Source organism: Elaeis guineensis, chromosome 2, assembly GCF_000442705.2.
Source record: "Elaeis guineensis isolate ETL-2024a chromosome 2, EG11, whole genome shotgun sequence".
Taxonomy (NCBI): Eukaryota; Viridiplantae; Streptophyta; class Magnoliopsida; order Arecales; family Arecaceae; genus Elaeis; species Elaeis guineensis.
The window spans coordinates 126,309,874-126,373,220 of record NC_025994.2 but is presented as its reverse complement, the minus strand read 5'-3'; the positions used below and the strand labels follow the sequence as shown (position 1 = coordinate 126,373,220).

General features: G+C 44.4%; 1 protein-coding gene across 1 annotated transcript; it reads right to left on the bottom strand.

The window, feature by feature from the left end:
- Positions 1–20,909: 20,909 nt before the first annotated feature.
- Positions 20,910–22,754, bottom strand: LOC105037913 (acyl transferase 5). The gene is made up of 2 exons (XM_010913579.4): positions 22,226–22,754; positions 20,910–21,881 (listed from the first exon to the last, which is right to left on the bottom strand). The coding sequence occupies exons 1-2, from the start codon at positions 22,631–22,633 to the stop codon at positions 21,039–21,041; spliced, it is 1,251 nt and encodes a 416-aa protein (XP_010911881.1). The 5' UTR covers positions 22,634–22,754; the 3' UTR covers positions 20,910–21,038.
- Positions 22,755–63,347: the final 40,593 nt, after the last annotated feature.

Below are 63,347 nucleotides of genomic sequence, written 5' to 3'. Positions count from 1 at the left end.
GTCCCAGAGCAGGTCGCCGAAGAGGAGACGGCCCCGACCTCCGACCCAGCGCCAACCAGAGCGGATGCACCGGCTGCCCCCGAGCTCGTCCCGGTGGAAGAGGTCAACTTCGAAGAATAATCAGAGTCTTGTTGCTTTTTGTTTCACCTTATATACTTGTAATCGGGCTTCGGCCCAATTTTGTAGACTCAATGTATTTATGAAATGAAGCATTTTCAGCTTTCTTCCCTTTGCATGTTAAGACGTATTCTGGCTTAAAGTCGTAGAGTCGTAGGGTCGTGGGGTCGTAGAGTCATAGAGTCATAGAGTCGTAGACCCGACATACCTTATTAGGTCACTCGGTAACGTCCCAGGTCGTTAGCTGAGATAGTCGGTAGCGTGCGTCATGGAGAAGGCAAGGTGAATTTCGATCACAGACCGCCGGTTTCGACGGTCGTAGGGTGCGACCGTCGGAGGCCTGAGTCGAACGTCCGTCGCCCGGTCGTAAGTCGGGCATGTTCGTCGAGTCGTAGGTCAAAGTCGAGTGTGCGTCGCCCCGACGTGAGTCGGGCACGTTCATTGAGTCGAAGGTCGACCGACCTCCGGGCACACCCCGATGACCCGATCATTACGTAGGGTTGAATGTTGTCCGATGTGATCAGTCGAATGGCATTCGACGCATTCGGTCGGGAAAATGATGGCAAGTCAAGTTCCCATTACCTAGACTGTGGTCGGGCACATACGTCATGGCGCGTGATAAATGGTGGCAAGCCGAATATCCTTCGACCGGTCATGACCTGGTCGGTAGGTTGCGAACGCGACCTTGGTCGCGTTGGCGCTTGGCCTTTCTCCGCTGTGGCCAAGTCGGCAAGTTAGTCGATTGTTTTGCCTGAGAGTCTGACTGTAGAAGGAGCGTGGCCCCCGTCATCGTGGATATATCGGTCATCGTAAGTATCCAATATGTTGTCGGCGATTGGGCCGTTGGTTCCCAATGGAATGTTGGGCTCAAGTTGGGGCATCGAGGCTCGTACTTCTGGCGAGCGCCGTCCCACAGTCGAAGAGTCGAGATTCCAGACCCCGAAGTTTTAAAACTAGACTTGTATTCCGGACAAATGGATACAAAGTTCACTGATAGTACAGCTTTAGATTATCGACATTCCAGGTCCGGAGAATGGCATTCTCTTCTAGAGTCTCCAATCGGTAAGCTCTCGGTCCGTAGGTGTCCGCTACCTTGTAGGGTCCTTCCCAGTTCGGAGCTAATTTTCCCTGGTCTAGAGGCTTCGAGACTTCTGCCTTTCTTAGGACTAGGTCCCCAAGCCTGAAGTGCCTCGGCTTGACCTTGGCGTTGTAGTATCGAGCTACTCTCTGTCGGTAAGAAGCCATGCGGAGTCGAGCCTCGCACCGGAGTTCAGACAGGAGGTCCAGGTCGGCCCTCCGACACTCAAAGTTGTCTGGCTCCTGATACTGCTCGACTCTAGTCGATGGTAGCCCAATCTCGAGCGGTATCATCGCCTCCGTCCCATAGGCCAAGCTGAAGGATGATTCTCCGGTTGGGACACGGGGTGTCGTTCGGTATGCCCATAGGACGGTGTTGCTCCTAGATTGATTTTGATGATTACAAAGCAGATTGAAGGGATACAAATAATTTTAAATTGAAAAAGTCCTTATGCTCTTCAAGGGCAAAATCATAATTTTACTAAAATCCTGATTTGATAGTATCATTTGGTAGAACAAATGATTTGTAATCTATTGGTGAAAATTTCATTATTTTTGGACTTATATTTTTGAAGTTATGAAGGTTTGAAGTGCATGAGTCGACTCATGAGTCAACTCATGGCACTATGAGCTGATTGGCACTCAAAAAATTCCCATGGCACGCTGGATTTTTGGCTTGGCACGACCTGTGAGTCGACTCATGAGTCGACCCACAAGGCATGAGTCGATTCATGAGTCGACCTCTGCTGATTTGGACCAAAAAATCCAGAAATCCAAGTTTCTGGTCTTTGCAACAGAAGTCAACTCATGAGTCGACTCCTGAAGCATGAGTCGACTCATGAGTCGACTCCTGAAGCATGAGTCGACTCATGAGTCGACCCCTGCGACGGAAAATATCCGCAACGGCTAGTTTTTTGCCCGTTTTAATTGCCTTTTATGCTTCCTAAAAATACTCTAACGGCTCTTTTTCTGCCTAATATGTTTTCTCTTGCTTCTTAAGGTTATAAAAGGTTTCAAATGGTGAAAGAAACTGTAGATCAAACGAGAGATCAAATACAAAAGAGAGGATCCAAAATATACACGAAGTGATCAACGAGATATTCGAGAGAAAAAGAAAAGAGGATCCAAAATCCACACGAGAGATTGTGAAAGAGATTCAAGGGCATTCAAAGAGAGGATTTTTCACGCCTATTGTTTCAACCTTGATCTAGAGATCCTTCAAAGCCTTCAAGAAGTCTTCAATCAAAGATCATTCCCTTCTCAAGCATTCATTCAAGCGTTCATCCACCTTGAAAAAATCCAAAAAGGGATTCTTCATTTGAGTAAAGTATTTTTATTGTTATATTCGCTCATTTAAGGAGCTGTTATTGTATTAATTTGTGCTCTAAGCTATTTTACTCTTTGTGAGTATTTGTTCTTGTTTTTGGAGGATTTCCAAAACAAGAGAAGGTTGATCCGAACCTGAAATCGAAGTATTTTGGGTTGACTTGTACCCGAAAAATAAGTAGACTAGCTTGGGATAGCTAGTGTCGGAGTTTCCAACGTTTGTATTCGGGTTGAATACAAGTATAGTGGATTGAAATTTCCAAGTAGGAGCTTGGGGAGTGGATGTAGGTGCAAGGTTGGCACCGAACCACTATAAATCCTTGTGTTTGTGGTGTGCTTTATTATTTTTCTTTATTTCTTTATTATATCATTGCATTCTTGCTTTAAAAAATTAATCTTAATTTAAAGTCTTTGTTCTCATTCATCATAAGTAATTAATTAAGCCTAAAATTTTTAGAAACCCAATTCACCCCCCCTCTTGGGTTGCATAGCTGGGCAACAAGTGGTATCAGAGCCCGGTGCTCTAGCCCTTCTTTGATCTAACAATCAAAGAGCCAAAGATCTATGGCAACCCATGTCGGTACTTCTCTGCCGAGGGGCAATCTACAAACCGACCTCCACTTGTCAATGGGTCTAATTACTCCTATTGGAAAGCTCGGATGAAGATATTCATACAAGCACTAGACTATGATATGTGGAGTATCATAGTGAACGGTCCTCACACACCCACCAAGATTATAAATGATGAGGAGTCAACCAAACCCGAGAAAGAATGGGATGAGGTTGATAAGAAATTGGCACAATTAAATGCCAGAGCTATGAATGTTCTTTATTGTGCACTAGATGCAAATGAATTTAATCGCATTTCTATTTGTGCATCTGCTAAAGAAATATGGGATAGGTTAGAAGTAACCCATGAGGGAACAAATCAAGTAAAAGAGACTAAAATAAACATGCTAGTGCATAAATATGAATTGTTCAAAATAAAGCATGATGAGTCCATAACTGCTATGTTTACTCGTTTTACTGATATAATCAATGGTTTGAAGAGTCTTGGCAAATCTTATACTAACAGTGAGCTTGTAAGGAAGATTCTCAGGTCATTGCCTAAAACTTGGGAAGCCAAGGTGACTGCCATCCAAGAAGCAAAGGACTTGAACACTCTACCTCTAGAAGAGCTTCTTGGATCCTTGATGACTCATGAACTTAACATGAAGCAACATCAAGAGGATGAAGTCAAAAAGAAAAGAACCATTGCCCTCAAATCCACAACTTCGCCTGATTATGAAACGGATGACACTGAAGATGAAGAACAGGATGAAGAGATGGCACTCATCACCCGGAAATTTAAGAAGTTTCTAAGAAAAAGGAAACAGGGGATGAGAAAGAAGTTCACAAAAGGGGAACAAAGCAAAGAAAAAGAGAAAGATCAACCCCTTATATGCTACGAGTGCAAGAAGCCGGGATATTTCAGATCCGAATGTCCACAACTGAAGAAAGGTACCAATAAGTTCAAAAAGAAAGCAATGATGGCGACTTGGAGTGCGAGTGATGACTCAAGCTCCGACGAGGAAACCTCAACAGAACAAGCCAACCTGTGCCTGATGGCACACGAAAATGAGGTAACTTCTGAATCCACTAGTGAATTTACTTTTGAAGAATTGCATGAAGCATTCTATGATTCAATTGATGAATTAAAGAAACTAGGGAAGAAAAATAAAGAACTGAAATTGGAAAATCAGTCCTTAGTAAAACAAGCTGAAAACCTTTCAATTGAAAAATCCATCTTGATTCAAGAAAATCAAAACTTAAAGAATGAAATTAACAAGCTGAAACCTATAGTAGATAAGTTCACCTTAAGTTCAAACAAACTAAATATGATCCTTGATAATCAGAAAGCTATATATGATAAAGCTGGACTTGACTATAAACCTCTGAAGAAACAAAAATTTCTGAAGGATATTTATGTAAATTATTCAAGTAACAAATCTACAAATATTACTTGTTTCAAATGTGGAAGAATAGGACATAAATCATATACATGTCTTATTAACAAATATGCAAACACAAAGAAAATATGGGTTCCAAAAGGAACCATTTTGACTAACCTAAAAGGACCCAAGAAAGCTTGGGTACCTAAGACAGAAACTTGACCTTTGCTTGCAGGTGTGTCTAGCATCTCAAGAAGGAAACAGGAAATGGTATCTTGACAGTGGATGCTCGAGACACATGACTGGTGATGAATCATAATTCATCACGCTTGATGCTAAGGATGGAGGGATGGTCACCTTTGGAGATAATGGCAAAGGAAAGATCATCGGGATAGGTAACATTGGTATCACTCTCTCCAATTACATTGAGAATGTTTTATTAGTTAAAGGTTTAAAGCATAACTTACTTAGCATTAGTCAATTCTGTGATAAAGGGTATAAAGTAGTTTTTGAATCATCTGTTTGCATTGTGACTAGTCCTATTATCGATGGCATTAAATTTATAGGACATAGGCATGGCAATGTTTATATGGTAGATTTGAATGACTTAGCCAAATTAGACATGCAATGCCTAGTATCCTTGAATGCTAAAATTAATGAGACTAGTTGGCTGTGGCATCGTAGACTTGCACATATTAGCATGCATTCTCTTTCAAAATTAATTAAGAAAGATTTAGTTCTTGGTTTGCCAAAATTGAATTTTGAAAAGGATAGAATTTGTAATGCATGCCAATTAGGTAAACAAACTAGAGTTTCATTTAAATCCAAAAATACTGTTTCAACTTCTAGACCCTTAGAGCTCTTACATATGGACTTATTTGGACCAACAAGAACCACTAGTCTAGGAGGAAAACGATATGGCTTTGTAATTATAGATGATTACTCTCGTTTTACTTGGGTTTTCTTTTTGGAACACAAAAATGAAACTTTTCATATTTTCACTAAATTTTACCGAAAAGTCACTAATGAAAAAGGGTTTTCAATTCAAAATATTAGAAGTGATCATGGAACTGAATTTGAAAATCAAGACTTTGAAAATTTTTGTGATGAAAATGAAATTGGCCATAACTTCTCTGCTCCTAGGACACCCCAACAGAATGGGGTAGTTGAAAGAAAAAACAGAACCTTAGAAGAAATGGCCCGTACCATGCTCTGTGAAAGCAACCTTCCAAGATATTTTTGGACGGAAGCCATTAACACAGCATGTTACATTTTAAATCGTGCATTAATTAGACAATTTTTAAAGAAAACCCCCTATGAACTTTGGAAAGGAAGAAAATCAAATATTGCATATTTTCATGTTTTTGGTTGTCGATGTTTTGTATTAAATAATGGTAAAGAAAGACTTAGTAAATTTGATGCAAAATCAGATGAAGCAATCTTTCTAGGTTACTCCTCCACTAGTAAAGCATTTAGAGTTTTCAACAAAAGAACTTTAGTAGTTGAGGAGTCCATACATGTTATTTTTGATGAATCTAACGATCTTCCTTCAAGGAAGAATGAGGGTGTTGATGATGCAGATCCACTAATAGAAGGTATGAAGGAGATCAATCTGAAAGATTCAGCAACTCCAGAAGACAAGGATCAAGAAGACGAACAAGATGAGAGAGGTGAAGAAATTCAAGAACAACCTCAAGGTACAAATGACCTACCCAAAGAATGGAGGTATGTTCACAATCACCCTAAGGAGTTAATTATTGGTGATCCTATGCATGGGGTAAAAACCCGTTCTTCACTTAGAGATGTAGTTAATCATTGTGCTTTTGTATCTCATCTTGAACCTAAAACTTTTGAAGAAGCTAAAAATGATCATAATTGGATTAATGCTATGCAAGAGGAACTTAATCAATTTGAAAGAAATAATGTTTGGACCTTAGTATCAAGACCTAAAAATTATTCAATAATTGGCACAAAATGGGTCTTTAGAAACAAATTAGATGAGCATGGAAATGTAATTAGAAATAAAGCAAGACTGGTTGCTAAGGGATATAATCAAGAAGAAGGAATTGATTTTGATGAAACCTTTACACCTGTTGCTAGATTAGAAGCTATTAGACTTCTACTTGCATATGCTTGCTTTATGAAATTCAAATTATTTCAAATGGATGTTAAAAGTGCATTTTTAAATGGATATATCGCTGAAGAAGTATATGTAGAACAATCCCCTGGATTTGAAAGTCATGCTTTTCCTAATCATGTCTTTAGATTAAATAAAGCTTTATATGGATTAAAACAAGCACCTAGAGCATGGTATGATAGGCTAAGCAAATTTCTACTAAATAATGGTTTTTCAAGAGGTAATATAGATACAACCCTCTTTATTAAAAGAAATCAAAATGATATGCTAGTTATACAAATTTATGTTGATGACATAATTTTTGGGTCTACTGATGAATCCCTTTGTCAAGACTTTGCTAAGCTTATGCAGGGGGAGTTTGAGATGAGCATGATGGGAGAACTCACCTTCTTCCTCGGACTCCAAATCAAACAATCAAAAGAGGGAATCTCCATCACCCAAAGCAAGTACACCAAGGAACTACTCAAAAGATTTGGAATGGAGAACTGCAAACCAATTGGCACACCAATGAGTCCCTCATGTAAGCTTGACAAGGATGATGAAGGTAAATGTGTAGACTTAAAATACTATAGAGGTATGATTGGCTCATTATTATATTTAACTGCAAGTAGGCCTGATATCATGTTTAGTGTTTGTTTATGTGCTAGATATCAATCTAATCCTAAAGAATCTCATTTGAATGCTGTTAAAAGAATCCTTAGATACTTAAATGGTACTCAAACTCTAGGGTTATGGTACTCTAAGGACTTACAAATTGATTTATTAGGATATTCAGATGCTGATTTTGCTGGATGTAAATTAGATAGAAAAAGCACAAGTGGAACTTGCCAATTTCTTGGAGTTAACCTAATCTCATGGTTTAGCAAGAAACAAAATTCGGTGGCACTGTCTACGGCTGAGGCCGAATACATTGCAGCCAGAAGTTGTTGTGCTCAAATCTTGTGGATTAAGCAACAACTCGAAGACTTTGGAATCAAACTTAATGAAACACCAATAAGATGTGACAACACAAGTGCCATAAATTTATCTAAAAATCCAATTCAACACTCAAGATCCAAACATATTGAAATAAGACATCATTTTATAAGAGAACATGTTCAAAACAAAAATGTAATTCTTGAATATGTTTGCACTGAAAATCAATTAGCTGATATCTTTACAAAGGTCCTTAGTGAGGATAGATTCTGTGAAATTAGGAGAAATCTAGGAATTCTAGATCCATATGCCTAAAATTTCTCAATTTCCAAAGAATTGATGTCAAAAACTCTTGAGCTCAATTTTCAACATCTATCCTGGTCCCAAAAGCTCAAATTTATCATTCTAAAAACTTATCATTGAGCAAAATTTTTTCTCCCAAAATTTTGAATTTTTTTAGAATTTATTCGTATTTTTTCTGAATTTCTGAACTTCATGAGTCGACCCCCATGAGTCGACTCAATGGCAAACTTGTTATTTCCTCAAACTTTCCACGGGCTCATTGTTTTTATATTGGATCCCTGTTCGTGAGACGACTCATCTTCTCATCGTCCTCCTTCCAAAAGCCATCTTCTCCAACTCTTTTTGCTCCAAATCCAAGGATCCAATTCGAAGCACTTCTCCCTCCTCCTCTCCACCAAAAATCGCCTCCTTGGAAAGGAATTTTTTGTGCTTTCTCACATTGTTTGGCGCGGTTGGAACGTGCCCTAGCACTTCACCGATCTTCCCAAATCCACTTCTTTTCTCCACCAAAATCCCTCTTCACTCTCTTGTGATCCCTCCTCCACTCAATTCAAGTCTCCTTGCCTGCTACTATATTGAATATGGCTCCAAAGATGAAACTTCCCCAAAGAAGGAAGTCAATCCGTGAGCCTGAAGAAATTGTCCGAAAGAAAAGGCATGCTCAGTCTTCAACTGCTCCCACTCCAGTTTCAGTATCTGCTCAAGGTCCCTCTCAATCCTTCCCAAGCCCCAGTGTGAATCCTCTTTCTGATAGAAAAGTCGAAACCGGGAAGAAAATAGATTTTCGGTTCTTTGAGAAAGAAGGTTTTACTTTTGCAAGTAAAATTAAAAACCAAGGATGAAAACTCTACTGCTCCCTTAAGGAAGTCACCTATGTTGACCTAGTTAGAGAATTCTACCAGAACCTACATTATGGAAATGGGTCAGTGACTTCAACAGTCAAGGGAATTGATATCTGCTTGGATTCTAGGATATTGGGAGAAATACTTCAGTTGCCTAGTGAAGGTTACTCTTATATGGAACTCCTAGTAAAAGAAGAGGGGATCATAATTATTTTAGGAGAAACTTATTCAGGGAGTTTAAACAAATTGGAAGCAAAGATTTTGTCCATTGAGATGAGGGTCCTGCATCAGATGGTAACAAAGCTCTTCTTTCCTAGGAGTGGTAGGCATGACTTACTTTCCAGCAGAGATGTATGTATCATGTTTCATGTCATCACTCAGACCCCCCTAAACCTCCCTGCACTTATGATAGAGGCCATGAGAGAAACTTTGAACAGATCCAAGGCACACTTGCCTTATGGTATGGCCCTTACTAGAGTATTTAGGAGGTTTGGAATTAGCTGTGAAGGGGAGGCTGCTACTAAGCTCTCTCATGTGGACGCTTTCAACCAACACACCCTGCACCGAATGGGATTTACAAAGACTGATGGTGGTTGGATCAAGGGATCTGAGGAGAGAACTGAAGATAGAGCTGAAGACAGAACTGAAGGCAGAGTAGAAGAAGAAGGTCCATCATCTCCTGTCCATGACTTCAGGGCAGCATCACCAAATATCCAGTTCATTCCTAATACAGAGGCTGGCCCTTCAGAGTTTACTAGGATGTCCACACCAGTGTATCAGCCAGAGAGCAGAGCACCTCATTCAGAGTTCAGACTGGCTGACGATCAGATCGAGCATATATCACAGCGTGTGGCTTCTTTGCTGTCTAGCCAGTGGAGTAGTACTTCTTTTGCATCAGGAGCCACCTCTTCTGATCAGACCATTACTCCCCACATCTCCACTGTGTTTCAGATGATATCAGATCAGTCCATCCGGATCCAGCAGCTTGAGGACACAGTCTGGAGACTGACTGGCAGAGTTCTAGACTTGCAGGGGCAAGTCCTTGCTTTGGCCCATCCCAAGCCACAGGAGTCAACTATTGAGGTCACAGACCTCACTGCAGAGGCTGGCAGGCTCAGAGGAGCACTAGAAGGTGGATATGAATTACTGAGGAAAGAGATCCGAGGATCGAGTGAGCATGCTACCACTCAGTTCACTGCTCTACTACAGTCTGTTTCCAGAGCACTGAACGTACTTGATTCCATCAGACTCACCCTTTCTGTTCAGTCCTTAGCATCTCAGCGTACTCAGCCTCCCAGTTCATCTCGCTCTCCTGCTCGTGCCAGAGGCAGACGGGGTAGAGGATGCACTTCTGATCCATCAGCTTCTCATCTCATATCTGATGACTCCGATCCTTGACTTCTCATGATCATTACTAGATCCTAGGTGTTAGTGTCTTGTTCTAGGATCTGTATTTTGGGGCCATGTATTGACAATTAGCTGGTTGACTTTTATAATATGAACTATGTATTGAAACAATTATGGTTTTAATGGAATCATTTTTTACTTATATTTCTACCTTTTGTAATGATATCGATCATATTTTGGTTATATATATTCTCCTTGTTGAAATATTGTCTTCTCTTTATTGTTGTTTGCTGTTGATAATTGCTATATTAAGGGGGAGCAAATATCTGTGATAAACTCTAAAGGGGGAGAAATTAAAGAATGTTTCAGAAAAAGGAAGAGTTAACCATGTTTGATGATGTCAAAAAGGGAGAGAAATTAAACAAAAATTGAAAAAATTAAACAAAAATTTGAGAAATTTGGTATCAGACAGAAATTAAACAAAAAGCCATCCATCAAAAGCAAAATCATAAATTATGAGCAATTAAAGAAAAAGCAATCAAAACTACAAATTATGAGAAATTAATGAATGAATTGAAAATTTAAAGAACAATATCAAAAATACAATGCTAAGTACAATGCAAATAAGTAACTTTTAAATTACTTCTTTACATATGCTCTGATTTGCTTTAAAAATTTTAAATATGCTCTGATATACTTCAAAATTCCAACTTGCTCTGATATATCTTTTGAAATTTTATTTACCTTGATACATCTTAAGAAATTTACCTTACTCTGATACATCCTAAAATTTTTTTTTAACTTGTTCCGATACATTATAAAATTTGCTCTGATACAATGTGAAATTTTCTCTGATACATTATAAAATTTGCTCTGATACAATGTGAAATTTTCTCTGATACATTATAAAATTTGCTCTAATATATTGTGAAATTTTCTCTGATACATTGTAAAATCTTTTCTGATAACATGGTAAAAATTATTTTTCTTGCTCTGATATATTGCAAAACTTATTTTTCTCTTGCTCTGATATATCTTAAACTCAAAATGATCTAATACTCTTTTCAAATCTTTATGAAAATGGACAAACTATTTTTGCATATGACCATTTATATCACATGCCAAAAGAATCATTTTTTTTCAAGCATATACACCTATAATGCATTTTTTTGAAATTAGTGTTTCACATAAATGCTTTTGTTCAAATGTTTTGTCATCATCAAAAAGGGGGAGATTGTTGCACCTAGATTAATTTTGATGATTACAAAGCAGATTGAAGGGATACAAATAATTTTAAATTGAAAAAGTCCTTATGCTCTTCAAGGGCAAAATCATAATTTTACTAAAATCCTGATTTGATAGTATCATTTGGTAGAATAAATGATTTGTAATCTATTGGTGAAAATTTCATTGTTTTTGGACTTATATTTTTGAAGTTATGAAGGTTTGAAGTGCATGAGTCGACTCATGAGTCAACTCATGGCACTATGAGCTGATTGGCACTCAAAAAATTTCCATGGCACGCTGGATTTTTGGCTTGGCACAACCTGTGAGTCGACTCATAAGTCGACCCACAAGGCATGAGTCGACTCATGAGTCGACCTCTGCTGATTTGGGCCAAAAAATCCAGAAATCCAAGTTTCTGATCTTTGCAACAGAAGTCGACTCATGAGTCGACTCCTGAAGCATGAGTCGACTCATGAGTCGACCCCTGCGATGGAAAATGTCTGCAACGGCTAATTTTTTGCCCATTTTAATTGCCTTTTATGCTTCCTAAAAATACTCTAACGGCTCTTTTTCTGCCTAATATGTTTTCTCTTGCTTCTTAAGGTTATAAAAGGTTTCAAATGGTGAAAGAAACTGTAGATCAAACGAGAGATCAAATACAAAAGAGAAGATCCAAAATATACACGAAGTGATCAACGAGATATTCGAGAGAAAAAGAAAAGAGGATCCAAAATCCACACGAGAGATTGTGAAAGAGATTCAAGAGCATTCAAAGAGAGGATTTTTCACGCCTATTGTTTCAACCTTGATCTAGAGATCCTTCAAAGCCTTCAAGAAGTCTTCAATCAAAGATCATTCCCTTCTCAAGTATTCATTCAAGCGTTCATCCACCTTGAGAAAATCTAAAAAGGGATTCTTCATTTGAGTAAAGTATTTTTATTGTTATATTCGCTCATTTAAGGAGCTGTTATTGTATTAATTTGTGCTCTAAGCTATTTTACTCTTTGTGAGTATTTGTTCTTATTTTTGGAGGATTTCCAAAACAAGGGAAGGTTGATCCGAACCTGAAATCGGAGTGTTTTGGGTTGACTTGTACCCGAAAAATAAGTAGACTAGCTTGGGATAGCTAGTGTCGGAGTTTCCGACGTTTGTATTCGGGTTGAATACAAGTATAGTGGATTGAAATTCCCAAGTAGGAGCTTGGGGAGTGGATGTAGGTGCAAGGTTGGCACCGAACCACTATAAATCCTTGTGTTTGTGGTGTGCTTTATTGTTTTTCTTTATTTCTTTATTATATCCTTGCATTCTTGCTTTAGAAAATTAATCTTAATTTAAAGTCTTTGTTCTCATTCATCATAAGCAATTAATTAAGCCTAAAATGTTTAGAAATCCAATTCACCCCCCCCTCTTGGGTTGCATAGCTGGGCAACAGACGGAGTTCAAGTCCTCGACCCAGAGGCCTTTGACTTCATTCAGTCGGGTTTTAAGTCCATGCAGAATGGTCTGGTTGGTCACCTCGACTTCTCCGTTGGACTGTGGGTGCCCGACCAAGGTCAGTCGGTGATAATGGTGTTCGGCAATCCGAACCTGAAGATGATGGACTTCTGAATGAAGTCTTCCATCTTCCGCTCAGTGATTTGCACCAAAAGCTCGGCTTCCACCCACTTAGTGAAGTAGTTGATCGCGATGACTATGAACTTTCGTTGATCGGACGTCGGAGGGAAAGGGCCGAGTATGTCGATTCTCCACTGGGCGAAGGGCCACGGGGCGACGATGGGAGTCAGCTGGCTGGCGGGTCGATGTTGTATGTTGGCATACCTTTGGCATGGTTCGCACCTCCGGACCAACTTAGCCGCGCCCTTCTTCATGGTGGGCCAGTAGTAACCTTGTCGCAGGACTTTGTAGGCCAAGGACTTGCCCCCCAAGTGATTACCGCAGATCCCTTCATGCACTTCTCTGAGGGCATAGTCCGCGTTGGTCGGCCCCAGGCACTTCAGCAAGGGAAAGGAGAACGACCTTTTATAGAGTCGGCCGTCTACCATCACATATTGGGAAGCCGTCCATTGGAGTCGTTTGGCTTCCGCGGGATCTTCGGGGCCAGTTCCATCGGTCAGGTACTGAATGATCGGATCCATCCAGTTCGGCTCTGTCGCCAATTGTAGCACCTCTTCAATCTTGTCGATGCTCGGTTGCTCAAGACTCTCTATGAACGTCCGGCCCAAAATGCCGTAGTCGGATGTCGCGAGCCTGGAGAGTGCGTCGGTCCGAGCATTTTCTACCCTGAAAATATGAAAAATCTCGAAATACTTGAAGGGCGCTACGAGATCCTTTACTTTCTAGTGATATTTGGCCATGGTCGAATCCCGTGCTTTGAATTCGCCTTTGACCTGTCCAACGATCAGTTGAGAGTCGGAGAAGACTTTGAGGCTGTCGACCCTGAGCTCCCGCGCCAACCCCAAGCCCGCGATGAGCACCTCATATTCGGCTTGATTATTGGAGGCCTTGAAGTCGAATCGGAGGGCATGCTCGGTAACCACTCCCTCCGAGTTGGTGATCAGAAACCCGGCCCCGGTCCCTCGAGCGTTGGAAGCTCCATCGATGTGCAACACCTAGGTTAAATTGGGGTCACATTCGGAGGTCCCAACCTCTTCGGGGCTCCCCTCTTCCGACGGTCGGTCGGTCGTCGGGCATTCCACGATAAAGTCGGCCAGGACCTGGGCTTTCAGAGCAGGTCGCGACCGATATTGAATGTCGAACTCGTTTAGTCTCACAGCCCATTTCGCCAACCGTCCTGATGTGTCAGGGCGGTGCAGGATCGCTCTCAGGGGTTGGTCGGTGAGAACCATGATAGTGTGCGCCTGGAAGTATGGACGGAGTCGCTGTGCTGAAATGACCAGAGCAAATATTATTTTTTCTGCCTTCGAGTACTGATTTTCGACTTCGTGAAGCACTTTGCTGACGTAATATATTGGTTGGTGAACTCGGTTCTCGTTCTCTCGGACGAGCATCGAGCTAACTGCCTCTGGGGAGGTAGCCAAGTAAAGATACAGTACCTCCCCGACCTCCGGCCTTACAAGTAGGGGTGGAGAAGTCAAATATTTCTTCAGTTCTTCGAAGGCCCGTCGGCACTCGTCCGGCCTAGAGAAGTACTTTGCTTGTCTCAGGGTTTTGAAGAACGGGAGGCGTCTCTCAGTCGATCGAGAAATGAATCAGCTAAGCGCGATGATCCTTCCGTTGAGTTGCTGCACCTCCTTTTTGATGTCCGGATGTCGCATGTCGATGATTGCCTTAATCTTTTCGGGGTTGGCCTCGATTTCTTGTTGCGAAATGAGGAACCCGAGGAACTTCCCCGAGGTCACTCCGAAGGCGCACATAGTCGGGTTCAGCTTCATCCGATGTCGTCGTAGAGTGTGAAAGGTTTTTTCAAGATCTTGCACGTGATCCGAAGTTTGCGCACTATTCACTAGCATGTCGTCCACGTACACCTCCATGTTGCACCCGATTTGATCTTTGAAGACCTTATAGACAAGTCGCTGGTAAGTAGCCCCGGCGTTCTTCAGACCGAAGGGCATTACTCTGTAACAGTAAAGGCCCTTGGTGGTCACGAAAGTCATATGCTCCTCATCCTCGGACGCCATCCGGAACTGATTGTATCCGGCGAAGGCATCCATGAAGCTGAGCAGTCGATAATCGGACGTCGCATCTACCAGCTGGTCGATCTTCGAAAGTGAAAAGCTGTCCTTCGGACAGGTCCGATTCAAGTCGGTGTAGTCGATGCAGATCCTCCAGTTCCTGTTGGCTTTCTTCACCATAACGACATTGGCGAGCCAATCCGGGTAGGTAGTTTCTCTAACGAAGCCCGCCTCGAGTAGTTTATCTACTTCCTCGTCAATGGCCTTCTGTCTTTCAGGAGCAAAAGACCACTTCTTCTGCCTCACCGGCCTCATTGCTGGGTTGATGTTGAGTCGGTGTGTCATCATCTCCGGAGAAATGCCCGACATATCGGCCGTCGACCAAGCGAATACGTCGGTATTGGCCTTCAGCAGCTCCGCTAGTTGCCGTCGCTCGGGGTCGGATAATCGAGACCCGACCCAGACCACTCGTTCGAAATTCTCCGTTATCGGGATGGGAACAAGCTGTTCGGCCGGTTCACCCCATTCTTCCTCTTTCCGTTGGTCCAACTTGTCGACCGTCAGGGAGCCCTTCGATTTGTCGCTTTGAGCAGAGATCTGAAAGCATCACCGAGCGAGCTGTTGATCCCCGTGCATCTCTCCGACCCTATTTTTAGTCAGGAACCGGACCAGCAAATGATAGGTCGAGACTATCGCCCTGAGGGCGTTTAGTCCAGATCTTCCAAGTATGGCGTTGTAGGCCGAAGGCACTTGGACGACCGCAAAGGTCAAGCGGACTGTGCTTTGTCGTGGTTCGGTTCCAGCTGTCACGGACAAAGTAACTTTCCCTTCCACCGTGATCGCATCTCCAGCAAAGCCTATCAGGGGCGTAGAGACTCTCTTGAGCCGGTCAGCTGACAGTCGCATTCGGGAGAAGGTCGAGTAAAACAAAACATTCGTCGAACTTCCATTATCTACAAAGATCCTTCTTACATCATAATTTGCTATTGTTGCCGAGACAACAACAGCGTCGTCATGGGGGGTTTGGATGCCCCGAACATCTTCATCTGCAAAAGTAATTACATTGTCTTGGCGCAGCTTCTTCGTCGGCTCCCCTCCAGCAGTCGTCCCCGGGCCCAGTCGTTTGGAGATCATGTTGATGACCCTAGCCGTAAGCTGGTTAGTCGTTGCTTCTTCAGTCGGTTGGGGTCGTCGGTCGGTGACGGGTCGAGTCGGTGGGTCCCTCCGAAATTTATCGAGATACCCTCAACGTATGAGGGCCTCGATCTCATCTTTGAGTTGGATGCACTGCTCAGTGTTGTGGCCATGGCCCCGATGGAATCGGCAGTACTTTCGCCGATCGAGGCCCTTTGCCTTCAAAGGCGGAGGCCGTCGCAGATATTGCTCCCCTTCAATCTCCATCAAAATCTGCACACGAGGAGCAGAGAGAGGGGTATAGGAGTCATACCTGGGACGCATCGGCCTCGGACTCCACCGTCGAGGCGACCTCTGGTTCCGTCGCTGGGGTGAGACCTGTTTGTCGGTCGGGGGCCTGCTAGGCTCGGCAGGGTCCCGACCCTTCCTTCGCTTCTCCTTTGGGCCCTTGGCCTCAGTCTGGCGCCGATCGGAAGCTCCTTTGTCCGCACGAATGTACTTGTACGCGCGCTCCAGCAGTTCAGCGTATGTCCGGGGGAGGGTCTTGTCCAAAGAATAGGTAAATCGGGATGCCCTCAGCCCCCGCTTCATGGCCGAGATAGCCATATCCTCGTTGAGATCCCGAACCTCAAGTGTGGCTGCGTTAAATCGCGCCACGAAGTGTCGGAGCGTCTCGTTTTCTCCCTGTCTGAGGGAGAAAAGACTGTCTGAGGTTCATGATGACTTCCGACTGGTGCTGAAATGGATCACGAAAGAGTGCTCCAGCTGCCCAAAGGAGTGAATACTTCCTGGGCGAAGACCAGAATACCAGGCCCTGGTGGCTTTGCGAAGCGTGGCAGGGAAGCCGATGCAAAGAAGGGCATCGATCGCCCCCTGGATCATCATGAGAGCCTTGTAGCTCCCCAGGTGGTCTACTGGGTCGGTGGAGCCGTCATAGGGCTCCACATGGGGCATCTTGAACCGACTAGGAATCGGCTCGTCAAGGATGAGTCAGAAAAAAGGTTGGGCGGTCTGGAAGTCGACGTCGTTCGAGGACTTCTGTCCGTCCACCTGCAGCTGGGCAAGCCGACGGTCGATTTCTTCAAACCTGCGTTCGTAGTCGTCGACCCGTCGGTGCTGAGAGACCCCGGGGGTGGAGTCCCCCGTTGAATCCGAGAGGGAGGCGGACGGTGTTCGCGGCCGCTTCTCCTTCCTTGCTTGTTCCAGCTGGGAGGGAGACGGCCGTCGAGACCGATGGGTATCAAGCCGCAGCTGCCTCTTCTCCTCTCGGTGGGAGTGCTGCGACAGTTGCTCCCGAGGAGGAGACGGAGACCGACGTGGGCATCGACGGCTGCTCCTAGAGGGCATCGGACGCGCCGCCGGTTGCTCCGCCGGCGAGCGCGGCAACCGAGTGGGTTGAAGGCTTTTGACCGCATCCGTCAATACGGTCATCTGCCGCACGATCGCTGCGATCTGCGCCTCCATGGTCACCACGGGATGGGGAGAGCTAGGCTCTGCAGCGGGGAGTGGTGGAGAGGCCTCTCCCCGACGGGAAGAGTGTCTCGCCGATCCGGTGGCTCTCGACCACTGAGCCCTGGTCCTTGTCATCTCGGAAAGGTTCTTCGAACTCTGTGGAGGTCGTGTGCCCCCGGGCTTCCCCCCTACCTGGCGCGCCAAAACCTGTTGCGGCCGATCCCCTCGTCGCCTGGTCGCCGGGAGCGAGCGCCTACAAAGGAAAGTCCACACTGACCGGAGATGCCTCCGGCAGGGACCCTCCGACGGTCAAGTCAGAGAGGAGACTAGGCAACAGTAGAGAGAAATCAGGGGAATCAGCGATGGAGAGGGCGAGAGAGAGAAAGGAACCCCCCTCAAGTTGCTGCCTTACCTCATTTTATAGTAGGAGGTGGTATGGTCCCGCCGTCGGTGATGTAGACAACTGAAGAGTTGTCAAATCACCGGGGGTCGTCATATCGTTGATGAGCTGACAGGTCCTAGGAATTAATTCGTGTTCTTGGCAGGACGGCGCCCCAGGTTCCTGGCAATGCCCCCTGGCGGTTGCACGGCATGTCCTTGATAGGACTACAGCCCATGCCGCCCGTTCGGCGCCTAGAAGGCCCTGTAGAGGTTGGACGTCGGTTGTCCAAACCGACAGGGAGTCGGTGATACGAGATCGACTTTCAGGTGATCGGAGGCAGTGTTGGCCTGTTAGGCCGACACGCTCCGATCGGACGTGATCGGTAGCTACCGTTGATGTTGCTCGTCGTCAGACGGGCAAGGTCGGTCGGTCTATCCTCGAGGATGGGTCAGCTCGGGACCCGTCGGTGAGTCGGCGTCGAGGATGGGTCGGTATCGTGACCCGTCGGTGAGTCGGCGTCGATGGGTCGGCATCAGGGATGGGTCAGTATATCCCAACAAGACCATAAGGAGAATAGCTGAAGACTTTGAGCAGCAACTGAGCTGGAAGAGGTGTGTACCTATTCAAGAAGATTCTGTTATTTCTTTCTCTCCAACAGACCAAATAATGGCAGCTATAAGCATCAGAATCACTAGCTGTGCAGCTTTAGAAAAGTTCTTCTTCCTCCATTTCAAACTTGGTCCTACCAAAGTGCATGAAGTATGAAATATATCTGCCAATTGATAAATTGTTCTCCAAATTATAGCAAAGAAGCTGCAATCTGAGAATAAATGATCTATCGATTCTATGGAATGTTGACATAAAACATATCCTCCAATATTTTTCCTAAGCTTTCTTCAAATGTTGGCTCTTGCATTGAGCTGTTTTTTCCAGCAGAGCCAGAGAAAGCATTTTACCCTTAGAACTCGTTTAGTTCTTAGCACTGGTAGATTCCAAATAGAAGAGGCACAATTGCATAGTATCCCCCTTGAGTTAATGAATCGATAATAAGATGCAGGGGTGAAGGATCCATTGGCAGTCTGTTTCCATACAATTCTATCTTCGTCCTGATTTAAAGTCACCAAGGCAAGCAAGGAGATTAGATGAGTTTTCTACGGTTATGTTTCTGTTGACTGATTGCCAAGAGTCCTGAATTCTCATGATGCAGTCCTTCGACTGAAAAGTCTGATACCATGCCATTCTTCTCGGTACTTTGCGCATAAAGTCGTGCTAAGTGTACAGTTGTTTTGCTAAGTATGACCTAATCCCTGCAAGCAGGGTGGTAGGGCCAATTCGAATTACTAGAAGAAAACGCATGTCATTTGAGCAAAAATGAAATGGGTCCATATCAAGAAATCTTTCAAGAGAAACTCCAGCTGAGCTGTATTTTCTTGTTCCTTGGTCCTCGCCCACTCTTGGCCGAAGACCACTTTCTTTTGGCTCCTCCTGGCCCCACGGTCGAGGTGTTTGTTAGGTCACCTTACAGCCGTTAACAGCTGACTGTTTGCGTTCACAAGGCATCCCTTCAATTTTTGGTCGCTACCTTTCATCTCCCTTATAATTCTAGCTCTCAGCACTGTTTTGCTTCAAATTTTCTTGCCAGTGACTGGTTGCGATGTCTCTTCATTCACGGGTTGGAGATCTCGCAGTTTCCAAGATGGCTAGCAAGGAGGCGTGGGAGCACGTCTAGCTCAGGATCAGCTACAAAGTTTGATAGGTGGTCGCGAGGGATGAAGGTTCCGCATGCTTTCTTAACTCCAATGATGAACAATGGATACGTTGAGGCATGTGGTTGGTGCAAGATGGCTTTTTTTGTGTGTGTCACGTGTGTGTGTGTGGAAACCCAGAATTTTCATAGGGATTTTTTTTATAAATATATATAGGGAAGTGCAAGATGTCGGCATTGTACGCATTAGACCCTTAATTTTTTTTTATTTTTTAAAGATCTATTTGGATGATTGGTTGAAAAGATAATGGAATTAGTATATAAGGCAAGTACAACCGGTAAAATTTTTAGATTATAAGTTGGATTAGATCTATATTCATAAATATCCATCAGTTTATTTAGAATGGGCTGGCCCAAATTTTATAGAATAAGCGATCTCGGTTGATGTTTTTCAGCCCAAACTCCAAACAGGTCCTGTAATGGGTCGGATCATAGTGAGATGTTATAATGGATTATGTGTTCCCTTAGTGGGTTGGGGTGATTTCTGAGTTGTTTATGGACTTGCAGCTCTATGCTTAGGTTATATAATTAGCACTTGAGATTAACTCAAGTCAATAAAAAAACAAATCTATTATCTATTATATATATTTAAAATAGAAGCATAGTTCGTAGAGCACTGCACTTGTCATGGAGAAGTCCCTATTAGTAATATCATTAATATTTTTTTTTAAATTATTCACTATAGTGTATCCATTGAAAATGTTGATACGCAATTAGCGCATTCCATTAAGACCTAAAATAGGAGTACTCAAATCTAAAATCAATGTAATCCTTCAACTATGACATTTTTGCACCTTTTGGATGATTTTCAATGTCACTTACAATCCTAATACTTCCACTACGAAGATAGGCATGAAACACATGTTTGTTCCAATAGATTAAACAATACATCCCATGTAATGTAAGGATCGTTGTTTCCAATCTCTTTAGCATCCGTGGCACTAACCAAGAGCAACCTCCCATTCAGAGCTGATAATGGTCAAGCACAAACGGAGGCCATATGAGCAAAATATAAATATAAGAATAGCCTTTCATATCATCAAAATATGGACAATAACAAACTATTAAGAAATAAAAAAAACAGTATCCTATTGAAGAAATTAAAGAATGTAACATACAGTATTATCTTTCGCTTATGTTTCGACGAACGCTTGGGCTCATACAGTCGGTCTCTTAACACGTTGGGTGATATGGACTTGCTGTCAACTCTACAAAGATCTGTACCCTTAGTTAGAACACCAGGCTCCACATCAATATTTAAAAGCAAATAAGCAAGAAATATCATTTGCTAACTTCACAATCATAATGAGCATGAAACGAAGAGTCACAATCGAGCATTACAAGCTCTCCATTTTATTTTTTTCGCAGAGGAAGGTTTAAACACATAGGAATCTCAATCGTTTGATTCTTTTCTGAAGGAAAATCTCAATCATTGAATTCGAGATACGTTGCTAGACCAAGGTCATCATTTGATCACGGAATGCTTCCAAGTGTTCCTTGAGGACGCACCGCAACAGCAACCGCACACCTTGCATGGGTGCAGCGGACTTGAGCAAGATGCACCAAGGGACGAGGTCATCCTCCGTCAATGGAGCAACCTGGATCGGTCCACCCCATCCAAAGTCCACCTCGTAGAACCCCACCTGACTCCAATCGTTCACGCAAAGCGACCCGTATTCCAGCGGCACCAGACACGGCCCCTCCTTGGGGTCTCCCTTCACCCATTTGGAGAACTTGGTCGGCACGCTCTCTTTAGCCTCTCTGATCAAGCTCACGATCTCAACAATGGATGCGATCTTAATCTTCTCACATGGCGCCGTAATTGCCATTGGATAGACGCAGTTGCCGTAGTAACCTTCCCCCTTGGGCAACACCTCCTGCAACAAGCGGCGGGTGTTCACCGTAAAAGCTAGGTGGACATCGACTTGGGGCTCCAAATTAGTCGCTCGCGTTCGGCACTGCCACACCAGCGCACTCACAACGTCGAATTTGGAGCATCTTTGGCCCGTCTCGCTCGTGAATTGGTTCTTGATCTGGTCGATACGGTCCAGGGATACATCTAATATGCTCTGCTCCAAGGCTAAAGGTTTGAAGACTGGTGGAGGTCCCTGGGGGAGGAGCTTGGGTGGGTCTGGAATGGCCTCCCTGCACCAGATTGGCTCGACGGTTGGCTGTGCAAGACCTTTGGCCAATTCCGCAATAGCTTTCAAAAATTGAGCTACTCCAATTCCATCAAAGATTGCGTGATTGAATCTGATGCCGACTACATATCCTCCGCACGCGAATTCTGTAACCTGAGATGCGTGCATGGAAGTCCAAGTTAGCAAGTTGGACCAAAAACCATTTTGTTTTGTTATGGTGGTAGGTGGGCAGGCAATTTCCTGGCCAGTACTAAAAAGAAAAAGGAAGTCTTATCATGTGAGGCTGGATCCAGCTTTCTAATCAAATTAATTAATTAATCGTGACAAGCATGTTACTCGGGCATTTCTTACTAGGCAGGGAACACTTTTTCTATGCACCCTTACTTTCATCAAGAATCGTTCAACATTCACCATTTGACATAAAGAGGAAAAAAATAAACTAACAATACATAGAAACATGATGCAAGACAGAGAAGGGAGAGACAGAAAATAGGTACCTGCAAAGTTAAGAGCACATCCTCTTGCTTGACTTGAGGTGGAGGACATGGAAGGAGCTCTTCCTTTGGGATCATGAAGGGGCGTTCGAGATTGTTGACATCCTGAAGGCTGAAATTTGCCGATGCCTCGACGAACCATACGCCGTCACCGGTGCAAGCCACGTTGAGCTCGCCATTGTCGGACACCACGAACCGGCCGGCGACGGGGTAGTAGGGGACCAAAGCCCTGGACAAAGCTTCCCTGACGACCTTTGCCGGGTGCTGACCGGACCCAAACACGAGGAACAGGTCGATCAAGTGCCTCATGCCTGGGGCCCGATCGATCGGCGAGAGGGGAAGGTTGGCGGAAGGGGTGGGCTCGCAAGGGCCAACCAGGGCCGGAGCCAGCTTGGTCACGGAGAAACTCATGGTCTTCTTCTGTTTGCCTGATGGTGTAGGTGATGGAAGAGTTTCTGGTGTTTTTTATTTATGGAGATGGGGAGTGGGTCTGGGTTGCGCACTGCATAGTTTAGTCCCAAGGTTGGCTGAGGGGCAGTTGTCACGTCGCTCACACCAATCGGAGATCCATATGGAGGACAGCTCGTTAGAGCTGTCAGGCCTCAAACACCACGCACGGAGGTGACTATAGAATGGTTTAATGGAACGGCAGTTGGAATAATAAATTGTGGATGGTTTTAAAAGGCTACCCTAGATGTCAAACTAGCATTTGGCACGTGAGAAGAAGACAATTGGATGGAGAGCTTGTCCAGGTCAAGATTCCTTTTTAATGGAAATTCATGGTAGCGGTCCCATTTGCATGACTCATGATTAAGGGTGATGGGGATTGGTGCCGTAGACCCATTACCAAGTGGAATCAGGTTCGACCTTAGGATGCCGTCATATTGACTTTAAGATTTGCGCAAGGCAAACGATTGCGTCCGATGAAGTCTGGCCATAATTACTTGCATTGTCTGTGGGCAATCAATTTTTATCTAGTGGGGCTTGTCTGAGTTGTCACGCCTCTCTGCTTGGCAGCCAGATTTGACGTCGCATTTTCCAAAATCCTGATTTAAATGAATTAGAGTGTATTTACAAAGTAGAGAACTCAATTTAATTATATATAATTGATACACCATCACTGTCATGATCACTATAATCATCAAATGATGCAATTTCTTATTTGGCTGTAACCTGGTTCATAGGTGTTCTAAGCAACAACTCATAACGGAACTGGGGAAGAAACAAAGACGCAGGTTGATGTGTTGCACAACTTAGGCTTTATATATTTGACAAAAATAGAAGGAACAAAAAGGTTTCTTAAAGAACTTGGAGCCGAGTAGTGTTCGTGGACTTTGTGCTCCATCAAATAGGGAAGCATGCGGACAGGTTACTCAGTGTTAGGAAATGCTATCTCAAGAATTTGGCATTGGAGCTCATACATTGAGAACATGCGATGATGTAAAAATTTTTATGCACCGTATATAATATAATAAAAATAATATAGAATGCACCATCTAATCATCTTAGAGTACATAATTATTATTTTTTAATACATATTTAATACTTATAATTTTATTTTTTTATTTAAAATTTTGAATGAAATATCTTTTCTATTTTAAAAAATTATGTTGGGTGGATGTCTGGCCAGGACACTACCTTCTAAGATCTTTTCAGTACCACGCGATGCAGCAGGAAGAAAGAAGAAACAAAATAAAAAAAAAACAATCAAAATACGTGGATCAGCCACAAAAGAGCTCGCCTCCACGGGGCATGCAAACTTCACTATGAAAAAGAAATTTTACAAGAGGAGACCTCACCCTCACCCTTGTACACCCAATTCTCTCTCACTAGAAGTTCCCTTACAAAAGCTCTCTCTCTCTCTTGAAGACCCCCTGAAACCCTGAAGTGCCTGGCGACCGCTGTCCAGGAGCCTCCTGCTCCTTCTCTCTCAGCACTCTCGCCTCTCTCTCTCTTCTCGGGTTCGTACGGGCTTCGTACGGTGCAAATCTGAACCACTGCTTCCTCTGTTCGTCACAGGACCCTTTTAAAGGGTTAAACAGGGTTTAAACCTAATTAGATTAGGTTTAAGAGTCCTAAACAAGCCAAATCAACCTCATGAACCGTCGGATCGTCACCGGAAATCACCTGGGCCCTCCGATCGCGCTCCGGTCCATGAAATAGTGCCGTGGACCGCGAGAAACGCATAGGAAACGCCTACGCGGTCCACAAGCCCAGCCGTGGACCGCACGGTCCACGGTGGACCGCTCGGTCCACGGTGGACCGGGGCAAAGGGGGCCAGCAGGCCGCCTGGGCCTGGGCCGGCCGTGCGCGCGGGCCTGGGCCGCGCCTGCGCGCGAGCCTGGGCCGCGCCTGCGCGTGGGCCTGCGCGCGGCTGGGCCGCGGGCCAGGCTGGGCCATGCGCCCGCCTGGGCCGCGGGCCTGGGTCGCACGTCCCGCGCGAGCCTGGGTCGCGCGTCCCGCGCGCCGCCGCCTGTGGCGGCGCCGCTGCCGCCCGCCGCCGGTCCTCCACCGTCTCGATTCTCGTGCCGACTTCAAAAGCTCGTATCTCCTCCATCCGAGCTTCGTTTCAGGTGATCTTGGTCTCGTTGGACTCCATTTTTCACCGCGAACCTCGCTGTGGACTCAATGTGGGCTGAATCTCGAGGCGTCAAATCCTAACAATCTCCATCTCGACTCGATATTCGGCCTCCTCCAAACTCCAAGAGCTTTTGGATCTCCTCGCCCCCATGCCCTGGGGCAATCGCCTGCTGATCATGGATGGACAAACATGGGAGTCGAGCCAGGCTGCTCGATCCCATCTCCATCATATGCTGTGCTCCTCCTGACCTGAGACCTGCTCGAGGCATCGTCCTGCGGCAATAGGAATCTCACCTTGCGACGTCGCCTCTCGTCCTCCCGAGTCTCCTGTCTCATGCCCGATCCGCCTCCTGGAGCTCCACCTTGCTCTGGGCTCCACCTGGCTCCCGAAGCTCCACCTCGCACTGGACTCCCTGCCAGGTAATAATGTCCTCTGCTCTGAAGCAAAAATTCAGTGCAGGGGCAAAATGGTAATTTTAAAACTTTTTCAAAATTACTATTTTACAATGAAATTATTAATTAATCTCATTAATTAATACTAATTAACCCTACACTAGGATCTAAATATGATATAACAGCATGCATTTAAATTTGAAATTCAAATTTAAAACAGTAAACTTTTTACTGTACTGTGTTCAGAACACATCACCTTTTGCGGGTAGTCGATCATCGCAATCTGATCACCGTCGGAGGGATCTGATCGTCACGTCGCAGCCACACTAGTGTCTGGCCTCTGCGGATCGTCCACACGAAGCTCCCGTCTGATCGGCTCCTCATGAATGCTAGTTCGTGATTTCATCCTTTTGATGGCTGATGTTGATCGAACTCCTTCGATCGATGTGTGCCGACTCCTTGGATGCTCCGGATCATGTGCACGATTGATTGAGAGGCTGATGGATCTCTTCCTAAAATTTGATGGACTCACGACACTCGTGGCATACCAATCTCACTTCCCGAACCCTAGGTAGAAACTCTAGGGTACACACCAAAAATCCTGCGCTCAATTTTCTTTCTTTTCTTTCTTTTTCTCTCAGACTTTCACCTCATGCACAAGGCTTCCTCACGCCCCACTTTCTTTCTCAGAATTTTTCTACGCACGCCCCACCTCCCTATCTCTTTTAAAACAGTTCAAAACGTGTCTTATCCGCGTGAGAGGATAAAGACAAGTGGTTACACATTTGAATTCAAATCAAATTTGAATTCAAATGAAAATCAACTCATCCCTATCTACTTATGGCGTGAGAAGAGAAGGACGTGGACTCTTTGTGCGTGGAAAGGTTTCACGAAAAACTCTTTCTTGTGTGAATTATGTGGCGCACAAGATGGATAAGCTTGAAGGCAAAAGAGATAAGTTATCTATTCAAATTCAAACACGCTTTGAATTTGAATGGTTAACTAATCAGCTTTATCCATCCATATAGTACACAAAAGTGGGCGTGAGAAGGGCTTTGTGTGAGAAAAATTCACGAGAAGTTTCTTCTCGTGAATTCAAATGGATGCAGAGATTTAAGGTGGTGCAGGGATTCAAATTCGAATGGTGGTTTGATCTTAATTGAACCAACCTAATCAAAATAGGTTAAGCACAATTAGACTAAATTAAACCCAACTTAGTTAGGCTTAGTTAGGCTTAATTAGGCTCAATAAAATCCTAATCAAATCAGAAATTGACTAAGCCCAACCCCTGATCAAATCAGGGACCAAACCATCTCGACGATTAGGTCAACTCTTAACCTAATCGGATCAAACCCAACTGAATCCAATTCAATTAGACTTGATCCAAAAATAATTACTCAATCAAATTGAGTTAATTAGCGATCAAATCACTAATAAAACCTCTCATAATTATTGAGTCCAAATTCGATGGGCAATCGGGTATCAAAGTCCATCAATATGAAACCTTTGATCGAAGAGTTCAAATTTCAAATTCAAAATTTGAAATTCAAAATTTTGACCCCGGTACCCAAAATGTGTGGAACTCATGATCAGAGAATCCTAATTCTCAATCATAGAGTTTCAGACACATAAGACTCATAATCAGCCATCAGATCAGAAAGGAACCTCTAATGTGTGTGACCCCGCAGGTTCGAACCTAAACCGGTAGCACAGGAACCAATTCCTGTACTAATCGAAGTGACCATCTAGCAATGGTACCCGACGTCCGGATAGGTTGAATAGTCACAATCGCAATATTCAGAACCTACGTGAATATGGTTACCGTATAATTCATCCCTTTTGACCCCTGTGTTTAGGACGATTCAGGGTTAAACTGTCAACCCTGATAAGATCATCCGAATCGTGCTCAACTCAATTAGTCCTATGACTCCTCACTAGGACTACCCTGGCCAAGGTTTTGCTAAATTGAAATACGACTGTACACAGCTTCTAAACTGGAGTGGTCAATCCCATCTTGACACACACACCGACAAGTCAAGTACTTGACTACACCCAGCAGCCTTCCGTCACTGAATTAGAAATTCAGGTAGTCCAGTGCCTAAGTGCCGTGAGTTGCTTGCAAGTCACCATGGCGGTCTCAGGTCGGAGGGACATTTATACCCATATCCCATCGGAGCAAATCTTGACAGCAGAAATAGCTCCGGAGTCGGTCACGTTCAGTGCAGATGTACCATTACATCTCACCTGTATGTCATACCAGTGTCTCCATACTCCTTGGTTATGAGGACAACCAACCCATATGGCACACAACGACCTATGCTCGATAAACGTTATCGTCCTTGGTAACAACGTATCATTTGGTCGCGAACAGGTTTAAGGACTAAGCGACAAATCCTCCTTTGTCGAGTCTAAATAGTCCTAAGGACTTTACCACAACACAGGAGTTCATTAGAAGATGAAACATTTGTGATGAAAAAATACCAAAATAATTTTTATTTATTTATAATTCATGTACTAATACAAAAGGAGCACAACCGTCAACAGACTGATGATTGACTTTGGGACACTATTCCCAACAATCTCCCACTTGGCCTAAAGTCAATCGGTGCAGTATCTAATACCCATCTTCGACTTGTAGTCGTTAAACTCCTTCACCGCAATGGTTTTAGTGAATGGGTCGGCCAGATTCTCCTTCCCGTCGATCTTCTGAAGGTCGACGTCACCTCTATCCACGATCTCCCGGATGAGATGGTAGCGGCACAGAATATGCTTCGTCCGCTGGTGTGCCTTCGGTTCCTTCGCCTGAGTAATGGCTCCAAAGCTGTCACAGTAGAGCAAAACTGGACCAACAAGGGAGGGTGCTACTCCGAGCTCGATGATGAATTTTCTCAGCCACACCGCTTCTTTGGCAGCATCTGATGCAGCAATATACTCCGCCTCGCATACTGAATCAGCCACAGTGTGCTGCTTGGAACTCTTCCAGCAGACAGCCCCACCATTAAAGGTAAAAATAAATCCTGACACACTCTTGCTGTCATCACGATCAGACTGAAAACTAGAGTCTGTAAACCCTATAAGTCTCAAGTCTGATTCACCATATACAAGCCACTGATCCTTAGTATTTCTTAAATACTTCAGGATGGTTTTAACAACCTTCCAGTGATTCTTCCCTGGATCAGATTGGTATCTACTTACTACCCTTAGTGAGTATGCCACATCTGGTCGTGTACATGTCATGGCGTACATAATAGATCCCACTGCCGAAGTATATGGAATCCTACCCATACGCTCTCTCTCTTGAGGTGTTGTCGGACAATCCCTTTTCGAGTGAGAAATTCCATGGCCTATCGGTAGATAGCCTTTCTTGAAATTCTCCATGCTGAACCTTTTCAGCATAGTATCAATGTACGTGGACTGGGATAAGCCAAGCAACCTTTTGGATCTATCCTTATAGATCCTCATCTCTAGGATGTAGGAAGCTTCTCCCAGATCCTTCATGGAGAACTGTGACGACAGTCAAATCTTTATTCCCTGTAATGCAGGGACATCATTCCCGATTAAGAGAGTGTCATCCACATACAATACAAGAAATACTACTACTGGACCATTAGCCCACTTATAAATGTAGGGCTCTTCTCCGTTCTTAACGAAGTCATACGTTTTGATCGTCCTATCAAAATGTATGTTCCAACTCTGAGATGCCTGCTTAAGTCCATAAATGGACCTTTGTAGCTTGCATATCTTAGACTCATCTGTGGATGTGAACCCTTCAGGTTGTATCATATACACCTCTTCGTCCAGCTCTCTGTTTAGGAAAGCTGTCTTCACATCCATCTGCCAGATTTCATAGTCTAGATGGGCAGCTATCGCAAGCATAATCCGAATGGATTTGAGCATTGCCACAGGAAAAAATATCTCATCATAGTTTATACCATAACGTTGACGATATCCCTTGACAACCAGACAGGCTTTATAGGTCTCCACCTTTCCGTCTGCGCCCCTCTTCCTCTTGAAGACCCACTTACACCCTATGGGTTTCACTCCTTCGGGTGAGTCAACCAATGTCCACACATCGTTGACTTTCATGGACTCCATTTCGGATTTCATGGCCTCTAGCCATTTCTCAGAGTCAGGTCTCTGCATTGCATCCATGTAGGTGATCGGATCCTCATCATTTTCATCAAGTTCGACAGGATCGCCATCTTGGACCAAAAAATCATAGTATCTGTCTGGTTGATGTGGTACTCTACCAGACCGCCTTAAGGTTGCATAATCAATGGGCTCCGGATCTGATCTAATCAAATTCGGTTCAGGTTCAGTAACATGTGTCGATTTTTTCACCTGTCAAACTTCGTCAAGTTCGACCTTAGAGGCAACAGTTCCTTCATTAAGAAACTTCTTTTCTAAAAAGATTGTCTTAAGGCTGACAAACACCTTTTGCTCATCAGCAAGGTAGAAATAATATCCTTTGGTCTCTTTTGGGTACCCTATAAAATTACACTTGTCAGACCTAGGTCCAAGCTTGTCTGTAATTAAACATTTAACATAAGCCGAACACCCCCAAACCCTAAGGTGCGAGAGTACTGTCTTACGTCCTATCCATATCTCATATGGCGTTTTGGCTACAGACTTACTCGAAACTCTATTTAGAAGATAACAAGCCGATTCGAGCGCATATCCCCAGAGGGAGATCGACAGACCAGCAAATCCCATCATGGATCGAACCATGTCCAATAAGGTCCGATTCCTCCTTTCAGACACACCATTATGCTGTGGTGTTCCAAGAGGAGTCCACTGAGAGAGAATCCCATTCTCTCCTAGATACGTCAGAAACTCATTGGAAAGGTCTTCATCTCCTCGATCAGATCAAAAAATTTTAATACACTTCCCAGTTTATTTTTCTACCTCATTTCGGAATAGTTTGAACATTTCAAATGACTCTGACTTATGCTTCATTAAGTAGACATACCCATACTTCGATAGGTCGTTTCTGAAGGTTATGAAGTAGAAATATCCACCTCTTGCACTTGAGCTCATTGGTCCACATACATCAGAATGTACCAGACCCAAGAGTTCACTGGCTCGCTCACCTTTTCCAGTAAAAGGTGACTTGATCATCTTTTCAAGAAGACAAGACTCACAGGTTGGAAGTGATTCACAATCACCAAGTTCAAGAATTTCTTCTTGAGCCAACCTGTTTATCTTGTTCTTATTGATATGACCTAGCCTACAGTGCCAAAGGTAGACTTCTGACACATTATCTATTCTAGGGCGTTTACCGAAGTTTTGAACCATATTAACAGGCTGTGATAGTAAGTAAATTTCATTATTTAATTGTCCAACAATTATTGTAACACCATTCAAAATGATATTGTAAATTTTTTTTTTTATTAAAAAATCATAACCGTACATGGCCAAAAGGCCTACAGAAATAATATTTAATAAAAAGCTTGGACAATAGTGACATTCACTCAGAATTACATTACGAGAATTGATTACAAGACTCATGATTCCTAAAGCTAGAACTGAAACTTTGCTTCCATCTCCAACGTTCAGGAACCTCTCGCCTCATCAAATCTCCTACTGACCTGCATACCCTGCATCGAATTACAAATATGATAAGGGCTTCCGGTATCCAATACCCAGGCAGTAGTATCACAAATGAAAAAGTTGCAAGGAGTTATCATATAATTACCTTGCTTCTTTTTCGACCTGTTCGGGTCCAGGGAGGCAATGTATTGAGGACAGTTCCTCTTCCAATGCCCCTGCTTCTTGCAAAAGAAGCACTCCGCCTGGCTCTGGTCGGGCTTGCGCTTCTTGGTCTGACCCTGTGCAACCATCCCAGCATGAGGTTGCACCTTCTTGTTCTTCTTCTTCTTGTTCTTCTTCCCCTTCCCAAAGGGTCGATGACGAGAAGAAGACCCTCCCACTGCATTCACCGACTCCTTATGGAGCTGGTGATCCTTCTCAAAGTTCTGCAGCAACCCCAACAACCCATGGTAGTTTACTGCAGGCTTTGTCATTCGAAAATGAGTAAGGAATGGGAGGAAGGACTTGGGCAAGGAATTAAGGATCGCATCCTTACCGAGCTGCTCGTGCTGAGAAAAACCCAATTTGCTCAGCGCTCAATCATCTCAATCATGTATAGTACATGATCAGTAACTGAGGCCCCATCTCTCATCCGAGCATTGAAAATGGCACAACTAGTTTTGTGCCTTTCAACGTCGTCAGGCGTGCCAAAGGAGTCATTCAACATTTGAAGCATCTCCTGTGGCTGGGCGTTCTCAAACCTGCGGCTGAACTCGTCATTCATTGCTGCCAGCATAATACATCGGACGGTAGTACGGTCATTGAGCCACTTCTGGTAAGTATCTCGGATCACCTTACTAGCGTTCGGAGCTGGCTCCTCAGGTGCTTGATCCGTTACTACATAAAGGATCCACTCATGCTCAAGGACGATTTTTAATTTTCGATACCAGCTATCGAAATTAGGTCCCATGAGCTTGTCGTTATCTAATAATGACTGGAGCGACAGGGTAGTGGCCATAGCTGTATAAAGGAAAACCAGACCTCTATTAGTACATAAATTAATACTAAAGACTTGGACTTTAGTCTAAAGTTTTTTTCAATATTTTTACGAACTGGTAGCCTCAACCTCCAATTCGAGGAATTATTTTAATTCTTAATAGGTACTAGAATTCACACAGACTGTACACGAGCCCAACTTTGGTTGGTCAACCCATGTGCATCTATGGGTAGGTTCTTAACCAGTTGTTTCTCTAAACAACTTCTAGTAATTGATTTTGCCCCAGAACCTAATCAGTAGGCTTTGGTCTCCACTGAAAAGATCTGGTTAGGTCCAACCATTAACATGACTTAATTTGGTGAATCAGACCAATAAATGATCAGGCCCGACTTTGGCTGGCCAACCTAACCACCATCAGAAAGACTCAATCAAATTATCATATTATGAATGATAATTTCATTAGCCAATGAGCACCAGGCCTTTGGGCCTCCAATGATCATTGAACTAATGGACTCATTATCACTCACTTAATGGGAGGCATTGACTTAGTTATCATTATAATTTAATCATTTTAGGGACCTAATAATTTTTGAGAATTTTATTAAAGGATAGTAGAGAAGAAATCATCCAGCCAATTTCAATCCTCCCACTGACTTCACCAAGTCAGATTAAAAAAGATTTAATTAAAGCTAGCATTAGGAGCACCTAAATTAGTCACACAAATTTACCTAATGATATGGGTGAGCTCTAATCACCAAGTGATCTAATCAAAATCTAACTTACCAGATTGGCCAGGTAAGTGAGATCAGTGGTGGGGATTTGCCATTAACTCGTCAATGATCGAATCAATGCGAGTAGCTCCCGCTTAAGAACCACTGATCAAAACTGCCGAACTTACCTTAGACACTAACCGGTTCATTAGTTTTAATTTTGATCAACTTAGTAAATAGGGCTTCACCGCGTAGCCATGAATTAAGTCCATCTTGGTCTAGTTAAAGACATGGACCCATTCAACTACAACTATTGAAGTTGAGTCTAGAGTATCCTTGACCTAATCTAATTCAATTTTTGATTAGATTTGATCAATTACTCCATTTAGTCTATTTTTTAAGCTAACCTTAGGTCTAACCCAATTATGGACCTAATTCATCTAACCCATTGACCCACAAGTTTATGCAATTGTCTTAGGTCTTAATTCATAATTCTAGACCTACTAGACAACACTTAATTCTTTTAATTAAGTACTTGGGCTGATGGGTCAGGATTTGGCATTTCAAAAATAATTTTTAAATTTTGAAAGATTTTATTTTTTGTTCACCAAATGTGTTGACTCATTTCACAAACGGGTCAGCACAATTCATAAACAGCAATCCTATTGCTCATTTCATAACAGAAAATAATTCAAAATAAATCATGAATTTTCTTTTAGATCTAATCTAACACATTCATGATAAATTTTATAATTAAGTTCCTTCGCTGTTTCATCGGCATGGGATATAATTGCATCGGCATCCCTACCACCATAGGAGACCCCATCGAATGGGAAGAGAGGGCCTTTAAACCCTACTTTTCTCCTATGACCGGACGGCCATGGCAACCAACCCAATTAGATTACTTGCTACTTGGATCAAGTATATCTAAATATATCAATTTCAAAATTTAAATTTTGAATTTTAAATTTCAAATTTCAAATTTCAAATTTCAAATTTGAGATTTCAACCAAATTTCAAATTTCGAATTTTCAATCTTTGAATTTTAAATTTTGAATTTTAAATTTCAAATTTCAAATTTCAAATTTCAAATTTTAAATTTGAGATTTTAACCAAATTTCAAATTTTGAATTTTCAATCTTTGAATTTTAAATTTTGAATTTTGAATTTCAAATTTTAAATTTGAAATTTCAAACAAATTTCAAAATTTAAATTTCAAATGTTAAAATTTAAAATTTAAAATTTAAAATTTAAATTTCAAATTTTGAATTTCAAATTTGAAACTTCTAACAAATTTCAAATTTTAAATTTTAAATTTAAACTTATAGATTACACCTTAATCTACGCATGCATATGTATATCATATTCTAGAACCATGCTCTGATACCATTTGAAGTAAAAATTCAGTGCAGGGGTAAAATGATAATTTTAAAACTTTTTCAAAATTACTATTTTACAGTAAAATTATTAATTAATCTCATTAATTAATACTAATTAACCCTACACTAGGATCTAAATATGATACAATAGCATGCATTTAAATTTGAAATTCAAATTTGAAACAGTAAACTTTTTACTGTACTGTGTTCAGAACACATCACCTTTTGTGGGTAGTCTGATCAGCTCCTCACGAATGCTAGTTCGTGATTTCATCCTTTTGATGGCTGATGTTGATCGAACTCCTTCGATCGATGTGTGCCAACTCCTCGGATACTCTGGATCGTCTGCACGATTGGTTGAGAGGCTGATGGATCTCTCCCTGAAATTTGGTGGACTCATGACACTCGTGGCACACCAATCTCACTTCCCAAACCCTAGGTAGAAACTCTAGGGTACACACCAAAAACCCTGCGCCCAATTTTCTTTCTTTTCTTTCTTTTTCTCTCGGAAGGTTTTGGACCTTCACCTCACGCACAAGGCTTCCTCACGCCCCACTTTCTTTCTCAGAATTTTTCTACGCACGCCCCACCTCCCTATCTCTTTTAAAATAGTTCAAAACGTGTCTTATCCGCATGAGAGGATAAAGACAAGTGGTTACACATTTGAATTCAAATCAAATTTGAATTCAAATGAAAACCAACTCATCCCTATCCACTTGTGGCGTGAGAAGAGAAGGGCGTGGACTCTTTGTGCGTGGAAAGGTTTCACGAGAAACTCTTTCTCGTGTGAATTATGTGGCGCACAAGATGGATAAGCTTGAAGGCAAAAGAGATAAGTTATCCATTCAAATTCAAACACGCTTTGAATTTGAATGGTTAACTAATCAGCTTTATCCATCCATATGATGCACAAAAGTGGGCGTGAGAAGGGCTTTGCGTGGGAAAAAATTTATGAGAAGTTTCTTCTCGTGAATTCAAATGGATGCAAAGATTTAAGGTGGTGCAGGGATTCAAATTCGAATGGTGGTTTGATCTTAATTGAACCAACCTAATCAAAATAGGTTAAGCACAATTAGACTAAATTAAACCTAACTTAATTAGGCTTAATTAGGCTCAATAAAATCTTAATCAAATTAAAAATTGACTAAGCCCAACCCCTGATCAAATCAGGGACCAAACCATCTCGACGATTAGGTCAACTCTTAACCTAATCAGGTCAAACCCAACTGAATCCAATTCAATTGGACTTGATCCAAAAATAATTACTCAATCAAATTGAGTTAATTAGCGATCAAATCACTAATAAAACCTCTCAGAATTATTGAGTCCAAATCCGATGGGCAATCGGGTATCAGAGTCCATCAATATGAAACCTTTGATCGAAGAGTTCAAATTTCAAATTCAAAATTTGAAATTCAAAATTTTGACCCCGGTACCCAAAATGTGTGGAACTCATGATCAGAGAATCTTAATTCTCAATCATAGAGTCCCAGACACATAAGACTCATGATCAGCCATCAGATCAGAAAGGAACCTCTAATGTGTGTGACCCCGCAGGTTCGAACCTAAGCCGATAGCACAGGAACCAATTTCTGTACTAATCAAAGTGACCATCTAGTAATGATATCCGACGTCCGGATAGGTCGAATAGTCACAATCGCAACATTCAGAACCTACGTGAATATGGTTACCATATAATTTATCCCTTTTGACCCCTGTGTTTAGGACGACTCAGGGTTAAACTGTCAACCCTGATAAGATCATCCGAATCGTTCTCAACTCAATTAGTCCTGTGACTCCTCACTAGGACTACCCTGGCCAAGATTTTGCTAAATTGAAACACGACTGTACACAGCTCCTAAACTAGAGTGGTCAATCCCATCTTGATACACGCACCGACAAGTCAAGTACTTGACTACACCCAGCAGCCTTCCGTCACTGAATTAGAAATTCAGGTAGTCCAGTGCCTAAGTGCTGTGAGTTGCTTGCAAGTCACCATGGCGGTCTCAGGTCGGAGGGACATTTATACCCATATCCCATCGGAGCAAAATTTGACAGCAGAAATAGCTCCGAAGTCGGTCACGTTCAGTGCAGATGTACCATTACATCTCACCTGTATGCCATACCAGTGTCTCCACACTCCTTGATTATGAGGACAACCAACCCATATGGCACACAACGACCTATGCTCGATAAACGTTGTCGTCCTTGGTAACAACGTATCATTTGGTCGCGAACAGGTTTAAGGACTAAGCGACAAATCCTCCTTTGTCGAGTCTAAATAGTCCTAAAGACTTCACCACAACACAGGAGTTCATTAGAAGATGAAATATTTGTGATGAAAAAATACCAAAATAATTTTTATTTATTTATAATTCATGTACTAATACAAAAGGAGTACAACCGTCAACAGGCTGACGATTGGCTTTGGGACACTATTCCCAACATAGTCCCCTTCATCCCCTCCAGCATAATCCTATCGCCGCGTAGCACCCTCAGGATTCCTCCACCAGCTACCGTCCTGTAGCCTCTCGAATCCAGTCTGCTAAGTGAGATAAGATTCCGTCTGAAATCGGGTATGTATCGGACCTCCCCCAATCTCCTCACTGCACCGTCATGTGTCCTCCCGCTGACCGTCCCAATACCTCTGATCGCACAGCTCAATCCATCCGACAGATATACAGTGCCCTCACTATTCTCCAGGGAGTCAAACTGCTCCTCTCTGCAACATACATGATAGGGGCATGTAGAATCTAATATCCACTGCTGGGAAGAAGTAGATACCTCGTCAGATATCTCCAAGACATCTCCATCTAAATCGCTGTCGACCGTCGCTACAGCAACCACCGTCCGATTCTTAAGTTGAGGGCAATCTCTGGCTAGATGCCCCAACTCCTCACACCGGTAACACCTGATTTTGCTCAAGTCCCTCCTGGACTTAGACCGCCCTCGTTGCGATCTTCTGTCGCTCCGTCTACCACCTCCTGCACCTCCAGAAGCCACCAAAGCTGAGCTACCGCCACCTGAGCTCGAAGCTGGGTTCTCCTGAGAATCTCGTTCTGGAGTATCGCCGCGGTGACCTCGTCCATCTTGATAGTGCTCTTCTCCACTAGAAGAGCAGTTACCAAGGACTCGTATGAAGGGGGAAGCAACGCCAGCAAAACCAGCGCCCTGGTCTTCTCCTCAACGTTCTCGCCAATGTTGAGAAGGTCGGTGAGGATCTTCTGCAAGTGGCTGAGATGCTCCTGCATGCTCTGTCCCTCAGTCATCCGCAGTTGGTAAAACTGCTTCCAGAGGAAAAGAGTGTTGGTGAGAGACTTCGCCATGTACAACTCCTCGAGCTTCGATCACAGCACCGTTAGGGAAGTCTCGCTCAGCACATGGATCACCACCTCATCCGCTAGGTACATACGGATGGTACTCCCCGCCTGCATTTGTAGCCATTTCCAATCCCGCACCTCCATGGTGGTCGGCTTCTCATCGCACAAGAGAGCATCGGTAAACCCCTGTTAGATGAGCACGTCCTTCACCCTTGCCTGCCACAAGGAGAAATTGCTCTTACCATCGAACTTGTTGATCTCCATCTTGATTGTTCCTGTCTTCTCCATCTTCAGTCTTCCTCACCACCACTGCAATCTGCGTCTTTGCACCATCTTGCTCTGATACCACTTGTTGGATGGATGTCTTGCTAGGACACTGCCTCCCAAGATCTTTTCAGTACCATGCGATGCAGCAGGAAGAAAGAAGAAACAAAATAAAAGAAAAACAATCAAAATACGTGGATCAGCCACAAAAGGGCTCGCCTCCACGGGGCATGCAAACTTCACTATGAAAAAGAAATTTTACAAGAGGAGACCTCACCCTCAACCCTTGTACATCCAATTCTCTTTCACTAGAAGTTTCTCTCACAAAAGCTCTCTCTCTCTTGAAGACCCCCTGAACCCCTGAAGTGCCTGGCGACCGCTGTCCAGGAGCCTCCTGCTCCTTCTCTCTCAGCACTCTCGCCTCTCTCTCTCTTCTCGGGTTCGTACGGGCTTCGTACGGCGCAAATCCGAACCACTGCTTCCTTTGTTCGTCACAGGACCCTTTTAAAGGGTTAAACATGGTTTAAACCTAATTAGATTAGGTTTAAGAGTCCTAAACAAGCCAAATCAACCTCCTGAACCGTCGGATCGTCACCGAAAATCACCTGGGTCCTTTGATCGTGCTCCGATCCACGAAATAGTACCGTGGACCGCGAGAAACGCGTAGGAAATGCCTACGCGGTCCATAGGCCCAGCCGTGGACCGCCCGATCCACGGTGGACCGGGGCAAAGGGGGCCAGTAGGCCGCCTGGGCCTGGACCGGTCGCACGCGCGGGCCTGGACCGTGCCTGCGTGCGAGCCTGGGCCACGCCTGCACGTGGGCCTGCACGCGCTTGGGCCGCGCGCCCTGCTGGGCCGCGCGCCAGGCTGGGCCGCGCGCCCGCCTGGGTCGCGCGTCCCGCGCGAGCCTCGGTCGCGCGTCCCGTGCGCCGCTGCCGCCCGCCGCCGGTCGCCGGCGGTCCTCTGCCACCTCGATTCTCATGCCGACTTCAAAAGCTCGTATCTCCTCCATCCAAGCTCCGTTTCAGGTGATCTTGGTCTCGTTGGACTCCGTTTTTTGCCGCGAACCTCGCTGTGGGCTCAATGTGGGCTGAATCTCGAGGCATCAAATCCTAACAAATTATGACATCATGTAGCTATGTTATGATATGCTATGGTCAAATTATGACTTCTTCCTGCATAGAAACAATCATAATTTTTTTTTAGAAATCATAAAAAAAAGAATATTTTCGTCATCAAAAATTTATGAAATTTTTAAATGACGAAAATACTATTTCTTTCTTATATGATATCCTGTGTCCAAATTATGAATAAGAAGTCATAATTTGATAGAAGAATGTCATAATATAGCAACAGGATGCCATAATTTTTTCAGAATAAGAAAGATATTTTCATCATTCAAAATTTCAAACAAAAAAGTGAAACTGCAGATATTAAATATGCATTGAAAAATAGTAGCTATATGATCCAATCAGACGAGAAAATATATTTTTTCTATACTATATAAAGAGCGTCATGGATCTTAAAAAAAATCTTGGACTTAACTTGGGCATCTTCTCTATCTTTAGCTGTAGTATTTTTGGATATTTTTCAATGGTTGCTCCTATCAGAGGAATGATTGAAAGCCGAGTAGTAAGGAGTTTGAAAATGCTCTTTTGCTTTTTTTTTTTTTTTTTTTCTCTGCGGTGAACGTGTCAGAAATTTGCTTGAGGTTTGCACTTTTTTTACGATCATATTCTTTTTTTTTTCAAATAGTAATCGTAGTTATGCTCAACGATTGAAAAATTGTATTTAAAGACTCAGTCACGATCAAACATGGTATGGATGTTAGTGTGTAAATATCAATTTAATAAAAATAAAAATTTAGTTATAGAAGTGTTAGTTTATCAAATTAGTAAAGTCCTTGATGATTAGATCAAATGATCTGAAATTAAACTCACCATCACGAGAATTTAAGAGAATCTATATATATCTTGTGCGCGACTTGTACGGAAGTAATTCTATTGGTGAATGTGCCCTCTCTGGTAGACAACCGGCTAATTCACATATAATCTTTAAAAATTGTACTCGACTATAATTAAGTAGGCAAATTTTGCTGCCCCTAGAAATTCAATGACCTAGGACCTACAGATAATGAAGGTTTTTTTTAAACTTGGAGGTACGTAAAGTTTTGCCTAATATATTTCACCGATGGCAGTTGTTACCGGGTTTTCATGGGAAGGATGTTCCATTGTTTTAAAATAAAGTCGGCAGGTTGCCAATATCATTCCCTCATCTGAGGGGAAGATTGATTGATCCACTTTCACAACGTCATCCATCGGATCGCATTCTGCACAAAGCTCAAAGCATATCTAGTCCATCCATCCATCCTCTGCACAGCTCTTGGTGCTAATGTTGGGTGATCCAACGATGGATTCACTCGAAGGACAGTAAAACCTTCTTTTGCACGAAAGATATCCCATCGAGAGATTATATGTAATTTATCGGATCCTATAAAAATCTTGCTTAATAATATAAAAAATTTAAATTAAAAATTAATTTTATTTTAAATTTTTATTTAATACAATCAAAACATCCAACCTCAAATCGACTTAGCAAGATCCTATAAATTTTATTGGCGTGTCATGAAAGCATTTTTATGTGATGTCATATTAAATATTTATATATATATTTTTTAATATATCAAAACCCATCTTATGACATATCCGATAAATTAATATAAATTATAATTAAAATTTAAATTAAATTAATTTAAAAATTAGATAACTTAATTGTATTGGATAAAAGTGTTGGTTGAAGTTGTAAATCTTTAAAAATTTTATTGCATCGTTGAGTATAAAATTTTTTTCATACCAACTTTATTATATTTTTTTAAAAATATTAAAGTCTAAGATAACTCATAACAATGACAAAATCGATCCGATCCGATCCAATGGGTATGCATCTTATCCAAATACGATCAAAGTTGAAAAATAGGGTTTGATCGGGTTTGCATTTGAGTTCGGATTTGGATAAAATCCGAAAACTGTAGCATAAATATGGATAGGATATGGATAGTGCTATTTTCTACTTAAATTCAAATTCGAATTCGATCCGAACCTATGGGTATGGATAATATTCGAACCTATATCTGAATATATATGTTTATAATTCTGTTTTGATAATTTTATTTTGATTGGTAATATGTATAAAATTATTTTGATTATTTATATGTTCTACGTTGAATTGTAATTCTATTTTTATGTTTGATTTCTATAAATTTAAATTTATAAATTATATTTTATATCGAATTGATAATTTTATTTTGATTGATAATATGTATAAAATTATTTTAATTATTATTTTTTTTGGATGTGCGATAGATACGAGACGGATATGATTGGATATGAGAAAATAAGATATTCGTAGATATCTTCGAATCTATTGGATATAAAAATAAATATTTTTTTTTATATAATTGAGTATCAAATAAAATTTAAATATAAAATATTAAATTTAATTTTAAAAATAGATAGTATAACATGCGATCCAAATTCTATGCATGTCATCCCCGATGACTCGGAGCTGATAATCCCAGGGAAGGTATGTTTTTTTTTGAAAATATTAAAGCCTAAAATAACACGGTGTCGATAACCTCAGAAGAGGCGCCATCGGAACGGCCGTTGGAGCCACAACGGCAACCTAGATGGCGTCCACTCCCGTTCTGCACCACCGCCGTTGGTGCCGGCGGTTGCTATCTCCCCTCCGTCTCGGGTGGGCAGCCTCCAGAGCTCGCCCTCTCATCCGCGCCCCCTCAAACCTCATCTCCTCGCAGGAAGCCACCAGAATAATGTCTCTTTTTTCTCTCTTTCTTGGTAATTCTTGCGTGTTCGATTGATCCAAGGGTTCTTGGGCACGATTCCTTAAAGATCGGCATTGCTTTCTTTGTAAATTTTGGATGTTTGGGTTCTAAGATTTTAGGTTTTTTTCTTTTTCTTTTTCTTTTTAAATTTTAGCCAGGCAGGGTCATGCTCATCCAAAGATCGTATTGGAGGTAGGTCTTTGGATTTTTAAATTCTTGATTGTGGGTTATCTTGATTCCATGTCTTGTAACGCAGAGCATTTCCAAGATTGTAATGTGCACGATCCGCCTACTTTTCTTTCTCTTTTTTTGGTGTATTTCTTATTAGATACTTCAGACAACGTCATACTAGTTGTCTTTAACAGATGCATTTTTTTTTTGACCTTTTTTGTGGAAAATCGTGATTTGATTTAAGTGCGAACCAAGGATAAATCTAGGGGGAAAATAGATTTGGCACATATAATAGGTTAATGTAACCTTATTGCAGGATCTTTTACATGGAAACTTTCTGCTATGCACCATCAGTTGTTCTTTAGGGAATATTGTCTAATATTTGACGGTATGCTATCTGCAGATGCTTCTTTAATTTTCTACATAATCTTTATCTGTCTATCATGTTGGTTATTTATTTCATGGTGTGATCTATTGTTAGAACAGAAGCCTGTAGCATGTTTTTATTTTTTCCCGCAGTTATTGATATTGCATAATTGTTTTTTCTTCTAAGCATGTGGTTAATGGAATTTCCAAGATCCTATGGTTTTGTTTTGATAATTTGATTTATCTGATTATTTTACATCATTTTTTAAAAATATGTACACTATTGATGAAAGCTGTGTTCTGATATTTTTGGTACTGATCGGTATGTTTGCTTTAATTTATCTTAGATGTTACCTTACAACTTCGTGGTATCATTTAATGCACCATACTTATCAGTTATAAGAAAGGAGAAGATGTTGAAAACAATGAAAAAAGCATAAGACATATCGAATCGAATGTATCTAAAGATAAAATTATTTTATGATTTATAAAATTGCATCTTTAACATTTTACTTGTCACATATTCTGTGGAAAAGAAGGGTTAGATCTTGAGCAAGAAAAACTTATATTTTAAAAAAAGAAGCTTTTAGTAAGGATACCTTTTGTAAATTTTTGGTCTTATTGTGCGTTATGGATGACTAAGTAAGGATGGTTGCAATCTTATAATCTGATGATATGCTCCTTATCTCGTGTAATGCACATAAATCATGCAATTTTTTCCTTGTTTTTTTTGTTATCCATATCTGTATATATATATATTTTTTAATTAGTTTACTTATATTCTATATTGCTCCATAAACTGGTTTTTTGTTTTCGTTTTATATATTTATTTGGATTTTTTTGTGGAGTCGTGTTGTATTGGTTCCTCTTTGTCACAAAGTTCCTTGAGCCATGCGGCAAAGAGAGTTGGTTTGATAATTGAGGGTTTGTTCAAATAAAAATGTGCCATAGTACGCACCATGCTGCCAGGGGAAACTTTGTGTGAAAATTGTGCCCTGTAGCATTTTTGCTCAGTTATTTGTTTTCTTTTTATTCTATTTCATGTCCATCATTATTATCCTTCCATGAATTTAGCTTTATATATTTTTTTTGTTTTTATTTCATTTTCCTTTGGTTTTCTCATATATTGATAGCTTTATTTGTTTTACTTTTTTATTTTTTTTTAATTCTGTTATGTGATCCGATATATGTGAATTATACTTGTATAATCTTAAATGTTTGTTTGAGTTTTACTTTACATTGTTCTTTTTTTTTTTGAAAGATAATGATTTGGGTTTTGCTTGGTCATAGAAAAAGTTCCTTATGCAACATGATAGATGGGAACTGATGCATAGGGAGGCTGGTGCAATTTCTAAGGGATTGGTCAAATGATGATGTGCTACGCCAATGCCATGATGGTGCAATGGAACTTTGCATGTGATAGTGTGCACCCTTCAGCATCTTTGTTTGAGATATTGGTTTTATGCTCACTTTCACTAGTTCAGTTTTTTCCCCTGTTTCTACATATCCAGTTTTCAGTTTTTCTTAATTTTTCATTTTTTATTTTGTAATCTGTTTTTGTGGTACTTCTTTGTAATTTCATTTATTCTTGTCTTATGAAAGAGTAAAGCTGTGGGATTCTGTGCTCTGTCATAGAAAAAGTTCCATATGCGACATGGTAGAGGGAAATTGATGCAACTTAAGGAGGCTGGTGCAATTTTTGTGGGTTGATCAAATGATGACATGACATGCCAATGCTACGTCGGTGCAATTGATTTTTTGTGCGATAAATTGGAACCATGTAGTATGTCTTTAAGTCATGTGGTTTTGTTTCCTTTCTATTCTCCTTTGTTCATATTTTCTATTTACCTTTTTTTAATAAAATTTTTATTTTCATAAGTTTGGTTTATTTTTTGTTATTTTCTATTATCTGTTCCTACATATTCACTTATCATATTTTTAAAAATCTTTGTTAGTTAGTCATGTGATCTGGTTCCACTACGTTTTCTGTTTTTTTCATTTTATCTTATCTTTAAAAGGGTACTGCCGTGTCATCCACTCAATATGACTGAAAGTTCCTCCTGCCATGTGGTCGGGGGGGATTGGTGTAATTTTCGTGGGGATTGGTGTGATCTATGTATGAGTGGTTGGTCAAATAATGATCCCGTGCCTATGCCGCATTGACATGAGCAACTTTTTGTGTGATCAAAACTAGCATTAGGCTTGAATTCATATGCATGCTGTCATACTGGTGGCTATGATCAAATTAAGGTTATTGTGGTCCTGTTGAGAGTTTGGATGTGCATTTGATATGAATATGATCGCCTCTTCAAAAGATATACAATATAACTCAATAAAATAGAATCTTTATCAGTTTCTCACTTACCAAGGAAGGTGCAGAGATGGATGCCTGGTACAACCCCAATTTTTGGTTTATAATATAGAAATTCTCAATGCTTTTGTAATGATACCTCTGCGTGTTATTTGAGTGTGGTTTTGTCAGTTTGATGCTCCCATCATTTGATCTTGGTTGCAGAGCTGGGAAACTCTTTTCCCACTTCTGGCAGCTGTTTGTTGTGCATGCTTGTGATTTCTTACCTCAAGCAGTTGCATTTGTTGTGGCATGAACTTTTGGTAGTACTGGCTATAGATACTTGGTCTTTTTACTACCATTGGAGCCTTGGAGGGTTATATCAGCAGGTTAAAATGGCAGACCAGATTTTGCCTTCCCTCTTGCTTTATTTTGTATTTCTGATGTGTCTGTGACTAGCATATTGGACTTGAATGTGTCCATTTGGATAGAATTGAATTTGGATGACTGCAAGCTTATAATCTGCTGATTTGTTACTTAGACTGTACAATGTACATAAATTTTGTAGGGAATATTTTGATAGGTTGTTGATCTGTCTGAACATACTTTCATAACTCTGGTTCTCACTCTAGGAGTAGTGCAAATCTCAACGTATTTAATAGGCCTCTCTCTTACCACCTCATTGACCAGTTGGAATCAAGATCTTGCACTAACTTCCATCTCCTGAGGCAGTCTTCATTAGACTTAAAAATTCTCTCTCAGTGACAATGGCCATACTTTATTTTTTGGTGACCCTTAAGTTCCACTAATCTTTTACTTAAATTACTAGCTTCAAATCATTTGTCTGACCATGGATGCGATGGGTAAATGTGCATGACTTGGAGGTTCTCAAGCTGTAGTGTGCCCCCTTGTTTCCTAAAGTTCTTGTCTTAACTCAATCCCTTGTTTCATATCTACTACACATACAACAACCTCTATTGCTATGATTTCTGTGCAAAGTCCTTGGTTCAAGCAACACTCCACGTCTATTCATACTTCTTTCATAGATATGCCTCTGTTACTTTATCTCTGGGTCTCTTTTTAAGGGGAAAAACATTGAGAAATTCCAGTCCTTGCTCTTTTTTTTACCAGAATGATGTGTTTTAGGACTTGGGATGAAAAATGATAAGAGGATGGAGTCATGTATCTATAATTCATATTTATATTTTTATTTTGCATCGCTGACTTTATTTTGTGTTTCATTCTTATCTGTTTTCATGCTTCTGTGCATTTTTGTATATTTGAGCTTTGTGTGATCTAATTTCTATGTATTTTTTTTTCAGTTTGTGTTTCTTGTTGTATATTTCTACTTTTGTATTTTCTATTGTTTATGCATATTTTGTTTTCAATTTTATATTTACATACTTATTTTTATTTTTTTGTTGTTTGCTTCTGTTCTATATGTTTAGTTTTTCTAGTTTATTTTCTATTTTTTTATCATCCATTTCTGTATATTCAAGTTTTGGTTTATTTTTTGTTTTTGCTGTTTGGTTCTGTAAACTGACTTCTATTAATTTTGGTTTTATGCACTTAATTGAGATGTCTTTATATTCACTTTTTAAAGAGTAATGCTGTATTGTCACCTTTTAGTCACACGAAAAGTTTCTTGGGCCATGTTGTGGAGGTGATTGGGTCAAATTTTGTGAGCTTGGTCCATTAAGAATGTGCCACAACCATGCTATGTTAGAATGGGGAACTTTTTATGTGAAAAAGGGTGCCCTATATAATTTTTTATTTCCAAAATTTGGTTTTTAATTTTCTTTTTATTCTATTTGCTCTCATTATGTTTATTTTCCATTTTTTATCCTTTTGCTAATTCAGCTTTCTTTTTCTTGATTCTTTTTCTTTTTCTTTTTCTTCTATACTTATTTTTTTTTTGTTTTATTATTTTACATTTTTTTAGTTTTGTTATTTTTTATCATCTAATTTTGCATAAAGTAAATCCGAAATTTTTCATAGTAATGCTTTGGGGTTTTGTTAAGTTATGGAAGAGTTTCTTACATCAAATGATAAAGGGAAATTGGTGCAATTCGGGGAGGCTGATGCAATATGCCATGCATACGCCATTTTGGCATATGAGGTGCCATGCATATGCCATTTTGGCACTTGAAAACTTTTGTATCCTTAAGTTGCACTCTCTTTTTTTAAAAATTAAAACTTCAGTTTTATTCTTTCTTTTTATTTTTGTTTCTTTGTATTTCCTATTTATTTTCTGTCATCTTTTTACTTTTCTAAGTTAGGTTTTTTTTCTTTTATTTCTAGTATTTGTTCTATATGTTCAGTTTTTGGTTTCCTTTATTCCATTATTGATTTTCAGTTCTATAATCTGGTTTTGTATATATCTTTGGTCTTTTATTTACTGTGACGAGCTGCTTAATCACACAAAAGGTTGCTCCTGCCATGTGGTAGAGAGGAGTGGTGTGTTTTATGCAGTGATGGTGCAGTTTGTGAGTGCTTGGTGCGACAGCATCTCTTTCCAAAAATTACATCAATATTGCTTTTTTATTTTATTTTGTTTCTCTTTTCTGTTTATTTTTCTCCTTTTGTTTATTTTCTTATCTAGTTTTATAGCCTGATTTTATATATTTCTGTGAAATTTCATTTTATATTTTTTCGAAGAGCAATGCTGTGGTTGCCAGATTAATTAAACACCAATTCCTCATCCTACGTGGGAAAGCAGATTGGTGTGTTGAGACATGGCAGCTGATTCAATTCAAAAGGGTTGGTCAATTAATGATCCCATGCCAATTCGTCATCACTTCGGGAAGCTTTTTATGAGAGCATGTCACCCATTGCTACTTGTTTTTGAAATTCAGTTTTATAGTTGTCTTTTCATTCTATTTTTTCGATGTTCTGATTATCTTCCATATTTATTTTCACTTCAACAAATTCAGTTTTGTATTCCAACATTTCTATTTTTTGTTTACTTTTTATTTTTTTTGTATATATTCAGTCTTCCAGCCTGTTTTATTTTCTATTTTAACTTTGCAATCAGGTTTATAATTTCTTTTCTTTTTTCTTTTTTTTTTTTTTTTTTCTGAAAGAGTGATGCCTTGAGTAGCTGCTCAATTACACAAAAAGTTCCTTGTGGCAAAGGGGATAGGTCTAAAGCTATCAAGATGGGCCGGCCCGCCCCGATCCGTCCCGACCCACCTCTAAACGGGGCGGGCTGGCCCATTTAACTAGCAGATTGGAAAAATTCCAACCCAATCCGCCCCACCATGGGCTGCGGGTTAAACGGGTCAACCTGCCAAAATTTTCTCACAAAAAAAAAAACTGTATACGTGCCGAGGAGTGGAGGGGGGACGGGAGGATATGAGTGCGGCGGTCGTGGCTCGTGGGAGGCATCATGGGGAAGGGGTACAGAGGGTGGGGTGGGGCGTCGGCACTGAGGTGGGGGGCGGGGTGCGTGCGATCGCAGGGGAAGTCACAAGGGATCGGGGTGCGGGCGTCGGGGCGAAGGAGTTCATTGGGGAGTGCAGAGGAGATCATTGGGGGTCGGGATGCACTCGTTGGAGAGTGGGGGGAGGAGGGGGGGCCGCGATGTAGGCACTGGGGAGCGTGGAGGAGTTCGTCAGGGCTGTACCAAAAAAAAAAGAGAGAAAAGACTCATCTCTCTTGATCTCTCTTAATTTTAAATGGAAGACCAATCCGTCATTTTCACTCCTACAAAATCCTAACCCTTAGTGCCCTAGCCAAATGCTCATCGGAGATCTGAGATCGTCCATGGCGGTGAAGGTGGCTATCCTCGGGCGAGCTCACACCGTCTGGGAGAAGGCCATCATCCTGGTGGCGGCGGAGCCGCCCAGGGGGACGAGGGATTGGCCGCCGAGGGCGATGCTGGGGCCGGTGTTCGGGATGCGCCAATTCTCCTGGTAGAAGGGGCTCCCCGTAGAGGCAAGGGGAGCGGGGTGGTGGCGGAGGAAGATAAAGGGGGGTTCTTGGAGCTGGGGCTCCTGGGAGAGGAAGGGGATGCTGGAGATGGCGGCGCGCAGGGGGGTAGTGGGGTTTAGGGTTTTGTGGAGCCTCTAAAGCATACGATGTTGGAGGAACCAATGAAGATGCCCTTATCTGCTTTGCGAAGATGCTGTTGAACGAAAGAAAACCTAGGAATGCAAAAATGTCCGCTGCTTAAAATTTCTCCAGTCAAGACAGGCCGTCCCGACCCGCCAACCCAAATGGGACGGATCATTTAACCTGCTTTTAAACGAATTGTTAAAATATGAATCCAATTCGCCCCATTTACATGGTAGGCCAACCGACGAGCCCAATTTAAATTGACAGCTCTAGATAGGTCTGCTAGCAATGGACTATGTTAATGCGATGCCAACACAGAGAACTTTTTGTGAGAAAATGGCATCCTAAAACAATTTGCATATTGCATTTCAAGTTTTTTTTAAAAATATATTTTTATTCAGTGTTGTTTCAGTTTTCTGATTATTTTTCATGTTTATGTTCATTTTGACAAATTCTGCTTTGTATTTCTTTTTTTTGTTTTTTGTTTTCTTCTATTTCTATTGTTATTTTTTATGTATTCAGTTTTTCATTCTTCTTTTCAGTTTGTGTTATTTAGGTTTTGCAGCCTTGCTTTATGTATTTGCTTGGGGATTCTTTTTCTTTCTTCTTCTTCTCCTTTTTTTTTTTTTTTAAATGTGGAATGCCATTGCCACTGGGTTTGTTGTGTGAAGTTGCTTGTCACCTGGCTGAGGGAATTGGTAGCTTTGAAAGGGGCTGGTGCTCTATCAACAAGGGGTTGAATGACTGCATGCCATGTCGATACCCTGCTGGTCAGGAAGCTAATTTTGTGATAGTGATGCCTGTACCATTTTTTTTTCTAATTAGCAACTTCATTTTTATATTTTCTTTTTTATTTAATTTGTTCCTATTTTCTGTTATCCATGTCTATAATATTATGTTTTCACTTTTTCTTTTGTTTTGTCAATTTGTATCTGGTTTTGTATTTGGTTTTTTTGGTATATTTATTCAGAATTTCTTTTTTTAAAGAGTAATACTATGGGCTGCCACTCAACCACGCAATATTTCTTGTCCCATGTCGCAGAAGGGATTTGTGTTATTTACAAGGTCTGGTGCATTAAACGATAGATTAGTCAAATAATGATGTGCCATGTCAGGGCCCCATGGGAAACTGTGGCAGGGTGTCTCCATAGCTTTTTTTTTTGGGGGTTCTTGAAAATTCAAGCTTGTATTTTCTTGTTTCTATTTTGTAATTTCCATTTGTTGTTTATTTTAGAATCTGTGTTTTCGCTTTAACAAGTTCTATATTCTGCTTTTTAGGTTATTTTGTATTATCTATTTGTATGTATATATTCAGTTTTCCCATTTTTTTTAATTTAGTTTTGGAGACTTCTTGCGTTTGTGCTCTATAGCCATCCCCATACATGTTGAAAAAAGGCTTGGATGGGTACCAGGATATGTAATACCAGGTTTAGATAGTTTGCTTGAGAGTACACCATTGGAGGCTGTTGACTTTTTTTAATTTTCCTCCAATTCATTGCTCTTCACTTTCTCCCATTGAATACGATATTAGCAAATATTGATAATAAGGAATTCTAGGCTCCTTCATTAGATAGAATGAGCGTGTTTTATTATATGTTCAATCTATTTGTTACTTTTTTAACATGACCTGGCCTTGGATTGTTATTGATGGTGAAGTTGGAGTGTTGGACCCTTTAACCATCCTAAAGGTGATGGAATGAGATGTGTCTTAAGTGCTTTAATGCGTCAAAACTAGCATTAGGCATGCATCAATATACCTGCTGTTATATGGTAGCTATGATTAAGTTTAGTGTGGTCTTATTGAGGTTTCTAAAATCATGGGTGTGCATCTAGTATGCTCACCTCTTTTAAAAGAGATAATGATAAAAACATGGGATCTTATTTACCACCAATTACCGGCATCTGATTTACCGAGATGTAAAGAACATTGCCTGGTACAATTCCACTATTTGGCTTATTTAAAGTGCGGGTAGTCATGTTGATGCTCACTTTATCTAAGCTTGGTTGCAGAGCTGGAAATAGTCTTTTCCCACTTCTAGCAGCATCCTTTTCTCTTTTTCCCTTTTTTTATTTTGTGTCGGGGAATGGCAGCGTTTCGCTGAATGGCTGCAGTGATGTAATTGTCGGCCGAGCTCACATGCACGCGGTGATCTGTTGAATAGTGCTGACTTTTGCAGAGATAGATACATAATGTGTCTTGTTACTTTGGATGTATGCTGGTCATTTGATGCAGTTGGACTTCTGCAATGGCATAATTTTGGATGCATCTGCTTTTCTTTTTCTTGTTACTTAGGATGTGTTTTCTTATTCAACCTTGTTTTTGTATGACCGCGGGCGTGACGGCAATCCTTGTTGTTGGTGGTTCTATGCAGGCCAGATATCTAATATATAATCGAGGATGATGACCCGTGCACTGTTGGATTCGATGAATTTGACGTAGGAGGCAGGATTTTGAAGATAGACCTGATAAAATGATTCGGTATCCGTGGATTGATCCGTACCCACCTGCAATGGATTGGATATTGATAAAAAAATTAAGATCCATTTAAATATGAGTAATTTGACCCGTGACCTGTTGACCCGCGGATAGATCAGGTCGATCCACAAGTACCCATGGATCACCCATTTAGTTAATAAAAAATTTTATATTTATTTTATACTCATTCACTTTAGTCTTTACTTATTGCCTATTTTTTTCTCAAATTAAATCCTACCTTCTCTTTCTTTCAATCTCATTGTTGGCTCTTGGCGTCTCACTCTCATTTTCTTTTTTCTTTATTAAACCATATCTTCTCTGTCTCTTGCGAAGAACCGTAATTCTTTTTGCCCTCTCCATAATTGCAATCACCTTCTCTTTACACTTTCAAACCCTGCCATTCATCCTAACAAGTGATAATTACTCTCTCAAACTCTAGCTTCTCGATCTTTCGAAAATCACCATCGTCCTCACTCTCTCTTTACTTCTAATCATTGCAATTGCCCTCTCCTCACTCCTAATACAAGACTTTGATAAAAAAATGTTGCAGACCTTTATTATTGATTTTGTTTCTTTCATTGGTTTGGTTGAAGTGTAGCATTTAGATTAAATCAGAGCTTTTGCATCTGTGTATCAGATCTTAGCTTTTATATATATATATATTGTTGCGGCCAATCACCTCGTCGCCCGATCGTCGGGAAGCGTGCACCTGCAAAAGGAAGTCCGCACTGACCGGAGACGGCTCCGGCGGGGACCCTCCGACGGTCAAGTCAGAGAGGTGACTGGGCAACAGTGAAATGCAGACAGAGAGCTCTGAGAAGGAGAGAGGGAGAGAGAGAGAGAGGAGCGAGCCTGCGTATGTGGGAGAGACGAGCGGATCGATCCTTTGCACTGTTGCCTTCCCCGGTATATATAGTGGAGCTAGGTATGGCGCCGTCATTAATGGCGCGGATAAGTGAGGAACTGTCAACTCACTGTAGGCTGTCAGAGCCGCCGTGAAAATGTCATGTCGCCGTGTAGCCGTCTAATCACCAGGGTTGACCCGGCTCTCGACGGGACAATGCTCCTAGGTAACTGTGCCGCATGTCCGTGTCAGAGCTGACAACGTCTGGCGGCCGTACGGCGGTTGGTGGAGTCGGCCGACCCAGGGTCGGTGGCCAGCTGAGTGGCGTCGGACTCCTCCGTCGGTCGGCGAGCTTCATGTGGGTCGGCTACCGGACCTCTGGGTTTAGTCGGTCGGGAATGGACCGTGGAATGGCCGCAGTTAGCCGCTGATGGCGTCCGTCGGCCTGTCGCCCGACTTACGATCGGCCAGTCAGAGTCGTCCGTCGGGCCGTTGGTTAGTCGGTCGGGCCCTCCGATAGCCGGTCGGTCGGTCGGGCCGCCAGCCGGCCGGGCCCTCCGATAGTTGGTCGGTCGGTCGGGCCGCCAGTCGGTCGGGCCCTCCGATAGTCGGTCGGTCGGTCGGTGGGTATCCCCCAACAGTTGCCCCCCTCCACTCCTAAGTCGGGTGGAGAGCTGGCCGATGCCTTCATTCGGGTAGCAAGGCCGGACGACTGGAAGTGGATTTGTCGCATGTGCAGATCCGACCGTACCGCCGGCTGATCCGTTGTCAGACATCTCACGAATCCCAGTGATCCGAACGTCTAGTCGATGCCGGAAGTCGCACCGGCGTCAGGTGTCAGACGCCACGCCTTGTCGTTGTCAGCCGTCACGTCGGTGCCAGAAGATCGGGTGCCGGACGATACGGCGTCAGTCGATCGGATATTCGGCGCCGATCGCGGGTGGAGCGTCCCATCGGAAACGTGGACCGGCGCGGGCGGCCGACTGCGGAGCCAACCCCCGCGCGCCGCGTGTCATGGTGGTTGGCCGGCGTCTGCTCCGGCATTTAATGAGGGCGGTGCGGGCGTCCCGGGACGAAGCGCGCCGAATCCCCGGCTAACCGGCGGGCGCCACGCGTCGCGCATCCGGAGGTCTTCGGTCGGCGCGGAAGGATCTCGGCCGTCGGTCGGTCCTATATATATAGGACCTCCCGGACCTCGACCTACATTTGCCATTTGCTGGGGGAAACTCTGTCCGGGCGATTTCTCGGTCGTCGCGGGCAGAGCTCTTCTCTACCTCCGGAGGGTCCATCGGGTTCGTGGTCCTCCTTCCCCTTCTTGCTTTCTTCTCTTCTTTCTCTTCTTTCGGTCCCTGCACAATGACCAGGAAACCGACTCAGGGAGCTCGGTCGGGGAACCCGACCGACGACACCCGATCGGCTCCGGAAGATGAGGCCTCCTCGCTTTCGGGGCCGAACGTCGATCAGCTTCGGGAGCACTATCGCATCCCGGAGCAGTTTCGGCTCTCCGCTCCAGGGGCCGGCGGTCGGGTCAACAACCCTCCGCCTGGCGACCTGGCGCTGTATGTTGAGGACCTTCGTGCGGGTCTTCGACTTCCGATTCCGGAGTTCGTCCGGAATCTGCTTGATTACTACGGACTCTGTCCGGCGCAACTGGCGCCGAACTCTGTCCGGCTAATCATTTCTTTCGCGCTGTTGTGTCAGCTCTTGCCGACCAACCCTCGCGTTTCCCTCTTCCGGGCCTTCTTTGTGCTCCGACCCCACCCTAAAGCCCGAGGGTGGTGGCTCTTCAACCCCCGGAAGGGTCTTGCCTTCATAACCGGTCTTCCATCGTCCATTCATGGATGGAAGAACCAGTTTTTCTTTGTTTCCTCTTCTTCCTCTTGGGGCTTTCCTTCTCGCTGGGGTGTACCCCGAACTGAGGCCAACGACAACAGTCGGGTCGACGTGGACGACCGGGAGGACTTCCACCGACTCAAAGATATGTCGGTCCCGAAGCAGAGGGAGCTTGTTACCGAGCAAGCTCTCTATGATGCCGGCCTGAGTCTGGTCCCCCGAATAGGTATCGCCCGATCCCCTAGCTTTTCTTTTTGTTCGGCTTTAGGGTAGTTCTGGTCCGGCCTTTGACACTGGTCGGTTTTGCAGGGACACCGCCGAGGATGAGGCCGACCGATGCCGAAATTCGCCAATTTGCCGCCGCGAGGAAGAGGCCAGCGCCGGGGGCAGGCCCTTCGCGCCCTTCCAAGAGACCGGCCCCAGTCCCGCCGACCGTGGAAGCGTCGGCGACCGAGGGGTCGGAGCCGATCATAGCCCTCGCGGCTCCGACCGTCCGAGTCGAGGAAAGGCCGACCGAGGAAGTGGCCGAAGGAGTGTCGGCGGTTTCGCCACCGCGGGTGGAGCCGGATGTCGTTCGGGAAGCCGAACATCGTCCGGAGGCGTCCGCTGGCGCAACGGGGGGCGCCGGGTCGAACTCCAGCGTCCCATCGCTGCCAGCCCCGTCCGTCGGGGCAGTTGATCGGGGGAAAGCCCCGATGGAGCCCTCGGAGGAGGAGAGATCAATGCCCCCCAGCACATACTACCCTGAGGGTGCGTCGGCCTTGGCCGACCACAACCTTGCGAGGAGGTTGTGCCAGGGGATCCTCCTCCCTACCGACGTTCAGTCGTTGCGGTCTCGGCAAGTGACCGAAATGCTGTCGCGGTTCTACCCGACAATGGTGGAGGTAAGCTTCGCGTCACCTTTTTCCTTAGAAAAATTTTTGCTTGCCACATAATTCTGACAAAGCTTTTTTCCGTCGGCAGCTGATCTTCACCATGTCCGAGTTGGAGGCCGGATACCGAAGGTTCGGCGACGTTCGGGCAGCCTTCAAGGAAAGGTCGGCGGCGGCCGAGGCCGAAAGAGGGAGGCTGGTCGACCAACTGCAGGAGTCGGTCGACCGGGAGGCCAAGTTGACGGACGAGGTCTCCCGGCTTATGGCCGAACTAAAGTCGGCCAAGAAGGAGGCCAAGCACAAAGGTCGGGTCGTGCGTCGTCTTCGACGCGAACGGGACGGTGCCACCTCCGAACTCCAAGGGGAACGCGAGCAACTTCGGGCCAGCCTGGGGAAGCTCGCGGAAACCGAAGAGGATTTGTCCATCGCCCAAATCGACGTCGAAATTGCCAGGGCCGAGGCGGAGTTGGCGAGGGAGGAGCTGGCCCACACTAAGGACGAGGCACGGTCGGCGAGGGAGTCGGCCGATCGTGCGGTTGAGGACTTCCGGGCCTCCGACCGGTACAAGGAGGAGATGCTCGAGTCGGGCTTCGCCTCCTACCGGGTCGGGTTCGAGGATGGTCGGAATGCCGTCCATTCCTTGTACCCGGAGGTGGACGTCAGCCGAGTCGTCCCGCCGTTCGCCGAGGAAGGAGCCGAAGAAGAAGGAACGGAAGAGATGGCCGACCAGCCGTCGGGAGGCGTCATCGTGGTGGAGGAAGCCGTCCCGGAGCAGGTGCCGACCGAAGTTCCTTTATCGACCGAAGCCCATCTCTCGGCGGCCGATCAATCGTTGCTTATGGCCGAGACGCCGATCATCCCCGATCCTCCGTCGGTCGAAGAGATCGATCAGGACGGGTGATCGGCCCTGCCGACCATCTTTATTTTTGTCTTTTTGAAAATACATGTAATCGGGCTTCGGCCCAACTTTGTAATGTTTTTTGATCAATGAATGAAATTGTCTTCTCTTTTGCTTCTTGTTTGTAATGTTTCTTATCGCTGTAATGTCGAACCCTAGTCGCCAACTTAGAGAAGTCGCCAACTCGGGTAAGTCGGTAGGACTTAATCGGCTTGCACAGCTTCGAAGTAGCTTGTGTCCCGACTTTAGGTCGGTTTCCAAAAATTGTAGTCGCCGTTCGGGCGCATCTGTCAAGTAGGTAGCCGACCGAACCTAGTGAAGGTTCGGCGGCCGGACCTCCGTAGATGCACTTAGCCGATCATCATCCGGCGCAGTGTCGGGGGCATGATAGTAAGTCGGGTCCCCATGCTCTTGCGTCGGGTTTCGTGTCTTTTGACAGACGGTGGCAAGCCGAGTGTCGTTCAGCCGGCCGTAGGTCGGTCGGCGAGTAGTGGATGCGACTAAGGTCGCGTCATATGATAGACGGTGGTAAGCCGAATATCCCTCGACCGGCCGTAGCCTGGTCGGAATGTCGCGGCAACAGCCGCGTGGGCTTTTAGCCTTTCTTCGGTCGGGGCCCGATCGACCAGTCGGCCGATGGATTCTGCCCGAAAATTCGACCGTAGAAGGAGTATAAACTCCCGTCATCGTAGATGCATCGGTCCGTGTAAGGGGCCGATGTGTCGTCGGTTCCAGGTCCGCGTCGATGCATCGGGGCTGAGCGCCGATCAGTAGTCGAAGAGTTAGAACTCCGATTTTTCAAACTGAACTTGTATTCCGATGATTGAATTACAGAATTCACTGGTAATACAGCTTCAAGTTGTCGGTGTTCCAAGTCCGGGGAATGGCTTTTCCCTCAAGGGTTTCTAGCCGATAGGCTCTCGGCCCGAAGGTGTCAGCAACCTTGTAGGGTCCTTCCCAGTTGGGAGCCATCTTCCCTTGGTCCAAGGGCTTCGACACCTCCGCCTTCCTCAAGACTAGGTCGCCAGGTTTAAAGAGCTTTGGTCTGACCTTGGCGTTGTAGTACCGGGCGACCCTCTATCGGTATGAGGCCATTCGGATTTGAGCCTCATTTCGCAGTTCGGGGAGAAGGTCTAGGTCGGCCCTCCGACTTTCGGAGTTGTCCGGCTCGCGGTACTGCTCGACCCTTGAAGATGGCAGGCCAATCTCGAGCGGGATCATAGCTTCTGTCCCGTAGGCCAAACTGAACGGCGACTCCCCGGTCGGGACACGGGGGGTCGTTCGGTAAGCCCATAGGACGGAGCCCAGCTCATCGACCCAGAGACCTTTGGCTTCGTTCAGTCGGGTCTTGAGTCCATGGAGCAGGGTTCGGTTCGTCACTTCAACCTCGCCGTTGGACTGTGGGTGCCCGACTGAAGTTAGTCGATGACGGATGTGGAACCTGGCGCAGAAGTCCTTGAAGTCTTGGTTGTCGAATTGCCGTCCGTTGTCGGTGATGATGGTGTGCGGCAATCCGAACCTGAAGATGATGGACTTTTGGACGAAGTCCTCCATCTTACGCTCGGTGATCTGCGCCAAGGGCTCGGCCTCGACCCACTTCGTGAAGTAGTCGATGGCGACAACGATGAACTTCCTCTGGCCTGACGCCGGTGGGAAGGGGCCGAGGATATCGACTCCCCACTGAGCGAAGGGCCATGGAGCGACAATGGGAGTGATTTGGCTGGCCGGTTGGTGCTGAATATTGGCATACTTCTGACATGGCTCGCACCTTCGGACCAACTCGGCTGCATCCTTCCTCATGGTCGGCCAGTAGTAGCCCTGTCGTAAGACCTTGAAGGCTAAGGACTTGCCCCCCAAGTGATTCCCACAAATTCCTTCGTGAACCTCTCGGAGGGCGTAGTCAGCGTCGGTCGGTCCCAAGCACCTAAGCAGAGGGAGGGAGAACGACCTCTTGTAGAGTCGGCCGTCCATGATCACATATTGCGACGCCGACCATCGAAGTCGCTTGGCCTCCGCGGGATCTTCGGGACTGGTCCCGTCGGACAGGTACCGGACGATCGGGTCCATCCAACTTGGTTCGGACGTTAGCTGCTGCACTTCTTCGACCCGATCGATGCTCGGCTGCTGGAGGTTTTCGACAAACGTCCGACCCAAAGAATCATAGGCCGACGTTGCCAATCTGGAGAGAGCGTCGGCACGGGCGTTCTCCATCCTGGGGATGTGGGAGATCTCGAAATGCCCGAAGCGGGCCACGAGATCCTTTACCTTCTGAAGATACTTGATCATGGTCGGATCTCGCGCCTCGAAGTCGCCCTTGACCTGCCCCACGATCAGCTGAGAGTCGGAGAATGCCCGGAGGCTGTCGACGCCCAGTTCCTTCGCCATCCTCAAGCCCGCGAGGAGTGCCTCGTATTCGGCTTGATTGTTGGAGGCCTTGAAGTCGAACCGGAGGGCGTATTCGGTGACTACCCCATCCGAATTCGTGAGCAGGAGCCCGGCCCCGCTTCCCTGAGCGTTGGAGGCTCCGTCGATGTGAAGTACCCAGGTGGAGATCGGGTTTGGCTCAGAGACCGAATCTCGTCCCGGGCCTTCAGCTCCCGACGGTCGGTCGGTCGTCGGGCATTCAGCGATGAAGTCGGCCAGGACCTGAGCCTTCAAGGCAGGCCTCGGTCGGTACTGAATGTCGAACTCGCTAAGCTTCATTGCTCACTTAGCGAGTCGTCCGGATGTGTCGGGTCGGCGCAGTACGGCCCTCAGGGGCCGGTTGGTGAGTACCACGATGGCGTGGGCCTGGAAGTATGGTCGGAGCCGTTGCGCGGAGACGGTCAGCGCGAAAACCATCTTTTCCATCTCCGAGTATCTGGCTTCGGCGCCGTGGAGCACTTTGCTGGTGTAGTAGATGGGCTGATGGGTTCGGCACTCGTTTTCCCGAACGAGCACCGAACTGATCGCCTCAGAAGATGTGGCCAAGTAGAGATACAAGGTCTCCCCGACCTGCGGCTTTACGAGCAGCGGCGGGGAAGCCAGGTACTTTTTCAGGTCTTCGAAGGCCTGTTCGCACTCATCCGACCAAGAGAAACCGTTCGCCTGGCGCAGGGTCTTGAAGAACGGGAGGCACCTTTCAGCTGATCGGGAAATGAATCGGCTAAGAGCGACGATTCTCCCGTTCAGCTGCTGGACCTCCTTCTTGGTGTTCGGATGATGCATGTCGAGGATCGCCTTAATCTTCTCAGGGTTGGCCTCGATCCCTCTCTGAGAAACGAGGAATCCGAGGAACTTCCCCGAGGTCACCCCGAAGGCGCATTTGGTCGGGTTGAGCTTCATTCGGTGTCGTCGAAGGGTGCGGAAGGTCTCCTCGAGATCCTGAACATGGTCCGGGATCTGCGTGCTTTTCACCAGCATGTCGTCCACATACACTTCCATGTTGCGGCCGATTTGGTCTTTGAAGACCTTATTGACGAGTGCTGGTAGGTGGCCCCGGCGTTCTTCAATCCGAAGGGCATCACCCTGTAGCAGTAGAGGCCCTTGGGAGTTACGAACGCGGTGTGCTCCTCGTCCTCAGGCGCCATCCGGATCTGATTGTACCCGACGAAGGCGTCCATGAAGCTGAGCAGTCGAAATCCGGATGTCGCATCCACCAGCTGGTCGATCTTCGGGAGTGGAAAGCTATCCTTCGGCATGCTCGGTTGAGGTCGGTATAGTCGATGCAGATCCTCCATTTCCCGTTGGCTTTCTTGACCATGACGACATTGGCGAGCCAATCGGGATACGTGGATTCCCGAATGAAGTCCGCTTCGAGCAGCTTGTCCACTTCCTCGTCGATAGCCTTCTGCCTTTCTGGGGCGAAGGACCTTTTCTTCTGCCTCACCGGTTTCATCGTCGGGTCGATGTTGAGTCGGTGAGTCATTATTTCCGGAGGGATGCCCGACATATCTGCTGCCGACCATGCGAATATGTCGGCGTTGGCCGTCAGCAGCTCCGTCAGTCGGTGGCGTTCGGCATCGGGCAATCGAGACCGGATCCAAACTTTTCTATCGGGATTTTCTCCTACCGGGATCGCCTCGAGCTGCTCGGCCGGCGAACCCCGCTCTTCCTCCTCCCGTTGATCCAGTTTGTCGATTGTCAGGGGATCCTTTGTTTCGTCGCTTTGGGCGGAGATTTGGAAGCATCGTCGGGCGAGCTGTTGATCTCCGCGCATCTCTCCGACTCCGTTTTTGGTCGGGAATCGAACAAGGAGATGGTATGTCGAGACGACCGCCCTGAGGGCGTTCAATCCGGGTCGCCCGAGTATGGCGTTGTAGGCCGAAGGAACTTGGACGATCGCGAAAATGAGGGAGACCGTGCTTTACCGTGGTTCAGTACCGACCGTCACAAGCAGGGTGATTTCTCCTTCTGTCGTGACGGTATCTCCGGCAAAGCCGATCAAGGGTGTGGAGACCCCACTAAGTCGATCAGTCGGTAGTCGCATTCGGGAGAAGGTCGAGTAAAACAAAACATTTGTCGAACTTCCATTATCAACAAAAATTCGTTTTACATCGTAATTGGCTATTGTCGCCGACACAACAACAGCGTCGTCGTGGGGAGTCTGGATGCCCCGAACGTCGTCTTCCGCGAAGGTGATTACGTCGCTCGGTCGTGGCTTTTTCGTCGGCTCCCCCCCTGTAGACGTCCCCGATCCCAGCCGCTTGGAGATCATGTTGATGACTCCAGCCGTCGGCTGGTTAGTCGGCGCCTCTTCAGTCGGCTGGGGGCGTCGATCGGCAGTCGGTCGGGTCGGCGGACCCTTTCGAAATTTGCCGAGATACCCCCGGCGGATGAGATTTTCGATCTCATCCTTCAACTGGATGCATCGCTCGGTGTCGTGGCCGTGGCTCCGATGGAACCGGCAGTACTTCCGATGGTCGAGGCCCTTTGCCTTCAGAGGCGGAGGCCGTCGCAGGTATTCTTCCCCTTCGATCTCCATCAAGATCTGCGCACGGGGAGCGGAGAGAGGAGTGTAGGAGTCATACCTGGGACGCAACGACCTCGGAGTCTGTCGGCGGGGTGATTTTTGGATCTGTCGGGGTGGAGAAAGCCGACTATTGGCCGGGGGCCTGCTTGGTTCGGCGGGCTCCCGACCCTTTCTTCGCTTCTCCTTCGGACCCCTGGGCTCGACCAATCGTCGGTCGGACGCTCCTTCGTCCGCGCGCATATACTTGTATGCGCGCTCCAGTAGCTCGGCGTATGTTTGGGGGAGGGTCTTGTCCAGAGAATAAGTAAATCGGGACGACCTCAGGCCCCGCTTCATGGCTGAAACTGCCATGTCTTCGTTGAGGTCCCGGACCTCGAGCGTGGCCGCGTTGAATCGCGCCACGAAGTGTCGGAGCGTCTCGTTTTCCCCCTGCTTGAGGGAGAAAAGGCTATCCGACGTTCGCGGCGGCTTTCGGCTAGTGCTGAAATGGGCCACGAACGAGTGCTCGAGCTGCGCGAAGGAATGGATACTGCCCGATCGGAGACCGGAGTACCAAGCCCTGGCAGCCTTGCGAAGTGTGGCGGGGAAGCCGATGCAAAAAAGAGCGTCGGTTGCCCCTTGAATTGTCATGAGAGCTTTATAGCTCTCGAGATGGTCGACTGGGTCGGTGGAGCCGTCGTATGGCTCCACGTTCGGCATTTTGAACCGACTGGGAATCGGCTCATCGAGGACCAGTCGAGAGAGAGGCTGGGCGGTCTGGAAGTCGATGTCGTTCGAAGACTTTTGGCCGTCCATCTGCAGTTGGGCGAGCCGGCGGTCGATCTCCTCGAACCGTCGCTCGTAGTCGTCCGCTCGTCGATGCTGGGAGACCCCGGGAGTGGAGCCTCCGGAGGATTCTGAAAGAGAGGCCGACGGTGTGCGCGGCCGCTTTTCCTTCCTCGCCCGTTCCAACGGGGAAGGAGAGGGCCGCTGGGACCGTCGGTCGTCGCGCCGAGGTCGCCCCTCCTCCTCTCCGTGGGAGCGCTGTTGAGAGCGCTCGCTTGGAGGCGACAGGGGTCGGCGCGGCCGTCGGCGGCTGCTCCTGGAAGGCATAGGTCGGGCCGCCGGTTGTTGCTGGAGGCTTTTGACTGCGTCGGTCAGTACGGTCATCTGCCGTACGATGGCCGCAATCTGGGCCTCCGTGGTCACTGCAGGGCGCGGAGAGCTAGGCTCCGCCGCCGGTGGGGACGGGGAGGCTTCTTCCCGGCGGGAAGAACGCCTTGCCGACCCAGTGATTCTCGATCGTTGAGCTCTTGTCTTTGTCATGCTGGCCCCTACCTGGCGCGCCAATCTGTTGCGGCCAATCGCCTCGTCGCCCGATCGCCGGGAAGCGTGCACCTGCAAAAGGAAGTCCGCACTGACCGGAGGCGGCTCCGGCGGGGACCCTCCGACGGTCAAGTCAGAGAGGTGACTGGGCAACAGTGAAATGCAGACAGAGAGCTCTGAGAAGGAGAGAGGGAGAGAGAGAGAGAGGAGCGAGCCTGCGTATGTGGGAGAGACGAGCGGATCGATCCTTTGCACTGTTGCCTTCCCCGGTATATATAGTGGAGCTAGGTATGGCGCCGTCATTAATGGCGCGGACAAGTGAGGAACTGTCAACTCACTGTAGGCTGTCAGAGCCGCCGTGAAAATGTCATGTCGCCGTGTAGCCGTCTAATCACCAGGGTTAACCCGGCTCTCGGCGGGACAATGCCCCTAGGTAACTGTGCCGCATGTCCGTGTCAGAGCTGACAACGTCTGGCGGCCGTACGGCGGTTGGTGGAGTCGGCCGACCCAGGGTCGGTGGCCAGCTGAGTGGCGTCGGACTCCTCCGTCGGTCGGCGAGCTTCATGTGGGTCGGCTACCGGACCTCTGGGTTTAGTCGGTCGGGAATGGACCGTGGAATGGCCGCAGTTAGCCGCTGATGGCGTCCGTCGGCCTGTCGCCCGACTTACGATCGGCCAGTCAGAGTCGTCCGTCGGGCCGTTGGTTAGGTCGGTCGGGCCCTCCGATAGCCGGTCGGTCGGTCGGTCCCGCCAGCCGGTCGGGCCCTCCGATAGTCGGTCGTCGGTCGGGCCGCCAGCCGGTCGGGCCCTCCGATAGTCGGTCGGTGGGTATCCCTCCAACAACATTGAAAATGGTACGTACTTTATTACGTTAAGCGATGATACTGTATGCAAAACTCAAAGGTATGATTAAAACTCAACGGTTTATTTCTTATAAAGCATGCTGCAAGAAGAAGATAAGCAAATATTGTCATAAAAAAGGTGAACATATTCATCAAAATTGCATTTATCACAATAAAACGTACAAAAGATTAATTTTGTGTCTTTATATTAAATCTTACAATTTAACTTTTAATGACAATCAAAAGGTGTAGTATTGTTCGTGGTTGTCAAAATTGCATACTAGCATGAATTGCATGAAGAATTTGTTGCTTAGCTTTTTTCTTTATTTTTTTTTTAACTTAGAATCTAGGCAACTTTAATTTTTTTATTGAGAACCTAGGTGAAAGAGATCCGTCTGACATTATGATTAGTTAGATCAAATTTTTGGAGTTAGGCTTCAAATGGATGAGTTCAACTCATTACCAATCTGGACAAGTGACTGAATCCAAACTAAATTTCTTTGTCTAGGCTTGGATTGAAAACTATGATCGATTTCTCAGATGGATTGAATCTGGATCATAAAGTTTCTAATCCAAGCCACCAAATCAATCGGAGCATATTAAAAACTAATAATACTATATATTCTGGGACCTTCCTTGAATATAAGAAAAAATTCCTTTTACCAATAAATCAATTTAACTAATCATTAATTTATATTATTGATTATAATATATATAGTTGGATTTAGTTACACTCAAGTAGATCAACACTCAGATCCGATTATCGATGATCTGATTTGTTAGATTAGATTTACTATCTCTAAACTACTAACGCATAAACATCGATCATAGAGTTTGGAGGACCCATACATATACATTAAATGTATGTGTGTGTATGTATAAACCTTGCAACCCTAAGGCATAGCGATGGTAAAGTAGATCCACTGGGGCCTAATTAAGATCAATTAAGCCCTAATATATGGCATCGGTGAAAGTAGATTACACATAGTGGTTCAGAACATTGATGTGAAAACTTCATCCTTCAATATAGACCTGATTGGATCCAAGTAGATATCTTCTAAGTTGCATTTGGTAGCTGGCAATCTATCCAAATTACTGATAATTTAATGTGGTTATCTGGATTGCCACATTTGATACACTTTTTGGATTGGTAATACAGATTATCTTAACAATCCAGATTATCTTCCATGAGGTAATCTGGATTACCAA

Coding starts and splice junctions, on each gene's coding strand:
- LOC105037913 (XM_010913579.4), bottom strand. CDS start 22,633: ATGAGTTTCTCCGTGACCAAGCTGGCTCCGGCCCTGGTTGGCCCTTGC. Junction 21,882..22,225: donor ATGTGCTCTTAACTTTGCAG/GTACCTATTTTC, acceptor CACGCATCTCAG/GTTACAGAATTCGCGTGCGG.